We start from the raw sequence: 72089 nt of genomic DNA, 5'->3' as shown, positions 1-72089 counted from the left end.
TAGAGGGTGGGAGGAAACCGATGATCTTGGAGAAAACCTACGCAGGTCACGGGGAGAACGTACAAACTCCATACAGACACCACCCTTAGTCAGGATGGAGCTGTAATGCCCCTGTCCCACTTAGGAAACCTGAACGGAAACCTCTGGAGACTTTGCGCCCCACCCAAGGTTTCTGTGCGGTTCACGGAGGTTTTTGTCAGTCTCCCTACCTGCTTCCACTACCTGCAACCTCTGGCAATCACCTGCAACCTCCGGGAACCGCACGGAAACCTTGGGTGGGGCGCAAAGTCTCCAGAGGTTTCCGTTCAGGTTTCCTAAGTGGGACAGGGGCATAAGGCACCAACTCTACCACTACGCCACCTACTCCAGCTTTTTGTGTCTATCCAACTCTTAAACCTGGTCAACATCAATTCCTCACGCCAACCTCTCTCTGCCTTAGCATTTGAAAGAGCATGTTACCATTATTACAATCTGGTTATGACTCCCGTAAATCAGCCACAAACTCAGCACCTGTTTTGTTGAGTTTCCTTAACTGTGAATCAAACTTAAACCTTTGCACGCTCTTGGTGTAGCTTTGGGTTTAAATAATTCTATGAAAAATCCATCAATTACAGTTTTTTTTTTTACTGGGTTTCCACAAGCTCAGCAGCTTTCTCATTAAAACCATACATCAGGGCTCCCACAACACTAATTAGGACAAATCTGTGTTTATTTTCATCATTGATATCATTTGCAGCAAAGAAATGCGATAGTATCTCACAATATTGCTCCCTTTTGCCTCGGATTAAGAGGCAAATTCTGCAATTCAGTCAAATGTTGTGTTCATTTTCCTTCAGTTATTCAGCTTTTATTAAATAAAATGGCTATTGGTCTTTCTTTCTCTACCCACAGTTTTTTCCTCATTCATAGAGCTCTGCAGCGCAGACCAGGCCCTTCAGCCCACCTTGTCCATGGCGGTTGTTGGCATACTGGGCTAAACCCATTCAGCCCATGGCCCTCCAAACCTTTACTATCTATATCTTTAAATTAGTTTACTTTAGAGATAGAGTGCAGAAACAGTCCTTTCGGCGCCGACCAGCGATCCCCGCACATTAACACTATCCTGCACACACTAGGGACAATTTACATATACACCAAGCCAATTAGCCAACATACCTGCACATCTTTGGAGTGTGGGAGGAAACCGAAGATCTCAGTAAAAACCCATGCAGGTCACGGGGAGAAATTACAAACTCCGTACAGACAGCAACGGTAGTCAGGATTGAACCCGGGTCTCTGGCGCTGTAAGGCAGCAACTCTACCGCTGTGCCACCGTGACGCTCAAGTGCATCTTTCCTATAGCCGGGCGACCAGAACTGCACACGGTACTCCATGTGTGATATCACCAACGACTTGTGTAGCTGCATCATAATGTCCCAACGTTTGTACTCAATATCGTTCCAAATTAACTCAAGCATGTTAATGACCTTCTTCATCTTACTGTCCACCTGACTCACCACTTTCAGGGAATCATGCACCTGTACTCCCAGATCTCTCTGTTCTGCAACGCTCTCCAGGGTTCTACCATTTACTAAGGTCTTAAGGTTGTAAGGAACAGGAGTAGAATTCGGCCATTCGGCCCGTCAAGTCTACTCCGCCATTCAATCATGGCTGATCTCTCCCTCCTAACTCTGTAAGTCCACCCAGCTTTGACATACAAAGGGCACACATCACAATTGTGAGTTAAATTGCATTTGCTGTTTGTTGGCCAACCATCCCAACTGATCTCAATCCTGTTGTAAACTTAGGTATAGTCTTCCTAACAGAACACTGTACCACCAATTTTGTTGTCACTTCCATATTTACTAACCACATTGACTATGCTGTCATCCAAACCAACAAACAACAGTGGATTTTGGACTCACCACTCCGTGGCACTCCGCTGGTCACAGGCCTCCAATCAGAAAAATAGCCCTCCACAACTGTTCTTAGTCCCAAGTGTGTGGGGATCAATGGTCGGCAAGGACTCAGTGGCAGAAGGACCATGGTGGCTCCTCACTGTATCTCTAAACTAAATTCAACTAAAATTGACATTGCCCCACTGGATTCAGTGAGGAGCCACCATGGACTGTGGCTAGTGCCCCATTGATGTGGCTAATACACTACCATAAGGAAGGCACTGCTACTAGCATTAATTAGGGTCAATCAGGAAGTGTATAAGATCATGAGAGGAATAGATAGAATAAATGCCCAGTCTTGAACCCAGAGTAAGGGAACCGAGGACCAGAGGACAAAGGTTTAAGGTGGGGGAGAAAAGATTTAATAGGAACCTGAGGGGCAACTTTTTTACACAAAGGGCGGTTTGGAGTTAGGCGGAGGAGAGATAGTTGAGGCAGGTACAATCACAATGCTTAAGAAACATTCGACAGGTACATGGATAGGATAGGTTTATAGGGATATGGGCCAAACACAGGAAGGTGGGACCAGTGTAGAAGTGACATGTTGGTCGGTGTGGGCAAGTTGGGTCGGGGGGCCTGTTTGCACGCTGTACGACTCTGTGGCTATGTCGCCATGAACTCTATTTGGTTTTATAGTTTCAAGCTTAAATAAAGTAATACATGGAGTGGGGAATAACAGTGTAGAGAAAATTAAAAGGTTTGCCAGTGGATAAATAATAGCCAATATTTAAATTAATATTTCATAACTCTCAATGAACATTCGGAGAAATAGAAGCTCCGTGGGAAAAGTAATCCATGGCTCACTAAAAGAGACAAAGGTTTGTATTAATTTAAGAGGTTCATGTGCGAATGCATTAGTTTGAAGAATGGATGGTTCTAGGAATGGGATGACCAGGACATAAATTCGACAACCAATTTAGCAAGAAGTGTTAAAAAAAAAAGATTGCAGGAGTTTCCACAAGCCTGTGGAGAGAAGGAGAATAGTGGAAATAAATGCAGTGTACCTGTGAGACAAAATGACCTCCATAATACAACAGATTTAATGAGGAGCCATGTGTTTAATGACAGCGAGCAACTTAATGCAATTAATATCACTAAAGAGTAAATACAGGAGCAATTAAGAAACGTGAACGCTGATAAATCCTTTGGGTCTGTGGTCGGCATTAGGTGGCTTCAGAAATAGCGGTGATCTTTGAAAATGCCTGAGTTCTGGAACTGTTCCATTAGGCTGGAAGGTACAAAATATACCATCACCATCCAAGAAAAGAGAGAGATATTGTAGAACCAATTAGCCCTAATATCAGTGTTTGGGAAAATGTAAGCGTCCATGATTAAAGTTGCAGGACAAACAGAAGGTCACAGTGAGATTCAGCAGGGATAACAAATTAACAAAAGAGAAATAACATCTAAGTAATGTAATCATATATAAACAAACCCAGCAGGATCGACCAGTGGATTTTAAATATCTGGATTTCCGAAATATATTGAAACGGTTACAGCGCGAAAGGTTTTGGGGCAGAATAAGGGACTTGGGTTTAGGTGCCGCCACTGAGAAGAAGAGGTTGCGTGAAGAACTCAAGATAAGAATAAATGTGTCTATCTTTGGTTTTATACCAGCATCTGCAGTTCCTTTCTACACATAAGAATAAACGAGTCTTTCAAGTCCACGGGTGGAATGCCATGAAGATCAACGCCCGACACCTCACCTTTTCAAAGATCACCGCTATTTCTGAAGCCACATTCGCAGCAGTGGTTTGGAAGAAGGGGAAGAGTGCATAGGGCACTTGCAGCAATATGAGGAGAACTATGCATGAAAAATGCCGGTGCAATGGACAAATCTGCCACCAGAACTGAGACGGGGAGTAAGAGTCAGAGGGGGGATGCCCAGCAGCCAGGGGACATGGGACGGGATTGGGGAACGGGAGACCCCTTCACTGTGAATTGGCGGTAGGAGTCAGTGAGACCTGTGCAGAGACGTGAGATCAGGGAACAGGGCAACGGTCATATTAATGTCTGGGTGAGGAGGTGGTAGAGATAGTATCCACTTTCATGGGCCTCAAGGGTACACGAGTGAATCTGTGGAATTCATTGGCACAAAGGCTGTGGAGGCCAAGTCAATGAATATTTTTAAGGTGGAGATTGACAGATTCTTGATTATCACGGGTGTTGGTGGCCATGGGGAGAAGGCAGGAGAATGGGGTTGAGAGGGAAAGAAGGGTCAACCATGGCTGAGTGGCAGAGTAGACATGGACCGACTGACCTCATTCTGCTCCTATAACTTATGAACTTATGAATGGGTTATCGGTCATGGAAGGTTGAGGCATCGAAGGGTTTTTGGAGCGTCAGGGGAATTGGAAGCCGAGACCATCAAGGAATTCAGGAGGGTCACAAAGCAGGAGCTGGGAACAAAATCAGACAGTTGGAGGACCACCAGCGCCAGGTGGGAGAGAGCAGGTAGGTGAATCAGAGTAAGTAAGAGTTACCAAGGTCACAATCCATATTGAGTTACCAAAATACCACCTACATTGCTTACTTGTGCAATGGTACCAATCCAAGCACCAGTTCACATCAGTCCGATCTCAAACAAGAAAGTACAGGGTCAAATTTCTAAAGTCGCCCAATTAACTCAGATGCAATAATTTTTCTGAAAGGTAAACAGCGAATGTCCATGGCTTTGATGAGAGCAGATGCTGGACAGGATTTGATCACCATATTCGGGGACTATGCTCCTTGCAATCAATGCAGAGGTGATTGCCACTGCGATGGTTCCCATGATGAGGTGGCTAGATCAATGAGGAAAGAGAGATAAGGACTGACTCATTGACCTCTGGAAGAATGAGAGGGGATCTATTTCAAGACTCTACGGGATTCACAAGGTAGATGTCGTGAGCTGTTTCCTCAGGTTGGAGAGTCCAGAAGAAGGATTGAGAAGAGGAGAAATTTGGGAGTTGCAGAGCTGAAGATGGCTCGGAGCTCTGTGGTTAGTGGGGCCAGTGGACGAGGTGGTTAAAAAGCCATGTTCTACAGACCGAGGAACAGAGTATATGAGTAGGGAAGTGACGCTTGTGTTTGCACAAGAGACGATGTCAACCAGCATGTTGCCAGCACTGGGAAGATTGCCTGGACTGGAGTTGTTTGATTTGGAAAAGATGAGCATGTGGGAAGATTTAATTGAGATGTCTTGCATTCATAGCGGCATCAACAGAATGGATTGAAGAGAGTTATGTGCCGGAGCAGAGAGGTCCATAATTAGGGAGAAAAGTTGAAGGCAATTGATAGGAGCATTAGATGGGTGCATGGCGGAATTTGCGCCTATAATGTAAAGGGGATCTAACATTCACTGTTGAGGTGGAAGAAGCAGAAACAATCAGTGTATTTAAAACTCCCTCAATAGTTGTTGCCTAAAGGAGCAAAGAGTTCATAAGTTCACAAGCTCAAAGGCTATAGGATCAGAATTAGGCCATTCAGCCCATCAGGTCTACTCTGTCATTCAATCATGGCTCATCTATCTTTCCCTCTCTACCCCGTTCTCCGGCCTTCTCCCCGTAACCCCTGACACCCGTACTGAGGTGGAATGTGAGAATAGACTGGAATGGGCTGAAAACCTAGCATTACTGTTATTAATTTATTGCAGTGTTGATTATTATATATTTCTAAGTGCGTTATGGCATTAGTAGGCTTGTTAAGACAGAAGCAAGTCAGAATGTTATTGTTCCGTTACCGCTACAGATGACAATTAAATACTCGAGACTCTCTCATCCTACATTGCCACAAATCTCTAGCCATCTGCATTGCTTCCTTGCCTCTCCGGTGAATGTCAGAGATGCATTGTCCTGCCCAACACCCTACGTAGCCTCACTGTATCACTCACCACATGAGGTTGGCTGATTAGTATGGGTGTCAGGGGTAACGGGGAGAAGACATGAGAATGGGGTTAGGAGGGAGAGAGATAGATCAGCCATGATTGAATGGCGGAGTAGACTTGATGGGCCTATCTGCTCCTATCACTTATGACCTTATGAGCTGAATGGTGATGTTTATGCACTGTTAATTTGCTTTCTCACTTCCTCGTCTACTCCCTCTTCTTCCTCACATTGTCTTCATTCGTTCACTCCTCTTCATTCTCTCTTTCATGATTTCCCTCCATCTCCCTCTCTCCTCCCCTTTTTGCTCGCCCTCCTTACTTCTCTCTTCTTATCTTGTTTATCTCTTCATTCTTTCCTGTACTCCTTCCTGTACCCTTTCTTGCTTCGCCGTGCTCTCGCTCTTCTCCATCCCTCTCTCCATCCCTCTTTTCCTCAATCACTCTCTCCTGCCAATGCCTCTCTCCTTCCTACCCTTGGCTCTTCCCTCTGTCACTGTAGGCCACAGGTAGACATGCAATGATCAAGCTTTCCTGGTTATGTGTGTCACTACTGCCACCTTCTGGTTGCTGTCAGCTCTCTCGCCGTCAAAGCACGGAGATTGGAGCGGTCAGGCCATTCGGCCCTTTGAATCCGCCCCACCTTCCACCAAGATTACAGCTACTTTCTCATAGAATGTTCATAGAGGGCACAACTGTAGAGTTGCTGCCTTACAACGCCAGAGACCCGGGTTCGATCCTGACTACGGGTGCTGTCTGTACGGAGTTTGTACGTTCTCCCCGTGACCTGCTTGGGTTTTATCCGTGTGCTCCGGTTTCCTGCAACACTCCAAAGACGTACAGGTTTGCAGGCTAATTGGCTTGGTATAATTGTGCATTGTCCCTAGTGCCTAGGGTAGACCTAGTATACAGGGATCGCTGGCCGGCACGGACCCGGTGGGACGAAGGGCCTGTTTCTCGTCACGTTCAGTCTTCAGTCCTTTGGTTACAGTTCCATAGTTTCTTTGTTTCGGTATTTATGATGTGTTCAGTTTTTGCGTTAAGGACTGCAGACATCACAATGCTTTGCTCTGATGCTCTCTAACCGTGTCCCTCTGAGTTTTAAAATGCTGCCACTGGACTCGGCAAACCATTGAGAATTCAGTAATCCTACACAAGCAATTCTTCATAGCAGCACCGGCGCAGTCTGAGCTACAGTGTCAGGCGATCCTTTGGACCCTTTTGCAGATGAGTGCCTCCATTTACTCCAGTGGAGGGGAGGAGGAGATCTTACAGGATGAGGTTCCTCGCTGCATCTCAAGGCGGTGTGAGGACTAGGCTGAGAGAGTGTAGTTGAACGAGCCACTCAGTGTACGTGGACCGTATGTCAAAAGCTGATGAAGGTAGTGGTGTAGATAGAACAGATGAGAGTAGAGTACGAGTGCTTCACCCTGTTTCAAACCAGTAAGAGGTGCATTACATCTCCAGCTCCATTACCCACACGAACCTATAGATTTGTCATACATAATCTTCCCTGGTACTTCACTTTGTCCAACACTGCCTGAGTCACTCCTTTGATTTATTTCCTTGTTTCTGTGCCTGGTGCCGGTGAAAGAGATACTCTCGTGTTTTATGTTCTCGTCTCAAACTGCCGGCTTCCCTTCAATTTAAAGAGCTTTCAGAATTAAAAATCATCAATTTTCCCGATTATGCAGACGCAGAGCAACAAACAGCATAAATCTGAGGTCCCAGAGGAGGCACTGCACCTGTTTGCTGCAGAGAGGGTTCCTGTCGCATCCTCTGGCTGCATCCATCTATTAACTATTCGGGCAGCACGGTGGCGCAGCGGTAGAGTTGCTGCCCTGCAGCGCCCCAGACGGGTGTTCGACCCCGAGTACAGGTGCCGTCTGTATGGGGCTTGTACGTTCTCCCCGTGACTTGTGTGGGTTTTCTCTGGGTTCTCCGGTTTCCTCCCACATCCCAAAGACGTACAGGTTTGTAGGCTAATTGTGTGTGTGTGTGTGTGTGTGTGTGTGTGTGTGTGTGTGTGTGTGTGTGTGTGTGTGTGTGTGTGTGTGTGTGTGTGTGTGTGTGTGTGTGTGTGTGTGTGTGTGTGTGTGTGTGTGTGTGTGTGTGTGTGTGTGTGTGTGTGTGTGTGTGTGTGTGGATGTGTGTGTGTGTGTGTGTGGATAGTGTAATGCCCCTGTCCCACTTAGGAAACCTGAACGGAAAACTCTGGAGACGTTGCGCCCCACCCAAGGTTTCCATGCGGTTCCCGGAGGTTTTTGTCAGTCCTCCTACCTGCTTCCACTACCTGCAACCTCCGGCAACCACCTGCAACCTCCGGGAACCGCACGGAAACCTTGGGTGGGGCACAAAGTCTCCAGAGGTTTCCGTTCAGGTTTCCTAAGTGGGACAGGGGCATTAGTGTGCGGGGATCGATGGTCGACACAGACTCGGTGGGCCGAAGGGCCTGTTTCCACGCTGTATTTCTAAACTAAACTAAACTAAACCGAGTAATGAGAGGATAGAAGTCGGCTGAGGCTTACAACGGAGCCATCAGAGTACACGCCCTGTCCTTCACCATGGTACCGAGAACCCGTTCGGAGGACTCAGAGGCTCGGCGGACCGCTGCCTGTCGAGGGAAGTCGCCGGGCCTGGACCCTGCCCACCCCCCCCCCGAGAACCTACGAGGGGGGAGACGCTGGAGACGTTGGATGCGAGGAGCAAGGGCCGGTGGGAGGGTGAACCAGGGCCTTCAAGACTGCCTGCAGAAGGCCCCACCTCCTACCTCTCCCCCACCACGGGACACAAAGATGGACAGGCGAGGAGAGGGACGGCAGTTTGTGGACCAATCCAATAAAAGGAAGACCTTACAGGAGCCTGGGCCTAACCTGGATCCGCTCCAGTGGACCAGTCTTTGGACTTTGGAAATGGTGTCAAAACATGGCTCCCCCCCCTAGTCTGATGGACACACCCAAAACATGGCCCCATGTTCTCCCCCATTTCCAGATATACTCCCCCTGTAGCTGATGTCCCCATTGTCCCCCTTGGACAACTGCAAGTCATAACCTTGTTAATACGTTTCCAGTCTGCAATACAAACTATTGCTTTATAATACAATACATGCCATAGCAGAGCCTGCATTCAACACCATTGTGCCAGAGCTACTACACTACAAACGTTTCTAGTTGACTGTGCCTGAACCCCTCTGTCAGTGGATCACCAGCTTCCCGACAGACAGGAAGCAGCATGTGAGGCTGGGAAAGCACATCTTTGACCCGCAGACCATCAGCATAGGAGCCCTCTCCCATCTCCTTTACTCTCTCTACACCAATGACTGCACCTCCACAGACTCCTCTGCCAAGCTTGTCGGGTTTGCGGACGACACAATCAGTCCTGATTGGACTGATCTGCGCGTCTTTGGAATGTGGGAGGAAAACGAAGATCTCGGAGAAAACCCACACAGGTCACGGGGAGAACGTACAAACTCCGTACAGACAGCACCCGTAGTGGGGATCGAACCCGGGTCTCCAGCGCTGCATTCGCTGTAAGGCAGCAACTCTACTGTTGCGCCACTGTGACTGCTCACTTGTAAGTGATCTGTGTCCACTACACTAATGCACAGTAAACAAACATGTGTGCTGACTTGCAACCTGCCTCGGTGAAATTATATCCATATTTTCACCAACCTGCAAGAAACCTTTCTGTTCCTCCATATTTTCCAGCTTCATGCTCCGTTATTCCCATCTGTGGGCGGAACGCCAATTTGGTCCCGTCTCAACATCCCCTAGAAAAAGTTCCGTTTAGTTCAGTTTAGTTTATTGTCACGTGTACCGAGGTACAGTGAAAAGCTTTTGTTGCGTGCTAACCAGTCGGCAGAGAGACAATACATGATTACAATCGATCCATTTACAGCGTATAGATACTTGATAAGGGTTTAAAATATTATATATAAAAATTAATATATATAAATATTAATTATGTTAATTAATTCTATTAATTCCAAATTCCTTTTTTTTTGCCACTAACACCTCCAGCTTGTTGGTTGGCACTTTAGGTAAATAATTCTATGAATGCCCATTGTTCTGAGAGTCTTCGGATTAAACCAGCATCTGCAGTTCCTTCCTGGACATTTTACTTGTCTCACTTCAATCAGAATCCATAAAGAAATGACCCATGACCTGCATGTTGTCAGTCGATGTATGCTTGTGAAAGCAAGATATTCTTTGAAGTGTCGTTCATCACAGGATGTGCAATGCTCTTTGACTGTGACATTACAGCAATCGTTTACCCTTTTCCACATAATCTCTCCCTGGGGAAAATGATTAGATCTGACCCAGAAGGGATTCTTTCAGATCCTTATGTTTTACTTCAGCAATAAAACTGCTTGGTGTAATTACACGTTTTGTACAGCTCAGACACCCTCGGGCTTTGAGTAGGGTACATTGTGAGAGTGATGATCACAGGGTCCTAATTTACAACAAAATTATCTCTATGGTAATAATGAAGGTAAATTAAGGCCATTATGTTCCAGCCCTGGAGCTTCCGTCTCTCCCATTCCTCGCAGTTCTTTTAGTTTGGTTTAGTTTTAGTTGAGTTTCGGGATACAGCGTGGAAACAGGCCCTTCGGCCCGCCAAGTCCGCACCGACCAGCAAACCCCGCATACTAACACTATCCTACACACACTGCGCCACTGTAACTTCTGCTTCCAGATACAGATTGCCCCCATTGGCCCTAATGTGCCCTACATTTTCTCCTGGTTATTCTTATGACCTCAAAATTCCTAAAGAATTCCCGTGGATTTACATGGATGCTCTCTATCAATGATTTCTTCTCACCCTCTATTTTTTTCACTGTCTCCCCCCACTTGTTATACTCATAACAGGCCTCCCCCTCAAGAGACTTTGTGCATCTACCCAATCTATTCCGCTCGTGATTTTATACACCTCTATCAGATCACCCCTCATTCTCCTGCACTCCATGGAAGGAGTCCCAGCCTACTCGACCTCTCCCCTCCTGGATATAACTCTGAAATTCTACCCCCTTTGAGTGTTTAACTCCAAGGCAATCCCGGATAAAAATTTGGAAACCGTAATTCCGCAGTACGATAAGCCTATTTTTATGTTTAAGATGTAGGGTGGGGGGGGGGAGGGGCAGGGAGAAGGGAGCCCCCCACCCTACATCAGTCTGAAGACGGGGTTTCAGCCCAAAATGTTGCCTATTTCCTTCGCTCCATAGATCTAAGCCTATTTTTATTACGTCTCTCTGATATTTGCCTGTTCTTTTCAGAGAGGCCTTCAATAAGCCACCAGTAAAGCAATGGCATTTATTTTTATAGATGACAAACAGCAATGGGCCCAGCTCCAAATCCTAAGGCACACCACTAGTCACAGGCCTCCAGTATCACAAACAACCATCCATCATCACCCTCTGCTTGCTTCCATGAAGCCAATTTTCTGTCCATTCTCCTATCTCTCCTTGGATCCTGTGCGATCTAATCTTCCAAAGCAGCCTACCATGTGGAACCTTGTCAAATGCCTTGTATACAAAATCATGGGAGGAATAGATCAGGCAGACGCACAGAGTCTTTTGCTCAGAGTAGGGGAATCAAGAACCAGAAGGGCCTCAACCCGAAACATCACTCATTCCTTCTCTCCAGAGATGCTGCCTGTCCTGCTGAGTTACTCCAGCATTTTGTTTCCATCTTCGACTCAAACCAGTATCTGTAATTCTTTCCTAGACATAGGTTGAAGGTCAGGTGGAAAGAGTTAATAGGAACCTGAGGGATAAAACACTGACACCATTTCAGTTGACGGGCCATCTGAAGAAAGACGTGAAGCCTGAGTTAAAAAGCAGGCACTGCATTAGCATGAGGCCTCCACGGGAGGAGATAAGCCAGAGATGGGGGCAATGTGTGTGACAATAGTGGCATAAAGTGATTGCAAAAATACTAAGTGACGTTGAGTTAGAATCTGGTAAAATAACACGTGATATTTCCATAAATCGACAGTAGTTTAAGTTAATAACATCAGTAAAGATTGGACCCCAGTATATTCAAAGAAAATTAAGCTCATTTTTTGAAATCCAGAGTTTATAGTGTTGGCTATTTTTGTTCCTGCCCCATGAAAGGTTTTTTTTCGCTAATTCCAATACAGGAGGCTATTCAACCCAATGAGTCTATGCTAACTCCTACCACAACAATTTCATCAGACATTTTTGACATCCCCTATTTCCTAGGAGCCTTCTTTACTTTAGACTTCAGGGATACAGAGCGGAAACAGACCCTTCTGCCCACGCCACCTCTGGCGCTGTATGGCAGCAACTCTACCGCTGCGCCACTGTGCCGCCCTATATAAGATAGTCAATTCACTGGATGTTAGAATGACAAGAACCCGCAGCTGAGGAGGAAGGTGAGAAGTTCAGCAGAGAGTGCTGTAACACTGGGTTAGACGCCGCAAATATAGGAAAAGAGCACAATGTCCAGGAGATCTCTATTATTCATGGCTGAATCAAGATCAGATTCAAGCGGCTTCCTTCAGGGAGGATTGCGTTGCAATGCAGAGGCAATTCAAGAATTCTAACGACCTCATGACTGACATTACACTAAACCTCGACCTATTGACGTTCAAAGCCTGCCAATGAAGGCAGGAAACCCCTTCTGGCCGGAGTGAAGGAATTGGAAATAATCCAGAAAAAGAAAGTCAAAGACAGTGACTTTCAATTACAAAAGGGTCAGTTCAGAACCAAAAATGTCCAGTGCCCAAGACATGAGAAAAGTGTGACGAATGGGAGATTTTAAAATGATTTGAATTTGAAAATGTCAATTGGGGTTCTTGGGAATAAATAGGAAATAAGTATAATAGCAACTATTGCAGATGTCAACAATCTGAGATAAGTTTGGGGTTACAATTAATGTTTTGAAATGGATGCAGCAAAGCCTATTAAGGTTATGTGTGGTCAAGATATCAACTACAACATAGATATATGAGTGGTTATATCTGAAACCTTTGGAGAGGTGACCTGGTGAAATTATCTGTACAGGTACTAGGACCAAAAAGTGAAGAGATGCTAAATTAAATTTATAGTGTAGAGTTCATAATTCAGTGGGATATAAAATTAATAGAAATGTAGTTAGTATATATATAACTGCTTTAGTGAATCATCAATTAATTATTACATGGTATATGCACTTGTATAAATTCACTTGTATGTTTATACACTGAATAATTTAATACACGTAGGCAATTGTTATTGAAATAGTCTTTTAATTTCATTTTAAAAGGAACATAATGTAATATATATTGAGTGTTGAGTTTTAAGAATTGCAGGTACTGTATGCAGTGACTTTGTAAATTTCTCGTTTCTAAGCTTCCCCCCCCAGTCCAGTTTCAGTAAAAACACTGAACCCATCACTTGAAACAACTACATTTTATTTTAACAAAAGCGCGTTACAGTTCAACTACTGTACAGGGCCTGTCCCACCAGCATACGACTGCACGCGGCAAGCGCAACCTAACGTGGTCGCTTCAGTCGTAAGGTCTCGCGGGGCCGGTCCCACTTCGATCATCGGAGCCGTATGGAGTTGTGCGAAGCTGGTCCCAACATCGCGCGGTGCTCCGAAAAACTGACACTGTCCAAAAATTCCGCGCGGCAACGGCCTGCCGGCCCGCAGCCGCATTGAGGCCGTACGCACCACCTCGACGGGCGTGTGCAGCGCCTTGACGCCGTACGCAGTGTCTTGATGATGTACGCCTTCGCTCGAACTTCACGTCAACTCGTACGGGATCACTCGACCTCTGCGTGGCCCCCACTTCCGGTTTGGTTGCGCTTGCCGCGCTCGTGGGACAGGCCCTTACCTATCGCACCGCAACTGTGACAGAAACCTTCCAGTTATATGTCAACATAAAATACAATGGTCCACAATCAGTAATCTGCTTTTGAAATGCAGCCACTGCTAATTTCTGTTCACGTTGGGAGAGCGCTGGAGAATCATCTGAAATTATTGGCAGATTTGAACAGCTCCAACCTTTCTTCTCAGAGGTGAGAGGTTTACCTGAGGCAAGGTTGGCACCTGGACAAGTGGCCAGGACCAATATACAGAAGTGATTAGCACCGTCTAATAGAGTTGACGAGGTTCCAGAGAGGTACCATGGACGCTGTCCCTTGACATCTTCCTTCATTAATTACTGGTGATATAAGAAAATAAGTGTTTGAAATTGAGAGCCAATTTTTGATTTTAATATCACAATAGCTGAGGTACAGTGGTGCAGCGGTAGAATTGCTGCCTTATAACACCAGAGATACAGGTTCGATCCTGACTATGGGCGCAGTTGTATGGAGTTTGTAGGTTCTCCCTGTGACCGTGTAGGTTTTCTCCCACATTCCAAGGATGTGCAGGTTTGTAGGTTAATTGGCTTCTGCAGATTGTCCCGAGTGTGTGGGGGAGAACTAGTGTACAGGTGATTGATAGTTAGCATGGACTCAGTGGGCCGAAGGGCCTGTTTCCCGGGGATATGGGGAGAAAGCAGGAACGGGGTACTGATTAGGGATGATCAGCCATGATCACATTGAATGGCGGTGCTGGCTTGAAGGGCCGAATGGCCTACTCCTGCACCTATTGTTTATTGTCCACGCTGTACATCTAAACTACCATAACCTAATAGCATGGTGCAGTTGAAGAGATCCTGAGTATATTTGTGTGTACATAAAAATAATATATGTTTGGTTCAGTTTTATATCAACAATTTGAATTTATTTCACATAAATATTACGCAAAACTTATGGAACCTTGTCAAAATGGATTTCAAACTGGAAGGAGGATATTAAGAGAGAATGGCTGAAAAAGTATGGTTTAAGAAAGCTTTAAAAGGAGTGGAGAGGTAAGATAAAAGGCAGCACAGTGGCTCAGCTGATAGAGCCGCTGCCTGACAGTGCCAGTGACCCTGGTTCAATCCTGACCTCAGGTACTGTCTGTGTCGAGTTTGCATGTTCTTCCTGTGACTGCGTGGGTTTCCTCCAGGTGCTTCTGGTTGCTGCCCACATCCCAAGGACGTGTGGATTTGCAGGCTAATTGGGCCTCCGTAAATTCCCCCTAGTGTGTAGGAAGTAAATGAAAAAAATGGGATAACATAACACTAGTATGTGGGTGACTGGTGATCGGCGAGGATTCACTGAGTCGAAGGGCTCGTTACCGAGCTGTATCTTTAATTCCAATTAAAAATAAATAAAACAGCAAGGTGTCAGAGGACAAAGGAGAGGAAGATGCACAGAACTGAAAGGAATGGGGTGTTTGGTGGTAGTGAGGTGCGGGGTGCAGATTGGATACTGAAGTTATTGTATAAAGAGGCTGGATTTAGTCAAGGATAATAGCTTTAAATTCAATGTTGAAGATATAAGTTGGCCATTGAATATAGAGGTGATAGGAGCAGAACTCGGTGCACAATATCAAAGTGTTAGCAGAGTGTTGAATTTGATGAAGTTTAGTGAGGAAGTAGCATTGATCAAGGATACTTGCAACAATCAAGGCTGAAGTAAGGCATTAGCATGAATGAGAGTTTCAGAAGAACATGCCATGGGTCCGGTGAGGATGGGCAGTAGATATTAGATAAGTAAATTTAATTGGTCTTTACGAAGGTATTAAATATCGTAGCAAGATTGTGGTGCGAGGAAATTGCATCAAAAATAGTACCTGCAGTGAGGGATTGAGTCAATAATTTTGGCTTCACCAATATTTAGCCGGAGGAATCGGGATTTTACCAATCCTGCATCAGATAAGCTGCAAGCTGGTGTCGTAGTGTTTAAACGAGTTATCGGTGAGTAGGTGCAGGAGCAAAGGGAAAGGCCATGCAGTTGGTGTTTGAAGTAATGGGCAACTGGTGCACAGCACGAGACCAATCAAAGCTGATCTCCTGAGCACAAGTTTGGTACAGCTTCGACATTCTCATCTGACAAGATTACACAGAAACTTGATTAACAGTAAAACTAGCTCTTGATTGCCGAATGGAGGTTACAGAAAGACATCATTAGGTAACAAACTAGGTCTTGATTACAGAATAAAATGATTATCCAGAAGTCTAACTTACAGTAGTTGACAGTAGATCTAATTTTCTGTTACATTGGTGGGTGCACACTATAACATAATCGATGAAGTTCCTGAAACCTGTGTGTCGTGACTGCTGCGTTCCACGTCTTTACTTTTAGGCTTTGTCTGCATTTCGCAGTCATCACATTAGCACAATCCACATCCCTATTTACTAGTTATTAATCCTCACTATCAGGAAAGAGGACACTTGACAGTGCAATGAGCATGACCTGTGTGGTTCAGTTCATTAAAGCCCAACTTCTCCCTACTTCTCCCTTAAATCCACAATGACGACTCTCTTTGTGTGCTCTATAATTGGAAGACCATTCATCGCCAGTTGGGATCTGTTTAGGTTTTTTTACAACATGTGTGGGTTGACCATTCATAAAGGCAAATGTTGAAAATTTTAATTTTAAATTAGAAGTGCTAAATAAGTTCAAGTTCAAGTGAGTTTATTGTCATGTGTCCCTGTATAGGACAATGAAATTCTTGCTTTGCTTAAGCACACAGAAAATAGTAGGCATTTACTACAAAACAGATAAATGTGTCCATATACCATGATATAAATATATACACACATGAATAAATAAACTGGTAAAGTGCAAATAACAGAAAGTGGTTATTAATAATCAGAGTTTTGTCCGAGCCAGGTTTAATAGCCTGATGGCTGTGGGGAAGTAGCTATTCCTGAACCTGGTTGTTGCAGTCTTCAGGCTCCTGTACCTTCTACCTGAAGGTAGCAGGGAGATGAGTGTGTGGCCAGGATGGTGTGGGTTTTTGATGATACTGCCAGCCTTTTTGAGGCAGCGACTGCGATAAATCCCCTCGATGGAAGGAAGGTCAGAGCCGATGATGGACGGGGCAGTGTTTACTACTTTTTGTAGTCTTTTCCTCTCCAGGGCGCTCAAATTGCCGAACCAAGCCACGATGCAACCGGTCAGCATGCTCTCTACTGTGCACCTGTAGAAGTTAGAGAGAGTCTTCCTTGACAATCCGACTCTCCGTAATCTTCTCAGGAAGTAGAGGCGCTGATGAGCTTTTTTGATAATTGCTACAATTGAATAAGTAGGTTTGGTCGTCTATTGAAAGGAAAAGGTCGAACTTTGGGATCACTTACCACACACCACTTGTAAAGGTCTTCCAAAAGGGCTAACTGATGCTTTTCGCTGCCGTTGTTACCACTTGCAATATGCTGCATCTTTCCGACAGTGTATTTGATGCCGCCTCCGAGTAGGCTGTAGAACCCAAGGTATACCCAGTAAATTAAGACACAAGAAACTGCAGATGCTGGAATCTTGAACACAACAAATAGTGCTGGAGGATGTCAATGGGTCAGGCACCATCTGTGGAGGGAATGGACAAGTGACGTTTTGGTCTAAAGAATAGTCCCGGCCCAATATGTTGCCTGTCTATTCCCTCCCTAGATGCTGCCTGACCTGCTGAGTTCCTTCAGCACTTTGTGGTATAACTAGAAAATGTTGGAAATACTATGTATCTTTGATTAATTTAGTTTAGAAATACAGCATGGAAACGGGCCTTTCGCCCAATGGGTCCACGCCGACAATCGATCATCTGTCCACGCTTGTTCTATGTTATTACACTTTATCATCCACTCCCTACACACAGGGGCATTTTTTTACAGAGGACAGTTAAACTACAAACCCACACTTCTCAGGTATGTGGGGTGGGGTCAACCGGAGCATGCTATATGCGACCATAGAGCAACATTGAATCTTTGAATCATAGACAGAAAAGCTGTGTAACACCACAGTTGCCCAGGAATTGAAAGCCAATGAATGTCAAATGGCAGAAATTCTGACTTGAAAAGGCAGTAGCCACGGAGAGAAACACGGCTAACATCCCACAATGAAAGGTGATCAGCTCAAAATGCCAGTTCTATCCCCCTTCCTGCTCTTGTTATCTCAAGGATCAGTAGCAGATCCTCCTCTGCCAACAGAACTTCCACGTTCTGACACAAGCTTGTAAAACTTTCACCAGCCATGGCAGAACACATCGTGTCAGAAGGAACTGTAGATGATAGATAGATAGATAGATAGATCCTTTATTGTCATTCAGACCTTACGGTCTGAACGAAATTATGTTGCCTGCAGTCATACACAGAATCAATAATAACAAAACATACAATAAACACAAATTAAACATCCACCACAGTGAGTTCACCAAGCACATCCTCACTGTGATGGAGGCAAAGTCTTAGTTTCCATCTCTTCCCTCCTTGGTCTCCCTCTGCGCTGTGGCGATCGATCCAGGCCGGAGATGCCGCTCTCCAGTCCAGTGGACCTCCGTGGTGATGTCGCTGCTGCCGAAAGCCAGAACGCCATCTCCGCTCCGAGACGGCCCGCCACAGCATCAGCTCCGGGCCGCCGCCCCAGCTCCAGGTCCCGCAGTCTCCGCACCGGGCCGCTGCCCCATCTCCAGGCCGATGCCCCAGCTCCAGGTCGCTGCCCCAGCTCCGGGTCCTGCAGTCTCCGCACCGGGCCGCTGCCCCAGCTCCAGGCTGATGCCCCAGCTCCAGGTCGCCGCCCCAGCTCCAGGTCCTGCAGTCTCCGCTCCGGGCCGCCGCCCCAACTCCGGGTCTCGCAGTCTCCGCTCCGGGCTGCTGCCCCAGCTCTGGGCAGCCACCCCAGCTCCAGGCCGCCGCCCCAGCTTCGGGTCCCGCAGTCTCAGCTCCGAGTCCCGCTGCATCAGCCCCAGGCCGCCGCCGAAAGCCAGAACGCCGCACCAGCAAGTCGGGCCACCGCTGCTCAGCCCCGAAGACGGCCAGCTTCTCGTTGGTAAGTCCTGGCTGGCTCTGCCTCCGGAGCCTCGGGGTCAGTCGCAGGCTGGAGGCCGCCAGCTCCGCCATTAGGCCTCAGCACAGACGGAGGCAGAGAAGGGGGATACGACATGAAAAAGTCGCATTCCCCCGAAGGAAGAGACAGAGAACATGTTCCACCCCCTCTAACACAACCCAACAAACTAAAACTTAACCAAAACAAGACAAAAAAAACAACAGAAAAAAGTAAAGACAGACGGACTGCAGGCGAGCCGCAGCTGTTAACAGCGCCGCCACTTCCGGACTGGTTTACACTGAAGATGGACACAAAATGCAACCCCCATCTGTTGTGATATTGCAAGGACTACTTTGGTATATCACAAGGACTACTTGTTTGCCCGTGTAGCAACATGTATATGTGGGAATGACGTAATATTGGGCAGGGCACTCTGGGTCCAGATGGCCGTGAAATAAACAGAGCCTTGATTTATGCTCAGCTTCATACCCCTAAATGCGTGTACTTGTGGTCATTCCAGAGCCATAACAATGGTATAAGAGATACCGGACCTTGAACCTTTTTCCTTCCGCCCACAATATTTAATATGTAAAAGAATATGTGATTCTGTTTGTAGTTTGTTTGGTTGTTTGTTTGTTTGTCTTTTTGCACAAAGTCCGCGAGCATTGCCACTTTTCAGTTCACTGCACATCTCGTATGTGTATGTGACGAATAAACTTGACTTGACTTGAACGCCATCCACTTTGCAGCATTAGCCCTCTGGTTCTTTGAGCTTCTTTTCCACCCAACCGAGCTCTCTAACTCACCCGCCCTCTTCTGCCTTCAATCCACACACTGGGTCCCCCTCTGTGCATGACCATTCTCTTGCCTTGCCTCCAAAGAGCTGCACCTCAGATTGTGGGGAGCCACAGATGGCTCATTTGCTTCGTCATCAAGAACATTGGCAGAGCCAAATGATGAGATGGTGTTTCTCAAACATTCCAAAGACGTCAGTGGAAGATTCCTCTGTTCCTAAAAAGTGGAAGTGAGATGAATAAATAAAGAGGTAATTAGCACCAAACTCTGGGATTCTTATTTTTTGTAGCTTCATCCTATTATAGATATTCTCTTTATTCTCACCACATTCTCCCTTCCAATGTGACTTTCCTGTTCTGACAGGTCTTCAACATGAAACATTGTTATGTCCCCCACGACATCAGTCTGAAGAATGGTCTTGATCCGAAACGTCGCCCATTCCTTCGCTCTATAGATGCTGCCTCACCCGCTGAATTTCTCCAGCTTTTTTGTCTACCTTCGATTTTTCCAGCATCTGCAATTCTTTCTTAAACCTGAAACATTAACTCCGTTTCTCGAGCAAAATATAATCTGCTGGAGGAACGCAACGGTTCAGACAGCATCTGTGGAGGGTAATAAACAGACTATGTTTCGGGTCGGAACTCAGTTTTTCTCTCCGCAGATGCTGCCTGACTTGCTGTGTGTTACCAACAGATTTCAGATTTTGTCACATCTGCAGTTTTATTTCTGCTTTTCTAACTTTGCGGAGCCCACCTTGACAATGATTAGCAATTAAATTGAAGTGAATAAAAACTGCAGATGTGACAAATCTGAAATATGTTTCAGAAAATACTCAGCAACTCATTCCCTGCACCATCCATAGACATTTTGCCCAGGACCAAAAGCAAAGATACTAGAGGAGCTCTGCTCTATAATCTTTGACCAAAAGTGTACACAACGCGCGCTTGCGCATATTCCGGACCCGGCGGCCGCGTAATGAGTTCCATGACGTACACGATACTGCGACTGCAGAACCTGTGCACACAGATGATGTGCGTCATCAGAAGTCGTGCTCCGCTGGTGACTCGATGAGGGGGGGAAGGAGCAGGCGCAAAATGGCGTTTATGATGCCGGGAGGTAAGAGGCGACGAGCAGGCAGGCAGGGCAGAGGTTGGGATTGCACCAAACTGAATTGTCATCGTTATCTGTGTGCATTTTTGAATGTTTATTGTTATATACGTTTCAAAATTCGTGGAGTTATTCTTTCTCGTTTTCTTGCCCCACAGTTGGAGTTAATTACCAATCCCTGCTAAAACATATTCACAGAATGTTCATAGCTTTGCCTCTTCTTAACGCTTCCCTGTCTCTTGTGAGGTAACTGGCCTATTCATCATTCACAGGGTTTCTACATCACGATTGATCAACTAATCTGACCATCCTCATAAGGGTTCAATCTCTGCCCTCAGATTCTCATGGTTGGGCAAATGAGGAGGAAGGAACTGCAGGTGCTGGTTTACACCGAAGATAGACACAAAATGTTGGAGTAACTCAGTGGCACAAGCAGCATCTCTGGAGAGAAGGAAAGGGGTGACGATTCAGGTCGAGACCCTCTTCAGACCCAACTGGTATCTGCCTTATGTTCAGGATTGGTCAACTGGCATGACCATCCTCGCAGGGTTCTGCCTTCAGATTCTCATGCATGGTCATCTGACATGTCCGATCACCATAGGCTTCGACCTCCTGATCCTCAAGATTGGTCAGCTGATCTATCCATTAATGGTCTGGACCCGAAATGTCACCCATTCCTTCTCTCCAGAGGAGCTGCCTATCCTGCTGAGTTACTGCAGCATTTTCATATAATAATAATAATAATAATATCTTTTGTTGTCATTGCACATAAGTGCAACGAGATTTGGTATGCAGCTTCCATCCGATGTCATAACTTAAATAACTAATAAAATTTAGATTTAGATACCCCGAGAACATGGTTTGTAAAAAGAACATTAAAACAGTAAACCAGTCAAAACAGACTAAAGTGCAGATGTGTCTGTGTGACGTGACCATCCAAGATTTCAGATGCACAAGTTATAGAAGTAGAAATAGGCCATTCGGCACCGAGTCTACTCCGCCATTCAATCATGGCTGATCTCCTAATCCCATTTTCTTCCCTCCTCCCCATAACCCTTGACCCCCGTTCTAATCAAGAATTTGTCCTATCTCTGCCTTAATAATATCCACTGACATGGCCTCCACAGCCAAATCAAATGAGTTCCACAGATGTTCAAGAAGGAATTGCAGATGCTGGAAGATCAAAGGTACACAAAAATGCTGGAGAAACTCAGCGGGTGCAGCAGCATCTATGGAGCAAAGGAAATAGGCGACGTTTCGGGCCGAAACCCTTCTTCCACAAATTAACTGCCCTTTGACAAAAGAAGTTCCTCCTCACCTCCTTTCTAAAAGAGCGGCCTTTAATTCTGAGGCTATGACTTCTGGTCCTCGACTCTCCTACCAGTGGAAACATCCTTTCCACATAGACTCTATGCCTTTCATTATTCTGTAAGTTTCAATTAGGTCCCCCCTCAACCTTTTAAACTCCAACCAATAGAAGCCCACTGCTGTCAGGCGCTCATATGCTAATCCACTAATTCCTGGAATCATTCTTGTAAACCTCCTCTAGTCCCTTTCCAGAGCCAGCACATCCTTCCTCAGATATGGGGCCCAAATTTGCCCATAGTACTCCAAAATCTGTGTCTATATTCAGTGTAAACCAGCATCTGCAGTTCCTTCCTACACTATCCATTCTGCATTCAAATTCTCTTGATTGGTCAACTGGCATTACCATCACTGTAGGGTTCTTCCTCCCCTTCCCCAGATTTTCACAATTGGGGATCTTGAACATGTCCATCTTCATAGGGTTCTGCCTCCAGATACTTCACATGTTCCTGACCAGGTGTAGTATCCCTGTTGGGTTCAGTAATCCTCTTCACTTGCACCATTTGCCATGGGGTAGATTAATACGGGGATTTTTTTTGCTGTTATAAAAATCTGAAAAGTATGGTCATACCTTCAAAATACTCTGCCGGCCATTTAGGTGTGAGTTAAGGGGAAAGCTCGGTACTCTGAAGATGGTAAATTCTCCACTCTAGAGGGTTATGGCGGTTCAGTTATTGATTGTGTTCAAAATTAAGATGGACAACTTTCTGATATTAGAGGACATGAAAAATAGCATGAGGTAGAAGGTCAACCACAATCTTTTTGATTGATAGAGTTGGTTTCTAGACACTTCTGGTCCCTTCTGACACATTCTACATGTCCATTGTGGTGCCCTGTACCCAAACTCCACCAGGAGCAAGGAACCAGAAGTAGGGGTAGGCCATGTGACTCTTTGACTTTGGTCTCTTGAGGTGTGGGTGCAGTGTAAATATCGCTTGCAGCATCATCGCAGACACAAAGAGTCAGACATGGAAATGCTAATTATGCAAAAATTACACATGTTCTACAAGATAATAAAAATAAAAAGACTGCAATCAAAAACAAGACACTTGTGCAAAATGCAAATAAAAAAATTAAAAAACAAGTCCATGTCTGTGAAGGGGTGGCTCCTAGTATTCCATTACTAAGATAGCATTAGGATTGTGCAGGTCCGTTCACAAACCTGATAGTTGTAGGAAAGTAGCTGTTCCTGAACCTGGTGGTGTGGGACGCCAGGCTTCTACATCTCCTGCCCGAAGGTAGCATTGAGAAGAGGGCATGGCTTGATCGTTGATGCCGTGATCCTTAAATTGCATGGATTCCAAAATATTTTTTTCTCAAAATTAAAATTGATAATGACTGATTTTACAGAACCCATAGGGGCATTCATAACTCTCAGAGCAAAGTAATTCCTCCTGATCCCTCATCCTTAATTCATATCAATTTGATTGGCATCCCATCAGCAACCCTAGACATTAACTTCCGTCCACAAATGGTGTCTTGGCTGCACTGCAGTTACTGTCTATAGAACTCTGGCATTTAACCATATAACAATTACAGCACGGAAACAGGCCATCTCGGCCCTACAAGTCCATGCCGAACAAATTTTTTTCCCCTTAGTCCCACCTGCCTGCACTCGTACCATAACCCTCCATTCCCTTCTCATCCATATGCCTATCCAATTTATTTTTAAATGATACCAATGAACCTGCCTCCACCACTTCCACTGGGAGCTCATTCCACACCGCCACCACTCTCTGCGTAAAGAAGTTCCCCCTCATATTACCCCTAAACTTCTGTCCCTTAATTCTGAAGTCATGTCCTCTTGTTTGAATCTTCCCTATTATCAAAGGGAAAAGCTTGTCCACAACCTTCCAAAACCTTGACCTTTACCACCAAGTAGGAGAGCAGCAGGCAATTGGGAGCACCACCACCATTAGTAGATGCCATCCAAAGTTGAACATCACCCTGATATGGAAATACATTGCTGATACTTCATTGTTGCCGGGCTCAATCCCGGAGCTCCCTACTCAATAGCAATGCGAGTGTGCTTAAATTACTGCAGCAGTTCAAGAGGGAAGTTACTCACTATCTTTTTGGGCATTAGGAGTGAGCTGTAAAAGTTAAAAGCTCTGTGACTTATTTCGTAAACCAGCATCTGCAGTTCCTTGTGGCCATAAAAGTTAACACTTCAGTTCGATGACTTTTCAGCAGAGCAAGGAAAAGTTAGTAACTTGCAGAGAAAGAGCAGGGCTGGAGAGAGCAAAGTGAGTGTTTGTGATAGGATGAAAATAGAGAAACTGAATGGCAATATTGCCAGCTGAGAGGAGATGGTGAGGCTTGTTAATTGCAGTTGAACTGATTGAAGGAGATGTAAGTAGAGAGAGAAAATGCCACGCTGGAACTGTGAAAATGGAATATTGTAGTGCTGGATATCAGAAATCAAAGGGAATGCTGGAAATGCCCAGCAGGGCAGGCAGTACCTGTAGAGGGAGAACATCTGAGTTTGAGAGCTGGCTAATTGGATCCAAAATTGACTTTTTGACAGGACACAGAGGGTGATGACAGAAGGATGCTTTTCTGATTGGAAGCCTGTGACAAACAATGTACCCCAGGGATCAGTGCCAGGACCTTCGATGTTTGTGATTCTATTAACAATTTGGATGTGAATTTCGGAGGTATGATAAATAAATCTGCTGATCTCATGAAAATTGGCAGCGTTGTAGATAATGAGGAAGGTTGTCCAGGCTGTGCAGCAGGATACAGATCACTTGGAAAGTTGGGTTGAGCATTGCTTGATGGATTTTTATTCCTACCAGTGCAAGGTGATATTCTTTGGGGACTCAAGGTTGGATATATACAGGTTGCAGTAGAGCTTAGTTTATTATTGTCACATGTACCGAGGTGCAGTGAAAAGCTTTTTGTTATTTGCTATCCACTCAGCAAAAAGACTACACATGAGTACAAGCAAGCCTTCCACAGTGTACAGATACGGGATAAAGGGTGTATCATTTAGTGCAAGATAAAGTCTAGTAAAGATAGTTCGAAGGCCTCCAATGGGGTAGATGGGAGCATAGTTGGTGTGAGAAATGCTGCAAATGAAGTAGAGATTTAAAAGAGTGGAGCGATTGTAATGAATGATAGCAGATCCCCTTCTGGGGCCAGCAGGCAAAGAGTCATTTGGCTTCAGTGCCATGTTTAATCATGATAAAAGATGCTGAAACAACACTGAAGTAGGTTGACAAATGGAGGGGTCCAAGTCTGTGGTTCCCCTGAAAGTGGCAACACAGGTTGACGGGGTGGTGCAAATGACACATGGCATGCTTGCCTTCATAGGATGGGCCATGGCCATAAGAGCTTACAATGGAGGATTTTAGTTATGGAAAAAGATTAGATAAGCAGGATTTGTTTTCCCTTGAACCAAGGAGGCTGAAGGTAGACCTTCTAGAAGTTTATAAGATTATGTGGTTGATGTTTGAAATGTGCTGCAGAAGAGTAGTGGAATGGGATACATTTGTAAAATTGGACAAGCACTTAAATAGGCAAGACATAAAGGGTCCTAGTGTGGGTAAATATGATTAGTGTAGATGGGCAAAAAGGTCAGCTGTAAAATGATGGACTGATGATCCCTTCTCTGTGCCGAAAGACTCTATGACTAATGTTACAGTTTTGACACAAACAGGAATGGAATCTGAAATCCCAAGGGTTACAACCTGCCTAGAAGGAAGATGAAATGCTGTTCCTTGAGCTTACTTCACACCTCATTGGATCAGTGTAGGAGAGAGAAGTCAGAGCGGTAGTGGGTTGGAGAATTACAGCGACAGGCAATTGAAAGCTCAGGTCACCCTTAAAAGTGTAAGTAAAAATTTCTTTGTCAAATACGAGTGAGTGTTTGAGCACTCAAAATTGTAAAAGAAGATGTTGCATGTTCTGCAACATAGGAAAAAGTCACATTAGTGTGTACAGGGGCTCACATTAGTGTGTACAGGGGCTTCATTTATCCAAATAAAGGTATAACATAATAGCAGCATTAATATAAGGAACAAAGACCAGGGAGATAGGTTTCTATGCTCATAAAAACTTTATTAATCTGTAAATCTTTGGCCCAACACGAAAGGCTTTATTGCTGGACCAGATCCAGTATCATTGAAGAAACATCTTGGAAACAGTAGTCATCTTATCATATGGTTTAGAATATCTCTGGGAGAGGATATAAGCTGCTCCAAGATAAAAGTATTCAGTTGGAGAGCAACCAATTTCAATGGGAAGACAACAGAACAAGCCCAGATAAATTAGTCAATGCTTGGCAGACGGAACTGTGAATGCTCATTAAAGGAGACGTTTGAACTACAAGCCAGATATGTTGCCATGAGGAAGGAGAATAGGGAAATTAAAGCCGCAACATTCTGAACGACCAAATTTACATACGTTTGCTTGTCCAAAAATAGGGGGTGGTAATTTCACATCGATGACTGACCTCCGTGGTAGGGAAAATCCTGGAAATAATAAACAGGACAGAATTAGCTGTTACTGGAATACCAGTGATTAGAGAATGCCAGCACGCAATTGTTAAAGGCAAATGGTGACTAATTAACCCTGTGGACGTTTTGATGAAGCAACAGAGAGGGTTGATGTGATTCATCTTGCTGCTAGTAGAGCTGCCTTACAGCTCCAACAATCCAGTGGAAACGGGTTCCTTCTCCACTGAGCCTCTTTCATCTCTCCTGTCTGTGTGAATGAACGCTGGCCAGAGTTATTGAGCCTCACCTCTGACAACCTAAGGCAAAGGAGACTAATGCACACCCGTCCATTTTGTGATACTCTGCACATTTTCACAGACATTTTCTTTCCTAGCTTTTGAACTCTAAACTTTTATACACAAAGTTAAGAAAACTCGAATTTAAACGTAAAAGTGGCAAAATGTTCAGTGATAAGAAAAGAAAAGCCTTGCATTTAACAGCACTTCATACATGCCTTTCAGGTCACCCTAATTAGCTTCACAACAAACAAAGTAATTTTTAAGTGTAGTCGCTGCAGTGATGCGGAACGCGAGGCGGCCAGTTGTTTTCTATTGTGCAACCATGCAGATTAAAAGCCAATTAAAGTTAGAGATTTTACATGGACTACAACAGCGTTTTGGACTAATAAATAAATGGTATCTGCACAGATGCTGTTTAGGGAAAAAAGTGCTTATTTTCAGCAATTGTGTAAAGAATTGAGTACACCATGGAAAGAAGGGGGCCATTCAGCCCCACCACAGGCTGAAAGGAGCTCCCCACTGCGAATGTGTAACCTGGTTAACTTTGTCTCATCAGCTTCACATCAAAATGTTGCTTCAATGAATTGATGGCTTAGATTCCATTGTCCTTTTGAGACAGGCAGATTTTTTCAAATCGTTGAAAAATTGTCTTCACTACTCCCTTGTAATCCTTCAATCTATTAATACCTTTCAATGGGAAATAGACCCTTCGTTTCCATTCTGTCATGACAAGTGACAAGAGAAAGTATAGCTTAAGACTGCCAAATTGGGCAGTAGGTCTTGAAGGGAATCTTGCAGTTGACTGTATTTAATTTTCCCTGCTGTCATTATCCACCTAGCTAGTGGAGGTTGTAGGTGTGGGAGGTGCCCGTTAAGGTGACCTCTGAGTTTACTTTAGAGATACAGTGTGGAGACAAGCCCTTCAGCCCACCGTCCACGCCGACCAACAATCACCCCATAAACGAGTTCTTTCCTACAAACTAGGCACAATTTACTGAAGCCAACTAGCCTAAAAACCTGCACGTCTTTGGAGATGCCGCAGACCATTTTGTAGATGCTCTATCCATGGTGTAATGGAGTTAGAACGATCACTGTTGTGGCTTGGAGCCCAATCTTGTATGATGCTTTGTCTTTTAAGTTCTTGGTGTCATTGAAGCTGTGCTCATCCAGAGGGTATTCCATTGCATTCCTCATTTTTGCCTTGCAGCTAGCAGAAATACTTCACAAGATGGTTATTCACCTAGTAGTCTACTCAGCCTCTGACCTGCACTCATAGCCACATACATATTAGTGGCTGCAACGAATACATTCCTAATCAATGGTGATCTCTTTCCCAATGCCCCCAACCTTTCAGCACATTCCTGGTTTAAGGACTTGGATCTGCCAACAGTAGGAAATGCCATGGATATATGTTGAACCATTTTATATAATTTTCCCGCAATTGAATGATGTTTGCCAACTAATATCCTTTGCCTGAAAAATGCCCAGCATCTTACTGCAAACAGGCAAGGGTTTCTTCATTAATTGAGGAACAAAGTCATATAGAAACCTGACATCCTTCTTGCCTTCCCTATTTCTGCTTCACATTATGTCCGGCCTCATTAATTGAAACAGATGCAGTCATACTTTAGAAGAATTCACCCAGGAACAGGCCTTTCAGCTATCAGTTTTTTGTTGCATGCTATCCGGACATTAAAAAGACTATCATTGATCACAATCAAGCTGTTTTGTAGTGTACAGATACAGAATAATGGGAATAACATTTAACCTACAAACCTGTACGTCTTTGGAGTGTGGAAGGAAACCAAAGCGCCCAGTGAAAACCCACACGGTCACGGGGAGATCGTACAGACAGCACACGTAGTCAGGATCAAACCAGGGTCTCTGGTGCTGTAAGGCAGCAACCCTACCTCTGCACGCTGTGCTGACCTTAAGCTTCAGCTGTACATTTGCACACCAAGATCCCTTTGAACATCAATGCCCCTAAGACTTCTGATATTTACTGTATGCTTTCCTCTAGCATTTAGCTTTTTCCTCTAGCATTTAGCTTCTCTATGTGAAACACATCACATCTGTCCAGATTAAACTCCACCTTCCATTCCTCTGCCCATATTTCCAAATGATTCATATCCTGTTGTATCTTTTAACAACTATCTTCACGCTCCACAAAAGGTCCCAGCACTGATCCAAGTTTAGGTTCCTGCACATCTATGATGATCTGTCCTGTGTCTAGCACATTGGTACAATTACATAGAAAGTTTGAGGAGATTCAGCATGTCGCCGTATATGCAATCAAACTTCTGCTGGTGTACAGTGGTCAGAATAACACTCCTTCAGCTCTACCCTCTATCTTCTATGGGCAAGACAACTTTGAATTGAACCCACCATGTCACCATGAATTCTCTTTGCCTCAATCTTTTGATTCATTCTAGCATTGAGAGACCTTGCAAAATCCACTGCCCTGTTCTTATCAATCATCTTCGTCACCACTTCAAAAAGCTCAATCTAGTTTGCAAAGTGTGACTTCCCTGCAAAATGCCGTGCTGACCACCCTTCATAAATCCATCCTTTCATCACCCGTAGAGTTCTGATTTTGCTAGTTTATTTGTTCAATTGAAGGAAATGTGTCTGGACTGCACTGACCTATCTCTCCTTCAAATGCTGCCCTTGTTCAGATACAGTCTCTTAATCCTGTTCATCCATGTCAATTCAGTTCCCAACCCAATAAAGCTGTACACCTGCCGATTATTATTTTTTTAATTGAGAGTACTCTTGTCTTTACCCTTGATAATCTAAACCTTGTACCAGAAGTACGGTTCCCTAATTTGTTACCCAATAACTAACTTTACTCTCGAGAACAAGAACCAGCAATGGCACCTAGATTTAACCCTGAACAAAAGCTGAACTTGGCATCAATTGAGTTGGTGCTGATTTTATAACAATGTCATCAACATCTTCCATCACTTTGTTAATGATTGAGAGTAAGCTAATAGATGGTCATTAGCTTGATTGAATTTGTCCTCTTTGTGTACAGGACGCATCTGTGTGATTTCCACAATGTCAGCGTTGTTGTTTATTGGGAAAGCTTGACTACAAGTGCGGTTTGTTCCGGAGTGCCCACTTTCAGCCATACAACATGGACGCTGTCATGTGACACGACCTTTGCCATATAGAGTGCTCTTGCCCCCCCCCCCATGTGGAATTTTTGAATTAGCGGAAGACTGGCTAATGGTGGGGACCTCAGTAACATGGTGGTTAAGAGAGTGTTAGTGGAGATTTTTATGGAGTTCCACAAAATTCTGCTCAAGAGGTTTGCAATATTTGGATAGATGACTGGATATAAATTTTTGCCTTGCGTTGAATGTACTGCCCCCACCCCACATCACCCCGCTCCACTTCCTTTTTCCCGGGTTGTTTTTGAGCTCTTGTACCGGTGTCCGTGGCAGCCATCTTCTTTTCACTGGGTAAAGGAATTTTCTCCTAACTATCTTGATCAGATCTTCTAATGATCTCCTATCTATGGACTTGACGGCATGAACGAGTTCGCCAAAGGCCCTGTTTCCATAATGTATGACTGTGATCTGGTTTTATCACCCTAAAGAGTGTAAACATATCCTCTAGAAACCAAACTAAAGGATTGTCTAATCTTAGAGTCCAACAGACCAGTCTTTGGCCTTTTTTTCTCCTCAAGGTAAAGAAGCCACTGCCTGTTCAGTTTTTCCTGATATGTATTCTATCTACGTTTGGCTAATGGTTTACAGTCAGGGGACAAGGCACTATAGGGATTAAAGACAGAGTTTACTAGATGACAGGATTTGACCCAAGATGTTTCATCACAGCCTTATTTTACCACCATAACTAGCCCTCTATCACTGTCTGTGGTCCTGATGGTAATGCAACAGCTCTCTCAAGAGTCAAGAATGTTTTATTGGCATATGTCCCAAATGTCTCAGATCTGGCCTTATGAGAAGTAGTGAAAAGAATGACAAAAACAGATAGTGAGAAGCTGGTGTGGAGTTGATTGTTACTGTTGGATCGTTGAACGCTCATCTAATTGAGTCATACTGCGTAGAAGCAGGAGGAAGGCCTCACACCCGAAACATCACCCATTCCTTTTCTCCAGAGACGCTGCCTGACCCGCTGAGTTACTCAAGCATTTTGCGTTTATCTTCAGTATAAACCAACATCTGCAGTTCCTTCCTACACATGGCCCTATGGCCCATCGTGTCCATGCCGACCAAGATGCCCCATCTAAACTAGTCCTATTTGCCCATACCCCTATGAACCTTTCCTATCCATGTACCTGTTCAAGTGCATTTTAAATACTTTTATAGTGCCTGCCTCAACAACTTCCTCAGGCAGCCTGTTCCATATACCCACCACATTCTGTGTGGAAAAAGTTGCTATTAAATCCTGCCCCTCTCACCTTAAACCTATATCCACCCTCTGCTTCTTGATTCCTCAACTCTGGGTAAAAGATTGTGTGCATTCACCCTATCCATCCCCCTCATGATTTTATATGCCTCTATAAAAGATCACCCTTTCATCCTCCTGCACCCCAAGAAATAAAGTTCTTACCTCCCAACCTCTCCATATAGCTCATGCCATCAGGTCCTGGCAACACCCTCGTAAATCTTCTCTGCACTCTCTGCTTAATGATGAAGGGTTGTCAGAAGCTCTCGATAAACTTCAAATTACACTGTGTTCTATTTTGTTAACCAACACAATTCATTTATTACAATTTTAGAAAGTGCAAATGGACAGCACTTTTTAATTTTATTACTTCAAGGCTATGTCCAGAAACTCCTTTACACATGAGCTAATTGGATTTGCCTTGCCTAATTGTGACAGCTGGTTAATATTCACTGAACAGCCAGAAACAGCCACCCTGGGATGAATTAGCTACAAATGAAATACAAACAAACAGATGCTGTCACTTAAAAAGTCAATTCATCTCTGGAAAAACGAGTACTTAAATCTGATATTCAGATTCTTTCAACATGCACGCCTGCTGCAGCTTTTAATAAGATTAAGAAAAATAATGACTGTGCACTTTCAAAATGTGCACTGATTCATTTGAAGTAGAATTTGAAAATGATTGCACAGAAAGACAGGGAATAGAACCTTCATATTTTATATCCTACACTTTATTAATTTCAGAATATTATGTTTCTATGAAGAGGATCTTAATGGAATTGAGGTCTCTGCTGTATTGGGTTTGGCCGTGTAAGCTTTGAATTCAGAGTGTAGGCGATGCGAGTGTCAGCAGCCTTTAATATCACTTTAGTTTTAGTTTTAGAGATTCAGCGTGGGAAACAGGCCCTTCGGCCCATGCCGGCCAGCAATCGTATACTAGCACTATCCTACACACAAGGGATGATTTATAATCTTTACAGAAGCCAATAGCCAAATTTGTGAGTCTTTCGAGTGTGGGAGGAAACCGGAGCAACCAGGGAAAACCCATGCGGTCACAGGGGAGAAACTACAAACTCTGTCCAGGCAGCACCCGTATTCAGGATTTAGCCTGGGTCTCTTGCACTGAACTATAAGGCAGCTCGACCACTGTGACCCCGTGCCCCCCTTGTTGGGATTTTAAGAATCTCATGGTAATAGCTGAACCAGAACGGGGAAGATAAAAAGGAGCATTTTCTATGACCCAGATAATATGCTTAGCTGGCGAGAGGAATCTAGTAACCTGCTTCCATTGCCGAGTTGACGTGGTTACTGACATTTCCAAAAGTCCTGGTGTAAGATTGATGATCATCAGAAACACACCAAAATGTGTGCAAGCAATAAAATAGTGCATTGTCCGAAAAACCACTGAGATATATCATTAATCCAAGCCCTCGTGTGAAGGACAGTAAAGAGGCTGGTGGACTGGCTCATTATTTACAGAAGGTAGCCTGTCATTCTGATCCAGTCTGATACGTCCCACACAAATGTTATTGTCTGCTCTAAAGGCCAGCATTAAGGTCTGAGCCACTGATCTGATTCAAGGAGAGAATGCTACCAATTGAATTCAATTGATTATCCAGTTTGAATGTCTCAATCCAATTTTTGACTTGCATAAAATGAGTTGGTGTTCCTTTAAATAAATTATTTGGAACTAATGCTTGATAGTAGAATCAATGATGATTTCCCGGTGCTTCCTGACATCCTTCTGTTGAGAATCCAATCAAAATTGCATCTCTGCGTAATGCCATTTCTAATTGCAATTACAGAACCTCATCGCAAGGAGACAGCAGAAAATGATGGCATGTTATTGTTAGTCTGTTTTCATTCTGGTGCAATGTTGAGCTGATTTTCTAAAGCTGCAATTAGATGTACAACTTGAAGAATATTTGATCGGAGCCACACGAACTAGAGGGTTCAGTTCTCAGTCCCTGTTTTAATCTACGTTATCTGTACTCAGTTGGATGGCATCACACTTGGCCTCATCACCTCTGGATGCACAAGTGGACAGGCAGGCATCCCACACACTGATACTTATCACTGTTGAAATAAGAAAACAATGTGCAGATCCAACTGATTTTCTGGCACCCTTGGTTCCAGAGCCTTGCCGAATTATCCATTTGCCAGACCAACAGTGGTCAATGCCTTGGGGGGGGGGCAGTGATACCTGCCCACAAGGTCGGCCGTGGAGGTTGGCTATGGGAACAATAGGTCTGAAGAATAGTCTCGACCCGAAACGTCATCCATTCCTTCTCCAGAGATGCTGCCTGTCCCGCAGAGTTACTCCAGCTTTTTGTGTCTATCTTTGGCTATGGGAACAGATCTGCCAACTCCGGCCGGGCTGTTGTTGCAGAGCCGCAGCCAGCAAATTCGACCCGGCGATCGGCTACGGTAGTTGCTGCTTGACCTGCTGAGTTACTGCAGCATTTTGTGTGTGTCTTCGGTATAAACCAGCATCTGCACTTCCTTTCTACACACGTTCCACTACTGCATGTATGTGAACAAAATTAGGTTTCCCTCTGTTTGAGGCCATTTGGACTAGTTACCTGCAGGTACCTGCAGCACTTTGACGGTCTTATTTCTCAGCAACTTCCGTGAGGGTCAGTGTGATTTGAGGTAACACTAGCGTTCTTCGTGGAGTAACCACTGCAGTTCACCAGGCGGTGAATTATCTTGTTTTCCTCTAACGGAAAGGTTAGTTAAAACTCTGACTGTGGCGAATGGAAACAACAGGGATTCAGAAAGTAAGGAAAAGTCCCACATTCTAACCGACACGTAACATTACCCAGTTGCGTTTGTAATATTTCTTTAAACACTGCCCTCCTCCCTGTAACTTCGCACCCTGAACGTTTAATTTTAAGCAAGTGCTGTTTGATTAAATGATTGCAATTTTGAGCATGTTGCAAGTTGCAGAATAAATGAAGCACTCAAATCAAGAGAAGGTCAAACTTATTAGAATACACCAGGAACATACGGAGAAGAACATCTGCTTATGCTGCATTGCAATTGGAAGTGTCATGCAAGGTAGGCAAACAAATGTAGACATTAACAGTCCACTCACGAAAAGGAATAGATACAACAAATTCTCAGCTCGCTTGACAAAGCAGTTTTGTATTATTTATTTGGTGACTTTTTTTTTCGCTAATTAGGGTCTGGCTGCATGCTAGTCCTTCAGAAGTACTCTGTCAGCCTGAAACACACTCGGGTTCAGTTTAACCTGAGCCTGGTATTAATTAATTCTCTTGTTCAGCTATTGCGACCCCATGACTTAACCCCCATCCTCCTGAAGCATCTCCCTGGTTAGCAGAGAGCTTCCATTTCCCACCTCTCCCTGGTGTAGATGTAAGCCTCTGTTAACTGCCAGTGGTGTTCCATGGATCCAGAGTCCACTTGGAATCGAATTGAGACAGACACTAACTTTAATGCAGCCATTGTCAATTCAGAAGGCAACCTGCCAACGCCAATGTTGCTATCTATATGAGGCACTGTGCAGAAAAAGACCTTGTTCCCTAGACGCCCATTATTACCCGTGTAATCATTCCATTAACTTTTCAGGAGCCAGTTTTATGATGTAGTTAGGTAATACATTACTTAATGGCGAAGATTTGCTGAATTGCTTCATAATACTAATTGCCGTAAAGGGAACTGTTTCCACTGTTATGGGTGTGTTAGTATTTTCAAGGTTTATAGGCAATGAACGAGTTAGGTGCACAATCTCACGCATTGTATTATGAATGAGGAAGGCCCTCTGCCCATCACTCTTGTCTTGGCATGAATTTCAGATTATATTAACTGCACTTCCTTTAATGCAGAGCAAGAGGGAGGGAGGGGAATGACTATTGCGGGACCTTAACATAATACTTTCATTTCCACCTTCTTATTTCCAAGACCATCAGAAAAGGCATTAAAAAGCTCTCTCCGTAGTCTGTACTATAATGCTACCAGCAAAATATAATCTTAGTATTACACATGAACATGCGCTCTGCATCATGCTCAATGATAAGACTTTGAATAGTAGGTACACAAAAATGCTGGAGAAACTCAGCGGGTGCAGCAGCATCTATGGAGCGAAGGAAATGGGCAACGTTTCGGGCCGAAACCCGGGTTACTGTGGGTGTGCTGCACTGTCATGCTGTCTTTCAAATGAGATGCCCAAGGTCCTGTCTGACCATTCACGGGGTGTAAAATAAATGTGTAATGAGGGAATGGAGGTGATGGCCCTGATGTGGTTGATCGCTTGATAGACACCAAGTGCTGGAGTAACTCAGCGGGTCAGGCAGCATCTCTGGAAAAAAGGGATGGCTGACGTTTTGGGTCAGAACCCTCCTTCGGACTGAATGCGGTGGGGGGGAGGAGGGGGGGCTGGCAGTGGGAAAAAGCCACAACAAATCAGGGCCGGCAACAGATGAACAAGGAATGGTGGAGCTCATAATGGTCCATTGTTGGCTGGGGAAGAGGTGATGACGAAGGGATGCGAACAGTGGAACTAGCAGGAAGCCTAGGGTGGGGGCAGGGGGAGAGAGGGAATGATCGGTGGTAAATTGATGGGTTTACCAAGTGAACTCATTACAATTCCTGTTATCTTGTCAGGGTTGTACGTCTCTTATTTTCATATTAGTATCAGGTTATGGAGGTTATGTCTGGACAACCAATAAAATGGAAATTCTGTTTTTAAAAGCATCTTTTAAATTCTTTCTGTGAGTCACCTGGTATGTTGCAATGCAGGAGATGGTTCATGCACATGCCTTTCTCACAGGATGATATATAATACAATGAAATTAGTCTCAAATGCCCATCAATTGAATTGGTACAGATTGGTACGTCAGCAATATCATTCCCGTCACTGGTGGGTCATAGCTCGTAGGTCAATCTCTATCCATTAGAGAGAAATCAACGTGCCACTACTCCCAAATCTCAGCGCAGTTGCTAAGCTCAGCACAACGATGCAGAGAGGGTGAGGGGGGGGTGATTGTGAGAAACTGGCTGTAATCTTAAAGAAGTGAGAAGGATAGCAAGAGGCCGAAAGAAGTTTTGGTTTGTGCCCAGATCTGTTTTCTCTCCAAGAGCCTATTCATCCATTGAAGGGATGATATTTTTGATGGACATAAAATACTGGAGTAACTCAACATGTCAGGCAGTATCTCTGGACAAATGGATAGGTGACATTTCGGGTCAGGACCCTTCTTCAGAAGTCTGAATTAGTCTGAAGGAGGATCCCAACCCGAAATGTCTCCTATCCATTTTGTCCAGAGATGCTGCCTGTCCCGCTGAGTTACTCCAGCATTTTGTGTTTATCTTTGGTATATCTGCAGTTCCTTTTTATTATATTATTGTTGATATTTTACTCTGTCACGCTTGGGCTTTCTCATTTAATTGTTGATATTCTTAAGGGACACACATCCACTGTACTAATTATGCTATGCTCGAGTCTCACTGTGTGGAGGAAAGAAATAAAAAATATTTAACGCAAGAGAAATACAAGGACATTCAGGTAATCGCTGTGACGCTCCTGTGGCTCATGTTTTCTCCACCGAACATGCTGCATTCTCCCAAATCACAATGCATCTTACCTTGAGCACTGGCTAGGTACCAAAATAGATCTGATTGAGGTCACAAATTATATGCATTGTAATTGTGACAAAAATGATTTATCCCTCCTTATCCTGTTGCAGCCTTCATTGGACTTACACGAATCCTCTCTATTGCCGAAACTCAACAAGGGTCTACTGTTCCTGCACTGTTACATCTGCTGTTTCCCATTGTTGGTCCTTGCCTGTTTTTTTAGTTTGGAACTGCACTTTAGCTGTTATGATTGGGCTGTGTTACTAATTTCCAAACGTCCTCTGCTGAAGACTGTTCCAGCATTCCTGATGCAGCTGTTTACCTGCTGGATGTTGGGGCTCTCAACCTGCTGCTTCCTCGAAGATCTATTGGAAACTAAACCAGTCTATTTGTAACTCTTTCTAACCTTATTGTCACGTTTGACAAAGAATTGACTTCTAGATGCTATCTCTGTGTCATTGCTAAGGCCACCACTGCCCAACAAGACCTCCAGCACTGAATGCTTCCAATGCGTTGACTACCTTGATGCTCAACTATTGAAGTGAACTTCTAGCTGGCATTCCTTCCTCATCTCTCCATAACTCAAATTGAATCTGCTGTCATGTTGTAATTTGTACCACATCCCATTCACACACAAGGTGGATCCTTACCTGCTTTTCTACAGACACCCACCGGCAATTGGCTGAAGACAATGTCTCAATTAAAAAAGAGACTCGTACATTATGAAATGCTTAGCTCATGGACTCGCCCGTAAATAGCAAACTGGCTTTTCTATCAATCTCCTTTCTCTGGCAGGAGTTCCCATTCACAGTTACGGAATCCTTTTCAAAATGTATGCAATGCTCAACCATTTTTGTACAACTCTTGTTCAAACATGTTTGAATTTTCTCCCGAACCCATATTTACACGATTATTGCCGTATGACCATGGTCCCACAGCCGTATCAAGCACTCTAACGCTTCAAACTTTTTAAAACCCAAGTTTGGGGGGTTTCAACCAGCCTCTTTCCTCTTTCTAACCTTATTGCTGCTTAGAACCAATCTGTTTGACTTCTTTATATATCTTGTGCATTAATGCTGTGAAAGACCTACGTTGGGCTTCCAGTTGTTTACCTTGATGCTCAATTGAAGGTGTTTCGTAAATGGAGATTATTGCTACTGTTTTTTCCATATTATTACAAAAGTAATCACAAAATTTGTTCTGGTTTGTTTAGAATCATCCATAAAGAAGGGTTTGAAGAAGGGTATCGAGGCAAAAAGTCACCTATTTTCAATCTCCTTTCTGCTGCCTGATCCGCTGAGTTACTCCAGCATTTTGTGTCCATCCGCAAACAATGTCCAGTGAGCCAGTAAAGATTTGGACAAGTCACGCAGCACAGTCTGTGTTGCTGTCATAACGCATTACTCAATCTCGGTCTAAATTTTTTCCAGCGCCAGTTTTGAAACTGCTGATTTTTTTGCAGATTTGATCATCTCCTTCAGTTGGCCATTTTCGCATCAAACTGTCTTTGGAGAAAGTCATCAAGAGATGCCCACCATATGGGCTGAAGTAATGGCAGTTTTGCCACCCAAATTAGAGGACATCAACTTGAAGTTCAACAAAACAGTGAGCGAGAGTCTTATTTTCTTACTAAAGCAGGCAGCAATGTTACTGTATGAAGGCCAGGACATTGCCGAATGCCTGCAGATGAGTCAGACTATTATAGACTACTCCTGGGAGAAGCTCAACGTTGGAACTTGGAAGGACGTGGACAAGGAGTGGAGGAGAGTCTTTTCATACGGCTGTCTCTTTAAGGCTGTGTGCCTGTGCAAGGATGGATCAGCATTTAGAGAAGCAATAGAAACTTGTGACAAAGGGTTGTTGATGGGAATGGCCATAATGGACAACATCCTCATCAGACTGGTTAAAGTCCTTCAGAATCACAATAAACCTAAGAAGAGATCTCTAGAAGATGTTGGATCACATCAGAATTCCTGCCACAAGGTAGTATTTTTACACTTTATGCACATGCTCCAGGTGTTTTACTGTTACTTTTAAAATCTGGACTATTAAACAAACATTTCCGATTTATTTTTACCCATTTAAAATACCGAGGGTTAGGTCCTGAAATGATTGGTAGTTGGAATAAAAAATGGACCAGAGAGATGTAAGTGTGCTGCAAATGCAATCAGTTTTGAGTATCTTCCATGTGCCAGAAGTTGAAAGCACAACTGCCCATAATTCAAGACTAATTGGCTATAAAGCGATAAGAGGGATGAAGGGATGGCTGCTGTGGGAAATGGAACTTTGAAACTGCCAACTTGCTGCTTCAGTCATTAGCAATTTCTGCATCGAAGATTAAATTATATTTTCTTGACGTTTCGCTCTGGATCCCAGGGTGATCCGAAGTGTCGTGTAGTTGGGAGGGAAGCAAAGATCCTGACCTGTCGACTCCTGCTGATCTGGGAATAGACGTATAGAGTTAAGTGGTATCATTTTGGGGAAAACACCAGCTCCTGTTGACAGATTGCGTGATGGAATTCGGCAAAATCAAAATGATCTGTGTACAAAATCATGAGAGGAATAGATCGGATAGACGCACAATCTCTTGCCCAGAGTAGGGGAATCGAGAACCAGAGGACATACATTTAAGGTGAGGGGGGAAAAACTTAATACTGAGGGCTAACTTTTTCACACAAATGGTGGTGGGTGTATTGTAACAAGCAGCCGGAGGAGGTAGTTGAGGCAGGTACTCTCAATGTTTTAAAAAACATGTGGACAGGGACATGGCAAGCAGGGGTTTAGAGGTTTATGGGCCAAATGCAGACAGGTAGGACTAGTGTGGATGGGACATGTTGGCCGGTGTGAACAAGTTGGGCCAAAGGGCCTTTATCCACGTTGTATGACTCTCATCACTTGGGATTTCTGCAAGCGCGAGTCAAGGCACAGAGTTAATCCCCCACCCCACAATTGCCTCCACTGCTTAAAACAATTGTTTGCTCCAACTGATTAGTTGCTCTTTTGGGTGAGGAACAACCTCTCCGCCCTTCACTGTCAGAAAATCACCTGGGATCGAAGATAACTTGCTCCCATTTCAGTCTGTAGCTTCTGTGCTGGTTGATGAAACCAATGTGAGATCCACAAGCTCATAATATAGGTGGGGCTGATGGTGCCTTACAATATTAATCACTTCAAAGGAGGATGTTTTACCCGTTATGTCTGCGAGAGTCAGAAAAAAATACCCACCCAGCCTCCAGATACCCACTTTGTAGCACTTTGTCTGCAGCCCTACAAGAACAAACCCTATGGTGCATATGCAAGAACGTTATAAATACGATTAGGGTTTCCGCCATGACAGTGACTTCCAAACTGTTACCATCCTCTGAGTGACGTATCATTTTGCTTTCCAACCATCTCTAGTTTTTAACCTCTTTGCTAAAGGAAACAAGTTCTCCCCATTTGTTTTATCTTGGTTCCTTTTAGTTTTATATGTCCCAATTACTTGATTTATCTCTTTGTCAAACAAGGATGCAAAGTTAATAGTTCTTGAATCCCCTGCTGGGGAGGACTAGAAAAGATTCAACTCAGTTCCATAGTCCATGTAGTCCATTTGGACAACCTGCACTGTCCTCGTCAGTCCTCTTGGTGACCTCTTTATAAAATCTCTATCAATTGTATGAGATGTGATTTTTCACACTCAAAGCCATGTTGACTATCCCCAATTAGTCCTCACATATCCATATGCTGGTAGACCCTGTTTATCATATAGATTGGCTCAATTATTTAGGTCTAAAGCATTAATTTATAATTTAGAAACTGTGCCTTATCCAAAGAAATTGTACATTTGAACAATCTTCAAGCCCAAAAGCATCTTCCCTTTGCTTCTTGCTAATGAGTTAATTTTACATCCAATTTGCCACTCTTCCTTCGATCCCAAGTACTTTTACTTTTGACCCGCCTACCACGCCAGAACCTTGTCAAAATCCATGCAGATTACATCAGACTGCCCACTTCAATCCTCCTTATTACCATCTCAAAATATCTCGTGCAAGTTCGTTATATACAGCCAACCCTTAGCGAATTCATGCTAACTGTCGACTATTAATCTGTGCCCTGCTAAATTAAGGCTTAGCTGGTCCCTTAGAATTGATTCCAATAGTTCTTACTGCTACCAAATCTAAACAGACTGGCAGGCAATTTAAAAAAAGATACAAAGTGCTGGAGTAACTTAGCCAGTCAGGCAGTATCTCTGGAGAACATGGATAGATGACGTGTCAGGTCAGGACCCTTCTTCAAACTGCCCCAAAACGACACCTACCCATGTTCTCCAGAGATGCTGCCTGACCTGCTGGGTTACTCCCGCACTGCGTCTTTTATTTTGCATACCAGCATCTGCAGTTCCTTGTGTCTCTGGCCAGTAATTACTTGATTTATCACTTTGTCAAACAAGGAAACAAAGTTTCTTCAATCCCCTGCGAGGAAGGACTAGAAAAAAGCAACTTAGTGCCTCTGCAATTTCCTCCCTTTTAACAACCTGGAATATAGTTCCTTTGGGCCTGATAATTTATCCATTTTGGAAAAAATGATAATTTTTGAATAATTCCACTTTCACTACGTTTAATGCCATTTATTACTTCACTGACTACAACATCAGCAGTAATTCTCCTTATCGCAAAGACAGCAGTATAGTTCTAATAAAGAACCTTAGCCACATTCTCCACCTCCAGTCCCTTACTATGCATTCTTTCCTTGGTTTACCTCATTATTAAACATCTTTGCATTTTCTTTCAAACCAACCTTTTTCCACTTTTAATTTAATTCCTACACTAGGCACACTAGTAGTATGACTGGTAAAGTTGCTGTCTCACAGCCCTAGAGACCCAGGTTCAATCTTGATCTTCAGTGCTGTCAGTGTGGAGTTTGCACACTCTCCCTGTGACCATGTTCTCCAGCATCTGCAGTTCCTTCTTAAACACTGTGTATACTCCACTGCGTTATCTCTTCAAGATATGCCTACCTTGAAGAAGTTCTCCTCTTCTCTCCGGAGACAGTTTCACAACCTCCTCTGAAGAAGGGTTTCGGCCCGAAACGTTGCCTATTTTCTTCGCTCCATAGATGCTGCTGCACCCGCTGAGTTTCTCCAGCTTTTTTGTGTAACCTCCCTGTGACCATGTTTGTTTCCTCCAAGTGCACCAGTTTCCTTCCATATTCCAAAGATGTACAGCTAATTGGCCACTGCAAATCGCCCAGCAGTCCCAATATTGTTATCAATGCTGCCGACAAGGGAGGTGTCGTAGTCTGGCAAGGCTGGCTTCTACCGTGCTGGAGGCAAGCACCAGCTCACAGAAACCTCCTCATACCTATGCCTTGACCATGCCCCCATAGATGAACACCAGGCAGTTACTGATCTCTTCACCTCTGGTAATCTCCCCAACAGAGCCTCCAAATGGTATTTCCACAACCCTGTACTGCCCGTCTTTATCTCCTTCCCCAAATGCACAAGGTTTCCAACGCTGGATGTTTTTTTTTTCTATTTGTTGCAATTTCTGTGAAATTAGTTCTAATTTCGGTCACTTGCTGGATGAGTCCAATGATAAAATGAAGACTAATTTGACAATAATAAACCTTGGGATTGAGATTCAGTGACAGCAGCTCGCAAGTACTTTTGAAACATTCAACTAACTTTGTAATTCCAGAGACTGCAGGTTGCTCTCCCTTTGATAAAGGAGATCCAAACTGGAATGGAAGTTCCAAGGGTCCATTGCCCTTCACTGGAACGTTTCCGAGCTCAGCACCTCATTCCGCACAAGCCTGTCATACTGCAGGGCATTGTTGATCATTGGCCTGCTGTGAAGGACTCCAAATGGAGGTGGGTAAAGAACGCCTACCATTGGCAGCAGCATTCTCTCTGCCCAAATCGTTGGATAAACTGTCAGCATGCTCTATCCCTCAAGTGATTTCCGATGAGTAAATTGTGATTTTATTGCAAGAACACAGTATTAATTCTGTATCGGTATTAAGCTGTAAAAAAACATTTTTCAGGAAGCTTTGTGCCCTGTGCCTTTGTGCGCCTGTCTGGGTAGGAGTTTGATTAATGGATAATAATTACCTTATCTGCAGTAACCTTACACTGTAATGATGCCATGCATCACAGTGGAAGCAGCCCAGTCATTTTTCTTCTACTAACCGTATGCAAGTCCTTGCCACCCAAGTAAAACAGTGCAATGAGCCATCCTCCCCTGCCCTTGGACTGGATTGCATGCTTTCTGAGTTCACAGACAGTTTTCCCCTCTACCTACCATTTTAACCTCCCCAGAGGCGTTGAACTCTGTTTAATGATCAGCGTCCCTGGTATTGAAGCTGAGATAATAACGACTTTATATTATGTTTAAGATAAGTGTGTCTGATTTCCGTAGATGAGCTGTGCATTCTTTACAGTGTGGAATACATCCGAGAGATTGCAGGCTGCCGCACTGTCCCCGTGGAACTGGGCTCTCGCTACACAGATGAGGCATGGTCCCAGACTCTGATGACTGTGGGCGAGTTCATTGACAAGTACATACTGCATCAGGTTGGTTCCTGACATCACCATTTATTCTCGTCCTCCGAGTTCTGAACATAATTTATTTTCAAACCCAATACATAGTTACATGCTAGCAATGACTTATTCTGAGCCTGGAAACTATGGTGTAGCTGTAGGGTTTCTTGTGTAGAGCTTCTTGTATAGAAATCAGCTGTCCGTAGAAAGAGTTCAAAAGTTGTAGACGTCTCTACTCCACAGTCAAACTGATAAAGTAAGGGCGGCACAGTGGCTCAGAGGTAGAGTTGCTGCCTAATGCCCCGTCCCACTTAGGAAACTTGAACGGAAACCTCTGGAGACTTTGCGCCCCACCCAAGGTTTCCGTGCGGTTCCCAGACGTTGCAGGTGGTTGCTGGAGGTTGCAGGTTGTGGAAGCAGGTAGGGAGACTGACAAAAACCTCCAGGAACCGCACGGAAACCTTGGGTGGGGCGCAAAGTCTCCAGAGGTTTCCGTTTAGGTTTCCTAAGTGGGACAGGGGCATTATAGTGCCAGAGACCCGAGTTCGATCCTGACTACAGAGTTTGTATGTTCTCCATGTGACCGCGTGGTTTTTCTCCACCCACACTGCAAAGACGTACAGGTTTGTCGGTTAATTGTCTTCTTTAAAGTTTTAAATTGTCCCTTGTGTGTAGGATAGTGCTACTGTAGTGTGATCGCTGGTCGGCGTGGACTCGGTGGGCCAACGGGCCTGTTTCCACGCTGTATCCCTAAAGACATAACTGCCTGAGAAATTAGGTCACGTGGCACATTTTTGTGCCAGGCAACCAGTTTAGTAGATCTGGTCGATCATCTAGCACACACCATTAATTTAACAGAATCGTGTAAATTTAAATTGATTAGAATTGGAAAAAATACATTTAAATAGTTTTTATTTGTCAAACGTCAAAGTGATTGAACTACTCTGTCAACTGCCTCCTCCCCGGCCTGCAATATCAGATACAGATTCAGATTCAAACTTTATTGTCATTGTGCAGTGTACAAGTACAGAGACAACGAAAATGCAGTTAGCATCTCACCCAGAAGAGCGAACATAGAATAATGGAACAGTAATGGAATATATAGCCTGCCAATACAGTTTATTTATCCAATGTGGAAGAATTTCTAAGCCACCATTCTGACCACCATTAGCTTCAGGTTAGCATGCCCGTTGTGTATATAAGTGGAGATTAAAGGTACTGATATCTTGTACCACTTTAGCCATCGGAACAAACTTAGTTTGCCTGCAAGTGAGCATCGGGACTGATCAATCATTTCTACTTTTCTAGCCAGTCAAGAACTGTCTAATCGTGCTAAGGGTTTGTGCTCCACCATTCTTTAGTTTCTGAGTTCCAAGCTCCTACCACCTTCTGGATGAAAAATGTTTTCCAAACCTGCTATCATCTACTTTATATCTCTCCCAGTGGTTTTTGTATTCCCACAATACAATTATATCCTTCCCGCAATGTGGTGACCATAATGACTGTGCATTACTCAAGTGTGGTCTACCTCGCATTGTTGTACACTAACATAATCTCCACACTCTTCCAGGCACACCCTATGAAATAAAACATCCCAAATGTTTTCCTATCCAGATTATTGATCTATCTGTACTGGCTCTTGAGGATCTGTGGACATTCACTGCACGACTCTTTTGTTCCCTCACACTAAGTAACGGTTCCTTTCTCTCCAAATGCATTATCACAATTAGCTTCAATTATCCAACTGGCCAGACTGTCTGTAGGTTCCTGCAGTCTGAAATGTTCCTCCTCACAGCCAATAACAGGTATCTTTATGCCATTTATCTCATATTCCATCCATTTGTCTTCATCAATATATATTCCAAATACCAAGCCCACTGGGTAACAGGCAATTATCATAATACTTGTCACACATTATCTTTTGGATTCTAAGTTGTCTGTGGCAGCAAACAGATTGTCATCCTCCCTTAGGTTTTTATACTTTCGAGCCGTCCTCAATGTGGGATATCAGAGGCCTTTCCAAAATCTATGCAGAGTACATTAAATACACTACCTTCCTTGGTGCTATTGAAAAATTCAGCTGTTAATCAAAGGTGACCTTCCCTTAACAACTCCATGTTGCGTGCCTTGCTAAATGAAGGTTTATACAGTCTCTGAGAATGCATGTCGATTACTTGCTCAACAAAGCTAAACTAACTGACCTGTAAATTCTTGGTTTATTCCATCCTGGCTTTTTGAACAACAATACACCAGCAGTGTTGCTGTCCCTTAGCAGCACTCCAAAAGCCAAGGAGGTTTGGAAAATTGACCAAGGGCGGCAAGGTGGCACAGCGGTAGTGTTGCTGCCTTACAGCACCAGAGACCCAGATTCGATCCTGATTACGGGTGCTCTCTGTGTAAAGTTTGTACGTGACCTGTGAGGGTTTTCTCCAGGAGCCCCAGTTTTCTCCCACACTCCAAAGACGTACACGTTTGTGGGTTGGTTGGCTTGACAAATAGTACACTAGTGCATGTATTGGTGCACAGTATTAGTGTGCGGGGATTGCTGGTCTGCATGGACTCGATGGGTCGAAGGACCTGTTTCTCTAAACACTTCCCATTTAGCAGTATATTTGAAAGTGGATACATTTCAGTGCCAGGCAACCAGTAAAGGGCCTGTCCCACGAGCATGCAACTCCATGCGGCAAGCACGACCTAACGTGGTCACTTGAGCCGTAAAGGCCTCGCGGGGCCGTTCCCACTTCGATCTCCGGAGCCGTATGGAGTTGTGCGGAGCTGGTCCCGACATCGCGCGGGTCCCCGAAAAACTGACCGTGTTCAAAAATTCCGCGCGGCAACGGCCTGCCGGCCTGCAGCCGCCTCGACGCCGTACGCATCGCCTCGACAGGCGTACACAGCGTCTCAACGCCGTACGCACGTCTTGATGCCGTACGTCACGCGCGAACTTCCCGCGGACTTCGCTCGAACATCACGTCACTCACTCGACCTCCGCGCAGCCCTCGCTTCCGGTTTGATCGCGCTTGCCGCATGCAGGTCGTATGCTCGTGGGACAGGCCCTTACTGTACGGTCTCTGTGCTGTACACTGCACAATGACAATAACATTTGAATCTGAATCTGAATCTTAACTGATTATTTCCAAGCAACTGTGTGTCGGTTGCCAAACTGGTCTGGTTAGTTTGGGTTGTGATCCATGTCAGTACCCCAGATGTTTACCAACCTTGGTTACATACCTATGATTTGAATCACCATGCAATGCAAAATTCCGGATCTCAAAGCTCTAGGCTACAACCATTATGGAACAGTCTTCATAGAACAAACACAGGTTTTGTTTTACTCGCTATTTAAGGTGAAATCTTGCTGACATTGGGAACATCTGAAAGAGCAGTTCAGAATGGCTCAAATACCTTCGAGAATCTACAGACTCCAATCTGCCAGGCAGAATACATTACAGAATGTATCACTGAGCTATTCAATCATTGATTGTCTCAGTGGTAACATCACTGACAGTGTTTCATTGCCGGAAGTTTAGTTAATTGTCATGTGCACCTAGCTACAATGAAAAGCTTTTGTTGTGTGCTAACCAGTGAGTGGGAAGAATATACATTATTACAATTGAGCCATCCACAGTGTACAGATTCATGACAAAGGGAATAATGTTTAGTGCGAGGTAAAGTCGAGTAAAATCTGATTAAAGATAGTCTGAGGGTCTCCCAATGAGATAGATGGTAGCTGAGGACAGTGCTCTAGGTGCCTGTTGACATGTGTTGATGCAGGTGCCTGGGATATGTGTTGATGCAAGTGATTCTTAAAGGGTGGGGAGCATGCAAGAGAAGTCACAGAAATGGTCATGGGCAACAAATCTCTTCCAATAAAGTTTTCAGAGGTACAAAACCGTACCTGGACCTCGATGATGATCGACCGTTGACTTTATTGGCTCCGGTTTCCACCGACTGTAATAACAGAACATGTGCCATTCTACAGACGTCCTCCAGCAATGCACTAGTGGGTGGAATGCTTTCTCAATGGAAGTGAGTGTCATGGTAGCATTAAGCTTCATGCCCACTGACCCATTCCCTCATTTTGGCAACTTTGCTCCCTGCTGCAGCATCAGAGACATCACCGACGCTCTGGAATCATGGAGTGGTGACTTTGTTTTGTCAACAAGGAAAACTGCCAAATCAGGCTGCGAGATTAGCTGGCATGCCTCCAGGTCTGCACTAAGACCACGCAAAAACTCCATGAATAACTTGGATCTGTTGATTAATACAAAGGGTTTCCATTCGCAAAACATTTCACCTTAGAAACCTCAAAGGTTTCTATTTCCTAACTATCCACACGTCATGGATCAAAAGATAAATTTTATATGATGAGTGGTGTTTCCTGGCAGCTCCCATAATTGCTTAATCCTGGGAATGTCTACACGGCCTAACATTTTCATAGGCCAACAGTGCCCTGAGGGATGATTCATGGATTCTATTCTACTCCCATTGCTTCTGGCATCTGTTTGAACTCCAGCCACTCTCTGTTTGAACAGAAACGAACCACACGTATATGAGACTAGCAATAGAGATTCCATATGACCCTGGTACCTTGGAAGCAGCACACCATCCTGTCGTCTTGTTTAGGGTGGCACGATGGCGCAGCGGTAGAGTTGCTGTCTTACAGCGCTTGCAGTGCCAGAGACCCGGGTTCGATCCCGACTACAGGTGCTGTCCGTACGTAGTTTGTACGTTCTCCCCGTGACCGTGCGGGCTTTTTCTCTGAGATTTCCGGTTTCCTCCCACACTCCAAGGACGTACAGGTTTGTAGGTTAACTGGTTGGGTGTATGTGTAAATTGTTTCTAGTGTGTGTAGGATAGCGTTAATGTGCGGGAATCACTGGTTAGCGCGGACACAGTGGACCGAAGGGCCTGTTTCCACGCTGTATCTCTGAACTAAACTAAACTGAATCTAATCTCCTACTGTTGCATTAATCATTGACGTTCTGGTACTTCCTGCAGGAGGAGGGGAACCCCATTGGATATGTAGCTCAGCATCAGCTGTTTGAGCAGGTGAGGATCTATCTCTGTCCCCCCCACAGTAATGGGTTGGGAGACTGACCCGATAGCTACATGTAACGTGTGGCCCATTTACCTTTGGACCCATATTTTTGTACATTGCTGCAATGCCAGGAGTTGCTTTCTCAAATACAGGGGCTTGGATACAGAGGTCTGTCTTGGTGTCAAACCTTTACGTGAGCTAAACTGTAGAATTGTACCAGAAAACTAATCACTCAACGCAATTGAGGTGGTGCAGGCAACCTTGTTGAAGCTTGCCTCTTTGCCGTACTTGGAGAGCATGTCTACCCTGGTGCCAGCCCATGGAATCCAGCACTTCAAACATACTGCGTGGCCTCTTTAAAAGGCGCAGCATTTGTATTTTTTTCTTCAAAAGCATCAATAAATGTCAATTTTCTCCTCGTCCTCACAGACCCAATGAAACGACAAACTTTTTCTAATGAATTTAGGTGACTGCCAAGTGAGCTGCATAATTTAAATCAATTAAGGTTTATATGATTTGATTGAGATTTACTTTTTATACGCTGGCTGGCAAAAGCTTTTAATGTTTAATAGATCTGGTCGATTGTCTAGCACACACCATTAATTTAATTTAACAGAATCGTGTAAATTTAAATTGATTAGAATTGGAAAAAATACATTAAAATAGCTTTTATTTGTCAAACGTCAAAGTGATTGAACTACTCTGCCAAGCCTCCCTCATCCTCTATAGACAGCCCTGCACCATAATGTCAACTGCCTCCTCCCCGGCCCACAATATATAGCCTGCCAAGCAATACCCATTTAATACAGTTTATCCAATGTGGAAGAATTTCTAAGCCACCATTCTGACCACCATTGGCTTCAGGTTAGCATACCCATTGTGTTTATAAGTAGAGATTAAAGGTACTGATATCTTGGACCACTTTAGCCATCAGAACAAACTTAGTTTGCCTGCAGGTGGGCATCGGGACTGATCAATCATTTCTACTTTTCTAGCCAGTCAAGAACTGTCTAAACGTGCTAAGGGTTTGTGCTCCACCATTCTTTAGTTTGTGAGTTCCAAGCACCTACCACCTTCTGGATGAAAAATGTTTTCCCAACCTGCTATCATCTACTTTATATCTCTCCCAGTGGTTTTTGACCCCCCTCAGCCAATGGAAATCAGTACTTCCTACCAGCCCTCTTAATGCCCTTCATTGTTTTACATACCTTCTGAGTCTGTTCCCAAGAGTTTTTATCTGTTCCCTAGCTTATCCAATCTTTCCTCGTGACTGTAATTTTCCAGTCATAAAAATATCCTCGTAATACTTCTCCTTCCCACAATACAATTATATCCTTCCCGCAATGTGGTGACCATAATGACTGTGCACTCAAGTGTGGTCTACCTCGCATTGTTGTACACTAACATAATCTCCACACTCTTCCAGGCACACCCTATGAAAGAAAACACCCAAATGTTTTCCTATCCAGATTATTGATCCATCCGTACTGGCTCTTGAGGATCTGTGGACATTCACTGCACGACTCTTTTGTTCCCTCACACTAAGTAACCGTACCTTTCTCTCCAAATGCATTATCTCAATTAGCTTCAATTATCCAACTGGCCAGACTGTCTGTACGTTCCTGCAGTCTGAAATGTTCCTCCTCACTGCCAATAACAGGTATCTTTATGCCATTTATCTCATATCCCATCCATTTGTCTTCTTATATTCCAAATAAGAAACCCACTGGGTAACAGGCAATCATCATAATACTTTTTGAACAACACTACACTAGCAGTGTTGCTGCCCCTTAGCAGCACTCCAAAAGCCAAGGAGGTTTGAAAAATTGTCCAAGAGCGGCACAGTGGCACAGGTTCGATCCTGATTACGGGTGCTTCCTGTGTGAAGTTTGTACGTGACCTGTGTGGGTTTTCTCCAGAAGCTCCGGTTTTCTCCCACGCTCCAAAGACGTACACGTTAGTTGGCTTGATAAATAGTACACTAGTGCATGTAATACAGTATTAGTGTGCGGGGATTGTTGGTCTGCGTGGATTGTTGGTCTGCGTGGACTCGATGGGTCGAAGGACCTGTTTCTCTAAACACTTCCCATTTAGCAGTATATTTGAAAGTGGATAAATCCAGCAGGCCCAGATGAAATATATGTATGAAAAATATATGTATTGAAATAAATCTCATCATAGCCTATTGAGTTCATCTATTTTCAAATATGCTACCCCCTTAATAATTTACTATCTTTATTAATATCTTACACTTATTGGCTTATTGCAACATTGGCATCATCCCAATCTTGTGAGAATACTGTTGTTAGATCACCACAGTCTAGTAAAATTGGCCTATCCCTAATATTTAAACTGTTCTATAATATCATTAACTTTGTCTGCAACAAATTTAGCTGAATAACGTTCACTGCCACAAAGAACCTACTTTAATATTCTATGCCGGTGATACCCTTCCAACCTGCCCAGCCTCCTTCCCTGAGACAAAATGCAGAATTACCCATCTTGGATGATTCATCTTTTTTTATTTCCTGTGAGGAATTGATCCAGTTCCATTCTTTCTCTGACAGATCCCAGAGTTGAGGCAGGATATCCACATACCAGATTACTGCTGTCTTGGTGACAAGGATGAAGATGAGATCACCATTAACGCCTGGTTTGGACCAACGGGAACGGTTTCTCCTCTGCACCAGGATCCACAGCACAATTTTCTGACACAGGCGAGTACAGAAGCAAACTGCAAATACTCAAGTCAGCAGCTTCACGGGAAAGGCAAATGGTGCAGCCCCAGGGCAAGGTCAAAGAATGGCGACAAAACATGGGGAAGACCATTGCGTAGGAAAAATAATGTTTTATTATTAATGTTTAATGTTTTATGTATCATTCTTAACTCACACTGTATGTCATGTTGTCACTTGTGGGCGGAGCACCAAGGCAAATTCCTTGTATGTGTATACTTGACCAATAAACTTATTCATTCATTCAAAATCTGGGGATAGGACAATATATGGGGAGCATCTGAGAACATGTTCTGCATGCATTGCTCAGTAACACTGGCAAAATCCCGTATTTTCACAGAATATCTCAACCAGGATGTCTGTTCCACTCCTTTGCTGAGTCTAATTTGTGAAGTATTTGGCATGCTCAGCATTAAAATATTTGCACACTCTAGGAAAAGGGAAATGTGATGGTGATGTAGAGACTGGAGAGTCGTGACTGGATCTTGATGAATGCGAGGCATCGTAAGAAAAAGAGAAATGTAGATAACAGGTTTTGAAATGGATGATTCCGTTGGGATTGGTCATGCTTCAGGTTTCAGCATGCCTGACAAATCTGTTACAGTTCCTGCTAGGCAAAGTTTCATAAGGTAAATACATCCAGATAGATCATACAGCACATACTTTAGCCAGGATTTGAGATAAGTCTACTGCATTATTGATGAACGATTTGTCAGAAGACATTAAACTCGTGCCAAACCAGTGCTCCTACCACTTACAAACTCTCAGAGGATTCGATGTGTGGGAAGGACCTGCAGTTGCTAATTTAAACTAAAGATAGACACAAAATGCTGGAGTAACTCCGCAGGACATCAGGGTCTTGATCCGAAACGTCACCCATTCCTTCTCTCTTGAGATGCTGCCTGTCCCGCTGAGTTATTCCAGCATTTTGTGTCTATCCCAGAGGATTAAAAACTGGTCTTCAAGAGATAGCGTGTGGTATCCTCAGAATTACATTCTCATTGAGTTTTAAAGATAGGGATTGTGCAATCCGGCCGTCCATGTGACAGAAGTTGTGTAATGCAGTCAGTTGCGTGCAGGTGACTTGGCAAACATGTCAAGAATTACCAGTTTGGTAGGTTGGAAGGAGGAAATTGGAGACAGTAATAAGACTTGGGAGAAGAGAAAGGAAAATAGCTAATTTAAAGGGGTTTTTTTTCTCTTAATCTGTACAAGGAATTTTGATCTTTTTTCTCTGGTAGGTGGTGGGACAGAAATACATCCGCCTGTATTCGCCAGAAGAAACCCCAAAGCTGTATCCCCACCCAACACATCTTCTACACAACACCAGCCAGGTAATGATCGTGATGGGGAGGAGAACCAAAGCATGGATCAGATTTCAGAAGCGATAAGTTTGACTTTCATTAAATGAGTGGAAGTAGGAGGTATTTGAAAAATGGGGAATTAATCAAATATTAAGAAAAGAATGGGGATAGTGCAGTAGAAGGAGTGATTGGGATTATTGAGAGGACATATATATATATATTAATTTTTCCTTCTCTATTCTATTTGTTATATTGTCAAAAACAAAAAATAGATTAGAGTCAAGTGTGATTTCCCTTTCACCAATTTGGGCTGCCTACACAAATTACTTTGAAGAATGAAATGGGAAGAAATGTCTTCACTGATGTGATACTTTGACATTCTCTGGCTCACAGGGTAGTGGGATCTCAATTGCCACGGGTATTCAAGATGGAAATCAATAGATTTTTAGAGATTGAGTGAATCAAGGGATTTAGGGTTAGTGCAGGAAAGTGCCACTGAACTAAAATATTTCCATTAGTCTCATTAAACTTGGATTGGCCACGAGGAGCCAACTGGCCTAATTTCTTATCTATTATGTCCTCACATAATTCCTTAATGTACATTGTTCTAATGCAAGGATCAAACAAATTGATCCCAGTTCCATGTGATCAGTGTTTCTGTCATTTTTTTAGGTGGATGTGGAAAATCCAGACTTGGCGAATTATCCAGAGTTTGAATTGGGTAATTTCCAGGAATGCATCCTGAACCCAGGAGAGGTCCTTTTCATCCCAGTGAAATACTGGCATTATGTAAGGTCTTTGAATATCAGCTTCTCCGTCAGTTTCTGGTGGTCCTGATTGTTGCTCGTAGAATGTAAAACATCGAGCTGTGTGAGAATGCGTGTGAATTCTAAAGCCAGAGGTGGATACATCAGCAATTGACCTGACATGGGAAGAGATGCAGAGACTGAGGAAGAGATTAAAAAGAACAAAGCTGGGTGGGATCTGCAGAAAGTTGCACGGCCAGTGAGTAAAAGGTGGCTACATGCAGGGTTTTGACCATTACTGTGCCAGAAATCACAATTTCTCTGTGCAGCAGCTAAAGCTTCCACATTATACTGCAGTTCATTATCGGGAGCAACTCAATTGCAATGCAGCTGACCCCACGGGTGGAGATTTCTACACGACTAACTATGTTCAGTCCCACCTCCAGGCAGCTGATAGTTCAGATTGAATATGGAAGGTTATGAAGACTGGCAAACCCAAAGACTTTGAGACACTTTTCATTAGGTCACTCAAAAATAAAAGCGAAGCGTTTTCATTTGAAGCATTCAAAAATATTGATTTTATTGTGCAAGTAAAGCAGTGGATTTTTCTCAGTTAACGTGTCAGGCTCGTTCACGATGCAGCAAAACCTTTATCATTGACGGGTGAAGGAAAATGATATTCCTTCCTACTGAGCAAGGAGTAGTTGTCTGAACCCAAAAGACTTCCTGAGTGAATGACATGTTGGCCTTTATAACAAGAGTCGAGTATAGGAGCAAAGAGGTCCTTCTGCAGTTGTACAGAGCCATAGTGAGACCACACCTGGAGTATTGTGTGCAGTTTTGGTCCCCTAATTTGAGGAAGGACATTCTTGCTATTGAGGGAGTGCAGTTTAGGTTTACAAGGTTAATTCCCGGGATGGCAGGACTGTCATATGTTGAGAGAGTGGAGTGGTTGGGCTTGTACATTCTGGAGTTTAGTAGGTCGAGAGGGGATCTTATTGAAACATATACGATTGTTACGAGTTTGAACACGGTAGAGGCAGGAAACATGTTCCCAATGTTGGGGGAGTCCAGAACCAGGGGCCAGTTTAAGAATAAGGAGTAAGCCATTTGGAACGGAGATGAGGAAACACTTTCTCACACAGAGTTGCGAGTCTGTGGAATTCTCTGCCTCTGAGGGCGGTGGAGACCGGTTCTCTGGATACTTTCAAGAGAGCTAGATAGGGCTCTTAAAGATAGCGGAGTCAGGGGATATGGGGAGAAGGCAGGAACAGGGTACTGATTGGGGATGATCAGCCATGATCACATTGAATGGCAGAATGGCCTACTCCTGCACCTATTGTCTATTTGGGGCAGGATCCCACTTAGTTTAATTTAGAGATACAGTGTGGAAACAGGCCCTTCGGCCCACTGAGTCCGCACCGACCAGCAATCCCCGCACATTAACATTATCCTACATACACTGGGGACAATTTACATGTACATCTCTAAACATTTCCTATCCATATATCTGTTCAAATGTCTTTTACAAGGGGTAACATAACCAGGAATTATCTTATATTTTACATAATAGTTAATATCTGGAATATAGTGTAATAGAAACATAGAAAATAGGTGCAGGAGTAGGCCATTCGGCCCTTTGAGCCTGCACCGCCATTCAATATGATCATGGCTGATCATCCAACTCAGTATCCTGTATCTGCCTTCTCTCCATACAAGGGCCACATCTAACTCCCTCTTAAATATAGCCAATGAACTGGCCTCAACTACCTTTTGTGGCAGAGAATTCCAGAGATTCAACACTCTCTGTGTGAAAAATGTTATTCTCATCTCGGACCTAAAAGATTTCCCCCTTATCCTTAAACTGTGACCCCTTGTTCTGGACTTCCCCAACATCGGGAACAATCTTCCTGCATCTAGCCTGTCCAACCCCTTAAGAATTGTGTACGTTTCTATAAGATCCCCCCTCAATCTTCTAAATTCTAGCGAGTACAAGCCAAGTCTATCCAGTCTTCATATGAAAGTCCTGACATCCCAGGAATCAGTCTGGTGAACCTTCTCTGTACTCCCTCTATGGCACAATAGGATACAATTACTACATTGGAGGTGTTTTGATGACACTTAAACAATCAAGACACAGAATGGTATGGTTATTATATAAGCAAATGGAACCAGAGTAGATGGCCAAAATGGTTGGCTTGAATGGGGTGGGCCGAAGGACCTGTTTCTATGCTATATGACTGTAAAATACTGTTAATGGGCCTCGGTATTTGTATGAGAATTTGCTGCTCTGGTTATATATATTGGCTCTCTGTGCATTACGTTGTGGTAATGCTGTCTTGAAGAGCTCTGCACATTTTATGACATAATTTGTCTGTAGTAATTGGACTGCACTCAATCAGAAACATGTATGAACTGGTAAAGTACCAATAAGGAGACCAAGAGAGTGTTAAAACAGCTACTAGTATAAATTACTCAATCAATAGATACCGGTTCATTATTACCATTATGTCCTGTGCCCTACTCACTGATCTATGAGCATGAATAAAATCAATTGCAATCTGAGCAAATAAACATTAAAGACTGCAAATTTCTAGTTCTGGAAAGTAGCTTTAAATAGAGGATAAAGAGATATAATTTCTAACCAAAACTTTGAACACAAACCTGCACTTGTTGAGCTCAATTCAAAGCAATTTCCCTGGGTAAGGAGTTGGTGAGAGTGAGAACACAGTTGACTCAGCTTAGTGTTTGTGTAAGAGCGACTCTCAGAACAAAAGTGAGTTAAATTATACTGTAGAAAATCAGGTTTTGAATCCAATGTAGGCAAAGGATATCCTATCCCCACTAACTAAGTGACTTTTTAAAAAAAAATCAGTTTTACATCAAGCTGCTCATACAACTCCACATGGAAGTTGTTACATTATTATGCATGCAAATAGGTAAATAGACTCGTTAAGAGTGGGAGCTTTTCTCAATAACAATCTGGGCTACATTAGCCTTAAAGGACTGTTTAGGATTTAAGGAATGCTATCCATTTACACGTTGGCCTTCAGGTTAGTAGGTGCCATCAACCTCATATACAGTAACTATTAGGATAATGACATGGGTCAGAATTATACTGACTAGGGAAGTGCGCAGAGATTTTGATTTAAAGCAAATACATGTGATGTGATTCAACCTGATGGCAAAAACGAGGATGAGTGGAGAGAATCTTGACTTTGAATATAGTGTGTGATAGAGTACAAAAGCAAGGAAGTCACATTCAACTATTCAAAAACATCAGTTAGGTCTCAGCTGGAGTGTCAGGCTTCAGGAAGGAGGTCAAGGCACAGATGAGGTTTACCACAATATTGTTAATATGTTTTGTTTCTTCTGCTCTTTTCAGGACTTCTTTTGTTGAAAGGATCTTTTTTTCTGTTAAAAGTGTCTAACTGATGAAAAGTTATCGAACCCGAGACAAAAGATTAAACAAACCAGACTGCAAACTTACTTGTTGCAGGACAGTCACGGGATGAGGGAGTAGTCTTTGCGATATACGGCTCCAGTATTTGAATTTTACACCACACCACACCTCACAGGGACAGGGACAGAATTTTAACAAGGGGATAAATGTTAAAAGTCATTTTATTAGAAAACAGCTTATCTCAATCACATTTGAGTCTGTTGATTATGGGAACAAGATTTAACATTAATTCCCAGAACTGGGCCACTGTGGGATGGGTTCAGATAGAGAATACAAAGGTGTCCAAATCCCCACCTGAAGGGGCATCGAAGTATATTACAAACTGGCAAGAGCAGAGTGCTGCTTAGTGGAGGCACCATATCCTGCACTGTAACACACAGCAGTACAGTTAAACCACAAGGTTCAGTGTGTCAGCTCCACGAGTCCAACTGACTGGAAGCAAACCTATTTAATGCAGGAATGTGCCTCGGCTCTGAACAGCAAATCCTTCCCCTCGCCTCCCTCCGTTCAACGGCTGCTACATTTTGCGTGATGCCTCATTCCCGATGACGGTGTCGAGTCTTGGGCGTGGAGGAGGGAGGGGGCATTGATGGCTCAGTCCTGTGGACAGCTGGGTGAGAGGTGAACTCGTGTTAAGTCAGCAGTCATGAGCATCCTGTTACTCCACAAAAATATAGAATATCGCAATACTACAACACATTTAAAACCATCCACGGTGGCAATGGCGTGACACAGCACCATTCAGTGTATGTGAACTGCTGAACTGAGTTCCAGCTCTTCACAGGTAAACCACGGTCTGGGATACCACTAGTGTACAAATTCAGTAAACTATCTATGACTGTCAACTTGGAACGTAATCTCTGAAGCAGATTGCTGTGAATAAAAGAAATGTATCTTTCAGTGCTGCCCTGAAAGGCAACAATCTAGTAAACTTATCACAGTCTCCTAGTAACAGCTTGCGTACAAAACAGAAACAAGGGACTAGGTGACTGCCTCGTATCCATTGCTTGAATAATCTGCAAGACCTGTAGGATTTACTCTATTGAGTTCCAAGGGTGATGTGATATTGCCCTGTTTAATAACTATTTTCTACAAACGTCCTCCCACGTTTTATGGACCTTAAATATAATTCAATGGCCTGACCTTGAGGTGAGGCAGAATCAAACCATCTGCACTCCAGCTGTTCGTGGCGGATTAGATGTGGGCTGTGACCAGGCAAATTAATGATTATGCACTTTATATAATAATCTTGTTGATTAAACAGTTGTTACCTGGGATCTCATGAGGCCAGAACTCTCTGCAGTGTGGACAGCAAGGGTCATCCCGACCTTGGAAATACTTGGCAGCGCAGGGAAGATGGATCCTGGCCGCACACAACTCGCACGTTTGACCCTGGAATCAAATACGTGAGATAACGGAGATAAACAAGAATCTAAAAATACAGTAGGGCTGAACATCTAATTGCAGAACAAGTCCGCAACCCCTGCTCTCCAAAGTATTTACTTTGTTGCTACTGGCAGGCGTGGTGGTTGAGTGAATATATTTCAGCTTTCTTCTTCTTCGCCTATCCCACCTAATCCCCAACCAAGGATCCCAACAGGTTAAGGACAGAACTCCAAGTTAGTACCCGCAATATTCTACCCCTAAGCTTTAGACTTTAGAGATCGGAAACTGAGGGGTAACGTTTTCCCACAAAGGGTGGTGGGTGTATGGAACAAGCTGCCAGAGGAGGTAGTTGAGGCAGGGACCATCCCAATGTTACAGAAACAGACTGGTGCCTGGATATGTCCCAAACGCGGGCAGGTGACATTAGTGTAGCTGGGACATGTTGGCCAGTATGGGCAAGTTGGGCCGAAGGGTCTGTTTCCATGCAGTATCACTCTATGATACAGTGCGGAAACAGGTCCTTGGGCCCACCAAGGCCACGCCGACCTATGATCACCCTGTACACCAACACTATCCTACACACTATGGACAGTTTTACAACTTACCGAAGTCTATTAACCTACAAATCGGTACGTTGGGGGAAACCGGAGCACCCGGAGAAAACCCCGCGTTCACAGGGAGAACGTAAAAACTCTATACAGACAGCACCCATAGTCAGGATCAAACCTGGGTCTCTGGCGCTGAGCCACCCAAGCTGCATATGCAATAGTTGCAGATCTCACATCCGCGCTTGTATACAGAAGGCACGGCAATACCTGGATTGCGATGTTGTGGCAGATGTTGCACTCTTTCACCAGGTCCTGGTACATGTTGCGAATGTATTGTTCTAGCTCCATAATGCAACGAGTGCTGAGAATGTACTCGCCCTCTTTCTAATAAAGACGAAATAAATAGCAATAGAGTCACAAGGAGCCAAAGCTTAGTGCTTTCATAAATCATAGGAGCAGATTTAGACCATTCGGCCCATCAAGTCGACTGCCATTCAATCATGGTAGATCTATCTCTCCCTCTCAACTCCTGCCTTCTCCACATAATCCCTGACACCAATTCTAATCAAGAACATATCAATCTCCAGCTTAAAAATATCCATTGTCATGGCCTCCAGACTTCTGTGGCAATGAATTCCACAGATTCACCACCCTCTGACTAAAGAAATTCCTCCTCATCTTCTGAGACTATGGCATCTGGTCTTGGACTCTCCCACTAGTGGAAACATTCTCTTCACATCCACTCTATACAGGTATTACTTGCACGGTCAGATATGCAAGACTCAGCTGCCACTTGCCTCACAGAGCCACTTGTCCTGCACATATCTCTGCAGAACCTGCTCCGCTTCCTTCTTCTTCATTTTCTTGGGCTGCAGTTGATCAGCCAGGTTCAGAATGTCCGTAGAAGAAGCAATGCCACTCTCTGACTCGAGAACCAAGTCCAACTGAAAAAGAAGGACTTAACTGTTAGCTGTTGCTTGAATGGTGCTTAACAGGTTGAATTGGCACCCAGAGAAATTTGAAGTGATTTACTTTGGTGGTGTAGCAGACAGAGAGATATCAAGTTCCCAAATGGCTCTGGGAGGACACTCTGCTGGCCAGAGATTCTGGGAAAGCACAGTGAAGTGAGGTTACCTGGTCAGTATCATTGCAAGAAAGGAGACTCAGCTCTGTGAGCTGAGCCTGAGCATAGGTCAAGGAGGCTCTGGCAAATGATGTTCCGTGAAGGGGACAGTCTGATCAATTACAAAAGCTCAAAGTGGCACTTTTTAAATTAAAGAACCAATTGCGGCAGCAGGGTTTTTGAAGGAGTTAAAGAAACATATAGTTGTATGGATATGGTATGTGCTGAGAGTGTGTAATTTGCTGTAGCTAACTCAGCAATGACTGGAAGAAATGCATTATAATAAGGCACCGTATGAGACAACCAGCACCGATGGCTGGGGAGACAAACACTAAAGAAGATGACCCTGAGTCAGGGACTCGGAGAAGTACTCTCCTGGTCTAACTGCAGCCAGGTTCATCTGCAGCGGGTAATATCGAAATACAGGAGGTTGAGGTTAACGATTTGTGTAGCAAAAAGGAAGAATTTTAAAATTAAAGAGTTAAATAAATGCATGAATTATAGGTGATTAATAAAGTATAGTTATTTGTCAAAGTTAAGAGTCTGGTGTATTTTGTCACGTGCTGTACTTAATTGGCAACAGTAGACATCGAATTTTATACATGGTGAGTACACACACATCCAATTCCATTCACCACACATGTTAACATGCAGATACATCAAGCTAATAGGAAAGAAAATGGTATATTGATTTTTATGCCTAATGGGAATGAAAATAGTATATTGATCTTTATTTGAAGGCTTTGATGTAACCAGAGCTGGAATAGTTTTGGTTTTCACTACACGAAAAGGTACCTGCTTAAAAGCAGAGCGGTTAAATGGAGACACCAAGGGATTTCAGATGCTGGTTTACCATAAAGACTCCACAACATGCTGGTTGCCTATCCACCTTCACGACAGATACTGCCTGACCTGCTGAGTTACTCCAGCAATGTTGTGTCCTTTTTAAAGCAGACCAATACTGATATAGATTGATCTTTTGGAGAGAGCCAATTGGCCCTTTTCTGTTTTACCAATAGGAGGGAATAGTTTATTTTTTGAATTGTGGACAGGATACACTAAATGTTTCCCCCTGGCTAAAGTAAAAGTCTCACCATTTCAGACTGATAAAAGCAAAAATATCTTTAATTGCGATTATAATTCTTTGAAAAGTTCTATGGCTGCCCAGTCAATTTGTATCTTCAAGACTATGAAAGACTGGGATAGGATAGGGATCAGGCAGGAAAAGTGGTGCTGAAATAGTTACTCAGTCACGATCCTATTGAAAGGTGAGGTTGGCTTTAAACCTAATCTGGCTTCTGTCTCTCCTGCTCTTAGATCTTCATCTGTTGTAAGGTGGGAATGTTTGCCATATTAGCCAGTATCCTTCACGACAGATACTATTCAGCCTTTAGTCTGCTGACCATCGATGCAGTTCTCCAAGTTCAAGTTCAATTTATTGTGTCCTTTTTTGATTGACCAAGCACACCAATACAATAGATATCACTAGATGGAATCAACGTTCTTAACTTGGTGTAAGGCAGTTACCGCAGGTGTAGGGTGGGCGGCGGACTCGAGTCGCACACCTCTGCAGTCCTTCTGTCGTTTATTTTTTGTCTCGTTTGTAGTTTTTTTTTTTAAACTGGGTTTGGGAGGGGGGGGAAACTTTTCAAAATCTTTCCCCTGCACGGAGAACCCGACCTTTTCTCTGTCGGGTCTCCGTTGTCGTTGGGGCCGAGCACCGTGGAGCGTCCTCCAACCGGAACGACCTGGGGCTCCAGTCGCGGAGCCTGCGGACTACTCACCATCGTGGAGCTGGCCGAGTTCAGAGCGGGAGGAGCGGTGGTGGTGCGCTGCTGCAGCCCGACCCCGGAGATTCGGAGGCTCCAACCGCAGGTCTGGTGGACGGAGACACCAGGAGCCCGCGGGTCCCTGCTGGGAGACCGCTTTTCGGGGCTTCCGCAACGGCGACTTCTCCCGCCCGAGTTGCGGGGTTGAGGATGACCTGGAGTGGGGCCTTACATCGCCCGGCGCGGCTTTAAATGGCCACGGGACTTGTTAGCGCCCGCCAGGGGGCTCCAACACCAAGACCCGGAGCGCGGCCTTGCATCACCTGGCGCGGCTTTAATGGCCGCAGGACACTTACCATCGCCCGCCGGGGTCTTTGACTCTGACCAGGAGGAGAATGAGGAGAGCAGGAGAGAGATAAGACTTTGCCTTCCATCACAGTGAGGAGGAGATTCACTATGATGGATGTTTGTGTAAATTGTGTTGTGTCTCGGTTCTTCTTCTTGTTTGTATGACTGCAGAAACCAAATTTCGTTTGAACCTCTGGGTTCAAATGACAACAAATAAATTGTATTGTATTGTAACTTTCAGTCAGTCCACCTCCTTTGTTTAATTTCTTTAATTACTTTACCTAAGGTAGAGGGCAGGCATCAACACACCTGGTCAAAACTAATTCTTATGTTGCTTCAAGGTTTTAATTTAAGATAACATTTGACCAACAGAAAATTCACAGACTGTGTGAAATCAAGATTCTACAATAGCGCTGAAGGCGGCACTGGAGAAACTGCACAGTACTCACCGTTTTCTTGAACAACTCCAGTTCAGTTTCTGTGTAATCGCAAGCCATCCCAGTGATCTCTGTCTCAGCGAGGTTAATCTGGAGACAATGCAAGAGGGAGATAAAAAGCAAGTTACAGCCACCTGCAACCTCGGTACAAAGGCAGTGTGTTCTGTTGATGGGCAAAAGGGCACAAAGTGCTGGAGTAACTCAACAGGTCAGGCAGCATCTCCGGAGAACAAGGACATGTGACGTTTCGGGTCGAGATCCTTCTTCGGGCTGTGGATAGGAACGCCTGTAAACAAGGTGGGTCGAGTGAAGGCTCATTTTGTGGCTGGAATCTAAATTGTCACAGCTCAGGAAGTTCAGGGCATTATACAGGCTGAGGGGGTTTCACATCTTCACACCTTCCACATATTAACCTTAATTCATCGCACACTGTTCTTTTCATACAATCAACAAATCATTGACTTGCGATTTCTCTACAGTTGCCCTCATCATTGTTCTGCTAAATAATTGGGAGGTGATTAGGTGGGAGTCAAGCCAAGAAATAGCATTGCTTAACCAAACCGCAGCACAGTCACAACACGCTCACGGCCTCAATAAACCAAAACAGAGGCACACACAAGATTTGTAGAAGTTTAACGTGTAGTAGGTATAGGAATGTTAGCCCCACAGAGCACTGTATAAATGTTTGCTGCTGCGTTTAAATTCATTTGGCTGTGGAGAAAATAAGGGGCAAAATTGGACACTGAATACTTTAGAGATACAGCGTGGAAAACAGGCCCTTCGGCACATGGAGTCCACGCCAACCAGCGATCACCCCGTACATTAGCACTATCCCATACACTAGGAACAATTTACAGTTTATTACCAAGCCAATCAGCCTACAAACCTGTACACCTTTGGAGTGTGGGAGGAAACCTGAGCACCCCGAGAAAACCGAAGCAGGTCACGGGGAGAACGTACAAATTCTGTGGAGACAGCATCCAGTCAGGACCCAACCCAGGTCCCTGGCGCTGTAAGGCAGCAACTCTACCGCTGTGCTGCCCAAATGATGCTTGGGACACGAGTCAAGCTTTTCCATAGTGCAACAGAGTGTCCAAAGCAGAGAATCAGATATTGCTGGAAGGGAACTTCACATACATTACCAACGAGGAAAGGCTTTTGAAGCACCCATGATTGGTGTCAGGTATTCTGAGACAGCACTGGAAAATAGACTGTATTGTGGACGTCAGTGTGAGGCTCCGTGTTGAACCGTGGGATTTCTTCGTGCCAGGGATTAACAGGAAGAGTTTGCACTCAATGCAGGGCTAGATCACACATCACTGCATCTGTAACTTTGAGGCATGTGGTTATCTTGCCATAAAACAAGCTCTGCAGCTGTCTATTTAAGGACTACATTCCACAGTGACATGGCATGTCCTACTTACCAAAGCATAATACTGCTGTCCATCATCCTCACTCATCCCTTTCCTGATCTCCATGAACAAAGGCTGCAGATGAGTGTTGATATTTTTGATAAACTCGTCCAGCTGGTCATGTCTGTAATGCACTGGAGATGAAAAAGAAAGAAGAGTCATTGTGTTGGATCACAAGAATGAAGGTCACAGCAGAGAAAATATAATCTCAATCTCTCTTATAACCCATCTGCAAACTCACCATTACCTTGAGCTTGGAAGAGCTCTGGTTTTATGTTCTATAATATAATGCATGTGGGCAAAGGCTAGCAGAGAGGAGAGAGCAAGCAAGGGCGTGGGACTTGTCAGTCTGTGGCAATAACAGGTAGGAAGTTGGGTCTTCTACAGGTCAAAAGTGACCGAAGTAAGCCAAGTATCAGCAAGAAAGGAAGTTTGTGAGAAAGGGAAGAAAAAGACACCCAAGGAGTGGAATGGAAGTATGCTGTTGATACCAAACAGTGAAGAGGAGGAGAGACTGGGATTGAGGAGAGATGAGATTGATCCCTGGGATGGCGGGACTGTCATATGAGGAAAGATTGAAAAGACTAGGCTTGTATTCACTGGAGTTTAGAAGGATGAGGGGGCCGCATCTTATAGAAACATGTAAAATTATAAAAGGACTGGACAAGCTAGATGCAGGAAAAATGTTCCCAATGTTGGGCGAGTCCAGAACCAGGCGCCACAGTCTTAGAATAAAGGGGAGGTCAATTAAGACTGAGGTGAGAAAAATCTTTTTCACCCAGAGAGTTGTGAATTTATGGAATTCCCTGCCACAGAGGGCAGTGGAGGCCAAGTCACTGGATGGAGTTAAGAGAGAGTTAGATAGAGCTCTAGGGGCTGGTGGAGTCAAGGGATATGGGGAGAAGGCACGCACGGGTTATTGATAGGGGACGATCAGCCATGATCACAATGAATTGCGGCTCGAAGGGCTGAATGGCCTCCTATTGCACCTATTTTCTATGTTTCTATGACTAGTTAAATATGATTTCATAATGTGAGGAAGTTGATTCCACCAGGGGGAGGAGAGATGGTGGGAAGCATGATGCGAAGCTTGATTATGATGAGCTACTGTCTCTGCTGTCAACAGGCAATGATAACCAGAGTCCAGTTCACCTGCTGTGTTCAATGAAAATAATGGTCAGTCAGAGATGGGGAGATAGAAACATAGACATAGAAACATAGAAACTAGGTGCAGGAGTAGGCCATTCGGCCCTTCGAGCCTGCACCGCCATTCAATATGATCATGGCTGATCATCCAACTCAGTATCCTGTTCCTGCCTTCTCTCCATACCCCCTGATCCCTTTAGCCACAAGGGCCATATATAACTCCCTCTTAAATATATCCAATGAACTGGCCTCAACTACCTTCTGCGGCAGAGAATTCCAGAGATTCACCACTCTGTGTGAAAAAAGTTTTCCTCATCTCGGTCCTAAAAGATTTCCCCTTTATCCTTAAACTGTGACCCCTTGTTCTGGAAATGGAAAGGGCGGTTCACACATGCGTCTGGAACAAAAGGCAGAGATTCAATTTGGTTGTGCAATTAAATATGGGGTCCAGACTCAAACGGTAATACTTTCTTTAATCACACATCCAGCTTTTTGTGCTTTTAGTCCAGATTTGAAATAATTGCCACACTTCCTTTTTTTATTTCCGCAGCCATCCTTTACTGCCACCGCACATTCCTCCCACCCACATATGCACGGTGATTTAATCACACCGAGGCATCCTCGTATTGAGGTATAATGGGCAGGGATGGGAAGAGAATGGTCGCCACACAAACATCAGGACCGCAGTGAAACATCTGACCACATCTCACTGACAGCAAAACATGCAGAGCATTGGAACAAATTAAATAACGCTTAAACCCAGGTTTCTTAAGTAGTTCTGTTACTAATCATATACAAGTACAAGTCATAAAGCATTCCTGCAGCTGGAAGTCCTGTTAATAGGTTACATTCCAAACACACCGGTGAGATTGAGCTGAATGGAGATAAATCTACTACTGTGATCGCGTTAAACATCTTTAAGTTTCTGCTATGTTAACATGTTAAAGATCTTTTCACACAGCAGTGGTCATCAAACATCAAACCAGGTTGCACTAACAGTAAACGAGAAGGGAGATAAAAGATCAGTCGGCTTACTTGTGCCACACACATCAAAACCTAGGCACTTTTCTTAACCACAGTTTGAACTGAGAAGTATCATTTGAAACAGCAACATGTTTTGTATTCAGGATTTTGTCCCACAGGTCAGGATTCGTTTCCATACACAAGGTGAGTTGAAACTCCAACCCCAGTGCTCTAATAACAAACCCCACGCACGTGCTGTACACGGAGTTGGAGGCTTCTGTGCCCAGACGCGAAGATGAAAATTTAAATTTTAAACTCGGAAGGCACGGTGGCACAGCAGTAGAGTTGCTGCCTTATGACGCCACAGATTCGGGATAAATCCTGACTACGGGTGCTGTCTGTATCGAGTTTGCATTCTCCCCTTGACCTGCATGGGTTTTCTCCAGTAAAATTGTAAATTGACCCTTGTGCAGGTAGGACAATGTTAGTGTGCGGGGATCGCTGTTCGGCGGGGACTCGGTGGGCCAAAGGGCCTGTTTCCACACTGTATCTCGAAACTAAACTAAAGCCGAGAGTAGTGTAGATATGGATGAAAGGAAAGCAAAATGGTGAGGATTATGGCAGAGGTAGCAGATCTTTAGATTAGTTACAAATCTTAAGGAGTCAGAGCTAGGTCTTAGTGATAACACAGCTATCAGAGAAATATACTTCAAGGTTGAATATATCAAGAATATAATATGTTTTTTTTGGAGGGAAACTTGCCACCTGATTCAATCTATGTTTATCTTTGACTCAAGTCCCACATGAACTTCATTAACTGTTCTCTGAAGTGACTTAGCAAGACACTTAGTTGTACCAAAGCATTACAAACTCAAATCTGCAGGGAAGAGCAGAGAATAACGAGCTCCCCACTGTGAACGACGACAACTCAAATGAACTCAATTTCTGATAGAAACTCATGGTTTCCCTCAGTAAGCACGTTTGGACAACACCAGGAAGAGCTCTTTCACCTGATCACTTTCCATTTTGTCTTCTGATGAAAGGTAACCGGTTGGTCATGACGCACACACAAGGTGCTTGACGTTAGTTAAGTCACTGAGCAAGTTCCTGTCTTGTATCGCTATACCACTTCCATAAAATGTTACTGAGAATTTTAATAAATGGACTTACAGTGTTATCAACAGAAATAGCGTTATGAAATGGGCGACACTAACTCGGTTATCTCCCTCCCACACCTCTCAAACAAAGAAACCTTTATCGAAAATCAAATAATGGCTGCGTATCGAGCAACTGTTATGCAAATCTCACCAGGGGAGGGAGAGAGAGGTGATATGAGGCTGGATAATATCCTGTCCTTGTTCCAGCTGTCAAGTCAGCTCAACAAAATTACTGGATGAGGCGAGGCTTGGTTGAAAATGAAAATTAGACTTCCAATTTAGTTCTATTTCATTGAAAAATGAAGTGAAGGCCCAAGGTGAAAAAAGGCTCTTCCCAGGGCACCTTTTGCAATCACATGGCACCACGAATCCCTCCACCAGTGAAGTACTTGAAGCCTACACCATGATTACATTACCATGATTACATTACCCTTGTACAATTTCCTGTGTTATATATTCAACGCTACGATTATAGATAGTGGGTCTATTATCTACTCCTATCAGCCATTCCAGTTTACATCCTCACTTTTTTGGACTAAACATAATTTGTCTCAACTACCTTGAACTTGTCCTTTACAAACAGCACGGTCACATTTCAAACTTTCCCATTGTATAATTTTGACATCCTTTAATCCTTTATAGATTATGAAAGAAAACTGGCAGGGAACATAAAAACTGACTGCAAAAGTTTTTATAGATATGTGAAAAGAAAGAGATTAGTTAAAACAAATGTAGGCCCCTTGCAGTCAGAAACAGGTGAGTTGATCATGGGGAACAAGGATATGGCGGACCAATTGAATAACTACTTTGGTTCCGTCTTCACTAAGGAAGACATAAATAATCTGCCGGAAATAGCAGGGGACTGCGGGTCAAAGGAGTTGGAGGAATTGAGTGAAATCCAGGTTAGCCGGGAAGTGGTGTTGGGTAAATTGAATGGATTAAAGACCGATAAATCCCCAGGGCCAGATAGGCTGCATCCCAGAGTACTTAAGGAAGTAGCTCCAGAAATAGTGGATGCATTAGTAATAATCTTTCAAAACTCTTTAGATTCTGGAGTAGTTCCTGAGGATTGGCGGGTAGCAAACGTAACCCCACTTTTTAAGAAGGGAGGGAGAGAGAAAATGGGGAATTACAGACCAGTTAGTCTAACATCGGTAGTGGGGAAACTGCTAGAGTCAGTTATTAAAGATGGGATAGCAGCACAGTTGGAAAGTGGTGAAATCATTGGACAAAGTCAGCATGGATTTACAAAAGGTAAATCATGTCTGACGAATCTTATAGAATTTTTCGAGGATGTAACTAGTAGCGTGGATAGGGGAGAACCAGTGGATGTGGTGTATCTGGACTTCCAGAAGGCTTTCGACAAGGTCACACATAAGAGATTAGTATACAAACTTAAAGCACACGGCATTGGGGGTTCAGTATTGATGTGGATAGAGAACTGGCTGGCAAACAGAAAGCAAAGAGTAGGAGTAAACGGGTCCTTTTCACAATGGCAGGCAGTGACTAGTGGGGTACCGCAAGGCTCAGTGCTGGGACCCCAGCTATTTAAAATATATATTAATGATCTGGATGAGGGAATTGAAGGCAATATCTCCAAGTTTGCGGATGACACTAAGCTGGGGGGCAGTGTTAGCTGTGAGGAGGATGCTAGGAGACTGCAAGGTGACTTGGATAGGCTGGGTGAGTGGGCAAATGTTTGGCAGATGCAGTATAATGTGGATAAATGTGAGGTTATCCATTTTGGTGGCAAAAACAGGAAAGCAGACTATTATCTAAATGGTGGCCGACTAGGAAAAGGGGAGATGCAACGAGACATGGGTGTCATGGTACACTAGTCATTGAAAGTAGGCATGCAGGTGCAGCAGGCAGTGAAGAAAGCGAATGGTATGTTAGCTTTCATAGCAAAAGGATTTGAGTATAGGAGCAGGGAGGTTCTACTGCAATTGTACAGGGTCTTGGTGAGACCACACCTGGAGTATTGCGTACAGTTTTAGTCTCCAAATCTGAGGAAGGACATTATTGCCATAGAGGGAGTGCAGAGAAGGTTCACCAGACTCATTCCTGGGATGTCAGGACTGTCTTATGATGAAAGACTGGATAGACTTGGTTTATACTCTCTAGAATTTAGGAGATTGAGAGGGGATCTTATAGAAACTTACAAAATTCGTAAGGGGTTGGACAGGCTAGATGCAGGAAGATTGCTCCCGATGTTGGGGAAGTCCAGGACAAGGGTCACAGCGTAAGGATAAGGGGGAAATCCTTTAAAACTGAGATGAGAAGAACTTTTTTCACACAGAGAGTGGTGAATCTCTGGAACTCTCTGCCACAGAGGGTAGTCGAGGCCAGTTCATTGGCTATATTTAAGAGGGAGTTAGATGTGGCCCTTGTGGCTAAGGGGATCAGGGGGTATGGAGAGAAGGCAGGTACAGGATACTGACTTGGATGATCAGCCATGATCATATTGAATGGCGGTGCAGGCTCGAAGGGCCGAATACTCCTGCACCTAATTTCTATGTTTCTATGTTTAACAGACGCTCCCTATCCTTCATATCCCTTCCAGTGACAACCCATTCATATCTCTCTCTTCTAATGTTCTGATGAAGGCATGCAGACCCAAAATGCTGGCAGTCTCTTTTTCCGCAGATGCTGCCTGACTTGCTGAGTTTTTCCAGCATTTTGTGTTCTGTTTCTGATTTTCTGGTACAACCCTGAAAAAAGCTTCTTCATTCTGTGAACTCCCAGCAAGAAAGTCATGCCTGGGTGCAAGAGTGACCTGTGCTCAGAGGTTTCGGCATAGAATTGTTGGAGTGACACAAAATGACCTGCAGCCAGCATTGCTTTGGAGAGCAGGAGAATGCTTTCAAGTGTAATGTAACTGAACATTTGCATATCTCCACCTGTCTCGTGCAGCCTGCTGGAGATTAGCTAGACTTGCCTTACTCACTCGCATGGGTCCCACCTATGCCTGTCTTTTTGTTGGTTATGTTGAACAGTCCTTGGTCCAAACATACACTGGCACCATCCCCCAACTCTTGTCAGCTAGATCAGCAACTACACCGGGGCTGCCTCTTGTACCTGTGCAAAACTATTGATTTCATTCACTTTACCACAAACTTCCACCCTGCCCTCAAATTCACGTGCACTATCACTGACACCTCGCTCACATTTTGTTGATCTGTCTCAGTCATAAGGAAGAGTCAGTCTATCGACTGACATTTACTATAAACCCACTGACTCCAATGATTATCTGGACTACACCCACTTCCATCCTGACTATTGCAAAGACACCATCTGACTGCATCCACTCCCAAGCTGAGCTTTTCATACAAGATGATATCTTTTATTTAATAAATGTGGTTTTCCACCTGCTGTCGTGGATGGATCCCTCAGCCGTGTCTCCTCTGTGCTCCATAGTTCTGCTCTTACTTTTCCTTCTCCTACATGGAGCAAGGATAGAGGTTCCCTGATCCACACCTTTCGCGACACTAGTCTCCACAATCAACACATCATTCTCTGACATTTCTGCCACCTTCAACGTGATCCTGCCAATGGACACATCTTTCCCATCCTCGACCACTTTCAGCAGAGACTGCTCCCTCACTCATCCCTTCCCACACAAACCACCCTCTCCCCAGGTACTTTCACCTGCTACTGCAGGATGAAACACACCTGTCCCTATATCTCCTCTCTCACATCCATCCAAGGACCCCAGCAGTCCTCCCAAGTGAGAGAGAGGTTCAGATGACACAAAGCTGGGTGGCAGTGTGATTTGCGATGAGGATGCTATGAGGCTGCAGGGTGACTTGGATAGGTTGGGTGAGACTAAGTGATTGTTTTGTCAAACACCTGTGCTCGGTCCACCAGGGACTGCTGTAATTCCCGGTTACTCACCATTTTAACTCCCCTGCTCATCATGCCCACACTGATGTTTCTTTTCCGGGCCTCCTCCATTGCCAGAACGAGGCCACATGCAAACTGGAGGAACAGTATTTGCATTGATCATGCACTACAATATTCCAAATGGACCAATTAAAACTTGGAGTAAGACTGCTTGGCAACTATCGTTCTTTCGCGAGGTTCTGTGTGAACAAACCCCTGGGCTGCTCTCAAATTCATGCACTGTAAGGCAAGGATTAAGACTAATACTTTATAACAAACCAGGTGGGGAGTAACAAAGAGTTGGCTGACCCTTGTGTATTTCACAGCAATGCTTGTGCAACTTCCGTGTTACAGAGCCTTCCAGGATCCCCTGTGACATCATTGTCTGTAGGAATCGTCGCTGGCCATCATTTAGTGCTGTTGCCATGGCGACACCTCGGTTTCCTAGAAGAAAGGTTGGATATTAATTGGGATTCCTAAGATCATGGGAACTGCTGAGGTCCCTGCTGACCCGCGCACAACAAATTGTGCCGTGTTGCATAGTTTAACCCCTGGCTCTGGGAATAGCACCGTTGCCTCTTAGTCTGGTGCTTGTGATTCAAAAGACTCAATCCAGAGACTAGTAGGCAAAATCTGGGTTGGCATTCCAATACAATACTGAGGAGGTTGTGATCCGTTAGGAGCTGACTTTTGAATGAGACGCCAAGTTGCATCGGCATTAGGGTGAAGGGGAGGGGGGAGGGGGTCTTCAATGGCAATGTACTGGGCAGTTTTTTTTTACAAACAGTAATAAGGAATGCACTGCCAGGGGTGGTGGTGGAGGCAGATATGATAGTAGCTTGTAAGAGGCTTTTAAATGAGCACATGGAAAGGAGTACAGGGAACAGAGGGATATGGATCATGTAAGGCAGATTAGATCACTTTAAATTTGCATCATGTTCGACACAAACATTGCGGGCTGAAGGATCCTTTCCTGTGCTGTTCTACATTCTACCGGGTCAGCTGGATATTAAAGATCCCACAGAAGTGTTAGGGAGCTTTTACTGGCTTCCTGACCAACATTTAATCCTCTATCGGCAATAACAAAAGGACAACATTTCTTCTTGCTTTTTGTGGAAGCTTTTTGTGTGAGAATTGACTTCCACATTTCATACTTAAAGGCAGCGAGTGGATTGGTTTTGATCTTCCATAATGCTTTCTTTTTTAATTAGTTTTTTGGTGGCTGGCATCACTAGAAAGACTAGTAATTATTGCCCATCTGGCCCCATTGCAGAAGCGTCCATGTCGCGGGGCTGGAAACTGGAAGTATCCTGAGCTAATTCTGCTACCACCATCATCTATTGCGACAAGCGATGGCTTCCACTGATTGTCGCCGTGCAAGGCTAGATCGGGTGAGGACAGCAGACGTTTTCCTCTGAGGATCAATGAAGCATTTTTT

General features: G+C 44.1%; 2 protein-coding genes across 5 annotated transcripts; one reads left to right on the top strand and one right to left on the bottom strand.

Annotated features, from left to right (window-relative positions):
- Positions 1-20433: 20433 nt before the first annotated feature.
- kdm8 (lysine (K)-specific demethylase 8) lies at positions 20434-55259 on the top strand. 4 transcript variants are annotated; one of them, XM_055651278.1, is made up of 9 exons: positions 20434-20566; positions 24450-24579; positions 38137-38657; positions 42350-42522; positions 43092-43224; positions 48193-48243; positions 50800-50949; positions 52209-52301; positions 52944-55259. In XM_055651278.1, the coding sequence occupies exons 3-9, from the start codon at positions 38202-38204 to the stop codon at positions 53106-53108; spliced, it is 1221 nt and encodes a 406-aa protein (XP_055507253.1). In that variant the 5' UTR covers positions 20434-20566; positions 24450-24579; positions 38137-38201; the 3' UTR covers positions 53109-55259. The 4 variants fall into 4 exon arrangements, with proteins under 4 accessions (XP_055507253.1, XP_055507251.1, XP_055507250.1 ...); XM_055651276.1 differs by lacking the exon at positions 24450-24579 and having other exon boundaries at positions 20462-20566; XM_055651275.1 differs by lacking the exons at positions 20434-20566; positions 24450-24579 and adding an exon at positions 33847-34136.
- A 1364-nt stretch (positions 55260-56623) lies between these two features.
- On the bottom strand, positions 56624-71097 carry nsmce1 (NSE1 homolog, SMC5-SMC6 complex component). Its single transcript, XM_055651279.1, has 7 exons — positions 70961-71097; positions 63516-63637; positions 62104-62181; positions 59208-59358; positions 58682-58794; positions 57752-57872; positions 56624-57090 (listed from the first exon to the last, which is right to left on the bottom strand). The coding sequence occupies exons 1-7, from the start codon at positions 71076-71078 to the stop codon at positions 57017-57019; spliced, it is 777 nt and encodes a 258-aa protein (XP_055507254.1). The 5' UTR covers positions 71079-71097; the 3' UTR covers positions 56624-57016.
- Positions 71098-72089: the final 992 nt, after the last annotated feature.

Source organism: Leucoraja erinacea, chromosome 20 (genome assembly GCF_028641065.1).
Source record: "Leucoraja erinacea ecotype New England chromosome 20, Leri_hhj_1, whole genome shotgun sequence".
Taxonomy (NCBI): domain Eukaryota; kingdom Metazoa; phylum Chordata; class Chondrichthyes; order Rajiformes; family Rajidae; genus Leucoraja; species Leucoraja erinaceus.
Note: the sequence above shows the minus strand (reverse complement) of the source record. Positions and strands in the feature narration are given on the sequence as shown.

Coding starts and splice junctions, on each gene's coding strand:
- kdm8 (XM_055651275.1), top strand. CDS start 34,031: ATGAAGCACTCAAATCAAGAGAAGGTCAAACTTATTAGAATACACCAG. Junction 34,137..38,136: donor AATTGGAAGTGTCATGCAAG/GTAGGCAAACAA, acceptor ATTTTTTTGCAG/ATTTGATCATCTCCTTCAGT. Junction 48,244..50,799: donor AGCATCAGCTGTTTGAGCAG/GTGAGGATCTAT, acceptor TTTCTCTGACAG/ATCCCAGAGTTGAGGCAGGA.
- nsmce1 (XM_055651279.1), bottom strand. CDS start 71,078: ATGGCAACAGCACTAAATGATGGCCAGCGACGATTCCTACAGACAATG. Junction 63,638..70,960: donor TTGCTGTGAAATACACAAGG/GTCAGCCAACTC, acceptor TTTCATCTCCAG/TGCATTACAGACATGACCAG. Junction 59,359..62,103: donor TGGAGTTGTTCAAGAAAACG/GTGAGTACTGTG, acceptor CTTCTTTTTCAG/TTGGACTTGGTTCTCGAGTC.